Source organism: Nicotiana tabacum, chromosome 10 (assembly GCF_000715075.1).
Source record: "Nicotiana tabacum cultivar K326 chromosome 10, ASM71507v2, whole genome shotgun sequence".
Lineage (NCBI taxonomy): Eukaryota > Viridiplantae > Streptophyta > Magnoliopsida > Solanales > Solanaceae > Nicotiana > Nicotiana tabacum.
The window spans coordinates 21,992,707-22,064,795 of NC_134089.1; the positions used below are offsets into that span (position 1 = coordinate 21,992,707).

The following is a 72,089-nucleotide window of genomic DNA, read 5'->3' on the forward strand; positions in this document are numbered from 1 at the left end:
TTGGGACACCATAAATTTCCCAAGTGGCGACTCTGAATTAAATAATAAATCACGTTTCGATTGTCCTTTAATTGGAAAAACTCCCCTATGCCCCTGCGGGCGCAGGTAAAAGGGAGGTGTGACAATATACACTATACTTCGTCTTCTTCCTTGCGTCTTTTCTGAAATTTAACTCAAATCTACTCCAAATCACTTCAAATTTAAATTTTGAACTCCTTTTGATATTTTCAATCAATTGGAACAACACCCAATCCAAACAACTAATAAATTCGAAGAAATCCATTTTCAAAAGCAAAGCTTTGTATGGTCTTCAATGGTAAACTTCGACTCTTCAATTTTCTTACATTGCAAGCAGGTGACACAAGAGGAGAAGCAGAAAATATATGGCCCATTAAAGCATATGTAGAAGATGTGAGAAGAAGAGAGAGTGAAAACAATGGTTGTGAGAATATATATTTAACTCTATAGCTTTTAGAAGCAATGGTTGTAAGAACACAGATTTTGAATTTGCCAGTGCTTTCAAAATATGTACATTGTGGGCTAGGTCAGGTAAAACTTAAAAACATAAGTCATTTTTTTTATGGTGTGAAGTCATATATATTTTCTTGTAATTCTTTCTATTTTCTCCCCCTAACTTTCTTTTAAAATCTAGAATTATCCGTATAAACGTTTCCTACCCTTAGATCATGATCTAGCAATTTACCAAGTCTTTTTTGGTACATCAAGCCAATTAAAAGGTGATTTTAGAAAAAAAGATATTTATTTTGCCTTTATGTAACATATTTTGTGACTCTCCTTTTATTTTCCTTTTCACGATATTGGTTGTTTTCATTAGAGGTGTTTATCGGGCGAGTTAGGACGGACTGAACGGAAAAAATCCCAGCTTGTTCGGTTAGCGGGTGGGCTGTTAGCGGGCTGGGGGATAACGGACTGTTATAGGGCTGTGATTTTTGGGTTTTTGTGGGCCCGTACGGGTTAGGGCTCACACGGGCTCGGGAGGGTCGGGCTCCAATGTTTTTTTTTTTTTTTTAATTTAAATTTTATTATTCTTATTCAATGTTATTGATAGTTAAGTATTTGCAAATTTTTAAGGGTTAGAATTAAACTTTGAACTTTAAAGTTTAAAGTTTTAAATTTGAAATTTGTATTTTAAAATTATAAAATTGAAATTAGAAAGTAAGTGGCTACAAAAAATTATTTAATAAGAGTATAAGACCAATAGGCAAATGTAAGGAACAAACTCCGAAGGCTTTCATTTATATTTTTAATACTTCAAATTAATTTGCAAATTCCTTTTTTTATTTTTTTTATTTTTGAACTTGCAAATTAAAATTTAAAAGTTTACAATAATTATAAAAAATAAGAAATAGTACATCACATGCTTTGCATCATTTTTGTAAGTTCTTCCATGTCAACATGAGGTTCTTAGTTTCCGGGATTGGTTGAATCGGAACCATAAACCATTATATCTCCAATTTCTTGGTCCTCCTCTTCGTCTACCTCGTCACGCCCTTGATTTCGCCGTTCTGATCTTATCCAATCTCTGAAGCATACTAGAATTTTCAAAGCGTTGTTTCCCAATGAATGACGGGTATCTCCTAGCTGCTGTCTTGCTTGGCTAAATGCGCTCTCTAATGCGACTGTTGAAATCGGCACATTAGCACGTCTCGAGCCATGGCCGAAAGAATAGGAAATTGATTTGAGTTGCTCCTCCACCAACTCAGCGGTAGAAAATCCTTTGTGATGGGCTCTGGTGACTTTTGCAAGTAGAATTGTAGTTCATCAATATTCTTGCTATTGGTTTGTTGATGCTCTCCTAGTGTAGACCAAATCTGATAATCTTGAACACAGTCATCATCATCCATAGTTGTTCCAGATGTTGAAGGATTAGTTGAAGGAATATTTTCATCTACAACCGAAGAAGCGTCAACAATGTTAGCATAAGAATTATATAAAGTTTGTAAATGTGTGTGTAGCTCAAAATACAAGTGTCAATATCAGGAGTTTCAGTTGGGCCAATATCCATTTAAGTATATAAAGCTCTAATTAATTGGCGACACTTTATCATTTTGACAGTAGGGTTTAAAATAGCACCAATTAGGTAAATATAGGGAATTAGGTAGAAATACTTTTTAAACTTATCTAGCATAGATTCAACAACAGTAGCATATCCTTCTTTCTGCTTCAAATTATGTAGTAAAAGAGAAATTTCAGCAATATGAACTAAACCATTTGAAATGGTAGGATAATAAGCTCCAGAAAACTCAAGTGTAGCCACATAAAATTTTTGTAAAAATTGTATAACATCATGAATGACTTCCCAAGTTCTAGATGTTAACAAACGGTTAGGATCGGTACAATGAGAATTAACAACTTCAGTTATAGACATTCTATATTTATAACAACATCTTAAGAACAAATAAGTATAATTCCACCTAGTAACTATTTCTTCAGGCGTGAGTCTTGGTTTTAGTCCATAGTGTACACATTTTTCCTTAAATGCATTTAATCTAGCACTTCTATTATTTTCTTGAATTACACCAACAGCTCTCCTAACTAAAGTAATTTCATCTCTAAATAATTCAAGGCCACTCTTCACAATCAATTTATAAATATGACATACACATCTAACATGAAATATTTCAGGAATTGGTGGGTGTAGATGCAATTTTAATATTGTAATAGCAGCAGTATTGTTAGAAGCATTATCAAATGACATACACAAAACTTTTTTTGCAAGATTATAAAATATAGCAACTTCATGTATAGTATTACTTATAAATGCACCAGTATGACTTTGATCTTCATCATATTTAAAAGCAATAATACGTTTTTGCATACAAAAATTATCATCTATCCAATGACATGTAACAGTTAAATAATCATTTTCATTCACAGCACGACCAATATCAGAAGTAAGAGAAACTTTACAAGGAAGACTTGCGAACAAATAACGTATATATGTCTGATATTGTCCAAAAAGCCTAAAGATATCAGCTCTACAAGTACTTCTAGGAATACATTTAAACATAGGGTTATAAATTCTTTGAATATAAGTAACAAGATACGGTGAAGAAGCAAAACTAAAAGATAAACAACCTAAAATAATCATTTTAGCTAATTCTTCCCGATCTTTCTTAATATCGTATTTCCCCAATAACCCCCAGTACTCGGGTTAAGTTTTTGTTGCCCAGATTCCTCATCTACTCCCCAATCAAGAGCGTGTTTCTCCTCCATATGCCTATGAAGTTTACCCATTCCCCCTCCTTTACCGGACTCATATTTATAATGTTCACTACAAATTTTACATTTTACATAATTTTTTTGAACTTCTAGTCTTTCAAAAAACATCCAACACTTACTTCTTAATCGTCGATTCTTCTTAATAGGGAGAGGAGGCCTACTTGTTGCATCCCTAATATTTTGAGTTTGACTAGCATTACCAGGTATAGGTGGTGGTGTTTCAAGATTATCGGGTGATTAAATATCATCTAACAAAGCATCTAAATCATCATCTATACCAAAATTTTCTTGCATTCGATCATAATCTACATTTAAATTCTCAGGTGAACTTTCAGAAATATGTGTAAAGCTACTAGAAGAACCAACACCACCTCTTGTTCTTTTTGAAGTTTTCTTACTACCACCTCTAGCACATTTTTTTGGCCGCTCTAAGTAAATTCATTATATAAATTAAAGTAAGTAATTAAAGTAAGAAATTAAATTAGGAAATTCAAATAAGAAATTAAATTAAGAAACTAATTAATAAAATAAGTGTACACCAAATAAGAGAAAGAGATGGAACGAGTGTGCTGGGATTCCTTATGCCGCACTAATTTTGAATTTTTGATATCAAAATTCAAACTTCAATTGATAGATCAAAACTTGATAGTTGATAATACTTGAATACTTGATAATTGATACCACACTTCACTTGAATAATTGATATTTGATAATAATAATTTTGTAATGGCTAAACTAAATAATTGATGAAACTTGAAATAATAAATAATTGAGAATTTGAGATTTGAGAATTTAAGAACTATAATATCAAGAGAGAATTGAGAGTTTGATACTTGAGAGAGAATTAGAGTAGTAAGAGAGTGAATTTGTGAGAAAAAATGAAGAAGAAGGGGGGCTATTTATAGATTTTGGGGTGGGAGGGCTATATTATTAATGGGGGAGGGGGGGGCGAAATTGGCCATTTCTGCAATTTCTGGCCGTTCCCCAACAGTCATTTCTGAATTTGACCGTTGGGAACGATCCAATTTAATTAAAAAAAAAAATTCAAACGGTAACCGGGCTGCAGCCCATGTTCAACCCGTTAAGCGATTTCGGGTTCAACGGGTTTGGGGCACCGTTAATCTAAACGTGAACGTACACAACCCGCCCCCCTTAACAACCCGTCCCAACCTGTCCTAATATGAACAGTAGCGGGCTGAAAACGGGTCAGCTCGGCCCGATTAACACCCTTAGTTTTCATACCTATTAAGGATCCACATTTTAATATTAATTAATAATAAAATTGACCATATTAACCTTAATTTGTTCATTAGAAATACAATAAATACTCCTAGATTCTTTACTCCAGGAGCAATTTAAAAAAAATAATTAATTCGGTCTTATATTTGACAAAATCAAAATTATGGACCACGAAAAAAAGCCTAGGAGGGAGTAACTATCAAGGTCGTTTAGCCTTTAATCCCAAATTTTCAGTTTTTAGATAACATTTATACTCCTAGTTTATTTGGCCAAACTTTTATAAAATTCAAATTATTGTTATAAGTATAAATTATATTATGGATTTTTATTTAGTACTCCGTTGTAAATAAGCTTCCTGAATAAGCTTATCATTTCGGTAATCCGTTATGGATAAATATTACCCCCAGCAAAAGATTATCTATATTTGGTACAGTAGCAGCTTACAAGCAACTTACAAGAAGCTTACACAGCAGCTTGCAGTAGCAGCTTGCAGTAGTAGCTTACAAGCAGCTTACACAACAGCTTGCAGTAGTAGTTTACAAGCAGCTTGTAGTAGCAGCCTACACAACTGCTTCCTTTCTTCTATAAATAGAGGAGATTTTAGTTCATTATGTACATGAATTTGAAGTTGAATAATAAATCTCTCTCTCTCTCTCTCTACTTGTCTTTGATTTCTTTACTTGACAATCTTTATTTTATAACACGTTATCAGCACGAGACTCTGCCATTTTGAGCATTTACTTCAAATTTAATTTCTATTTCAGTGTTTATCTCCGATGTAAGGCGACGCTCTTACATTCATGGTTAGATCTTGTTCATTCTGAGCATCATAAAGCAAATTATATCCTTGAAGTGGAGTACTTCTTCTCTCCTGATGTAATTGGTTAGTCTTTGTTATAAATTCCATTTCTCTCAACACCTGAGATGCAATCCTACTGGTATTCTTAAGATAAGTACTACTATTAAATTATGTTCTTTATGTCTTTCGAGCTTGAATAAATATATGTTTATCATGTATGTTAATTAATGTCTTTCTAGCCAACTAATGCTGCAGATGTCGTTTTACTTGGATGTGGTCTCGTGAAATTGAAAAAAACAATTGATTTTACTTAAGTTGTTATATGGTCGCGAGACACACCAGTTTTTATGTGGCAAATGAATGCGATACATATATGTATATAATAGTTATTTTGTGCTTATTGTCATTTTAGTTATCTTAATAAAGGGTTGCAAACTGGATAACATTGTTAGATTCACTTAAACTCCAGCAGAGTTTGTAAGATATATACAACCACCTGAATTAGTTATGTTTCGTATATCTCATTGTGAAATTTTGTTAACCACCAGAAGTGGTATATGCCTATGACCACCAGAAGTGATAATTTAGGCTTTCTATGGTTACAATTGAAGATGAGCTAGAGAAAATTTCTCTATATTACTTGCATGCCTCGATTTGCTCCTGAAGTAGCATTATCTTAAAAGAGGTTGAAGCATCACACGATTTGGTGTGATTAATACACGTTCAGATAATTATGTTCCGTTCCCTGAAGAATGAGAACTTTTGATAAATATTAATCCATTCCCCGAAGTGAATGTGACAATATTAATAAAGCTCGTAAATATGAACACGTTTTTGATGTAAATATATTACAATTTACCTCCAGAAGAGGTAATATGATTGAGAGAATATATACTCATTTTTTCGTATTTTAAATTTACTCCTGAAGAAGTAACACGACTGAAATTTTCTCCTGAAGAAGGAAAATATTATGAAACTCTGTCTTTCTGTGCTTAAATAAAATAATAAGCTATTCAAAGTTATTTTTGAAGCACATTTTTATTCCCTGGAGTGAATAAAGAAATACCACAACTCACCTCCTGAAGAGGTATAATAACAAAGGATATAAATCTTGTTTTTTGACATAAAGATCATTATCGCACGTACCCGTTGTACGTAAAATATCTTGAATAATTTTATTAAATATCATTCTAAGGCAAAAGCATTCTTGTATAATGCTTTGTACTACAATCACATTAATATGTTATGGTTAGTTATCGATTCCCGAAAGAAATAACAACTCGTGTATCTTTCCCTGAAGGATGTATGATTATGTGGTTGCCGCTTTGATATAAAATATTCAGATGTTAATGGCGTTTCTCCCTGAATGAGACATTTGTCACAAAGTTGGTGGTAAAAATACTGAAATTCTTAATTTCTTACATTTATAAACTTAGAATTGTCTTTATAATGTTCATTTTATTATGATTTTCTCTCATGATACCATAAGTGTCTGAGTAATATTTGATAGTACAAATATATCAACAACTCCTGAAGAGCTAACTGTTTGTCTAGAAGACACATGACACCAGTAGTGTCTGATAAATATTAAATTGTGGATAATAAATGAAGGCTCTCGAAGAGTTTATGTACAAATATGTCATTCATATTATATGATTATGGTCAAGACATATGTTGTAGTAAACTTGAAGTTTACTAATACAAATGACTATCATATTGAGACTACAAATGATTGGAAGATTAAAAATCTTCATGTTTCCACAATCATGGGGGGGGGGGGGGTAAAATAATATGTATATGAGAAGTTACCCGTCTTATATCTTCAATTTGTACTTCATCATGTATCATAGTAAACCAGAAGTTTACTATTGTACAAAAGTTTATGCCATAGTAAACTAGAAGTTTACTAAGAGATAGCACATGCCATGATAAACTTGAAATTTTCATTTGCCATTTTTTAAATGAGCTATTTGAGAATTCTGATAAACATATACCGAAGAACCAGAAGATTCTTCAATAATTCTCTTGTGCTGTTTGTTCTCATAATAAATTGGTTATACCGGCTAAAGTTGGGACTAACCCCTGAATTCTAGAATATATAAAGGTGAATATGGCCTCATTCACCTATCATGTGAACCACTCATAGATGCATATATAAGATGGTTACATGCGTGTTCATTGTCAACCTGCAGTTTGATATTTGAAATTGCTTTTCTCAACTAAGAGCAAAACTTTCAGATTATGAAATCAAGACAGTTCATCTTGATAATGTTGGTTTATATCCAAGCTGGTTTAGCATTGAATACCTCCTGTTAATGGCTAAACCATTGCTTATGAGAACAAAGCTTCATGTGTTGGTCTAAGATTTTCTAAATTGCATATAACAACACTTGTATGCATCAGACCAACAATATATGATAAGTCCTCCCCTCATAATTAGTTTAGGATTAGAAACCAAATATTTTTACTATCTTTTGATATGTGGTATATGGTTAATTTCTCTACCACAATGCTCAAAGATATGTTTCCAAAAAAATATTGAGAATATATGTTAGTTTTCTAACATTTGGGGGATGAAATAAACAGCTAAAAAATATGATATATGAATCAAATTATCATTAATATGATCCTCACTTAGAAGATAATTCAAGTCAAATGCCAGAAGCATTTGCTGATCCAAAATCAAATATCATATTTCAGCGGCAAATGCTCCTATTAAAATTTAAAGTCCCTGAAGGATAGAGTTTACTGTTCACATGAAGCGTGGTAGACCAATCGGTTCCAAAGGTAACGATCCTTGAAAAATGATAAGGAGCTAATGATCAAAATGATCATAATGAGGAGGAAATGAGCTCGAGAAGAGCTCACGACATAACATTTCATGAAAGTCCAGAAGAAGTTCAAGTACCTGAAAATAAAGAAAGTGATGAGATCTCAACAAGTTATGTCGCTTGCGAACCGATACAAAATGATCGTCGACGATATATTTAATACAATATAGTGCACAATACTATAAAATATTGTAAGGATCGGACCAGTAGTCCAGACACCTGAAGATGTTATGCCATTTAAATGCGATTCATAACCTATATGACTCATTTGACCAAATCTCTATAAAGATCCCTGAATGATTTAAAATGCCTGAAGCATATTCAAAATCTCAGGAAATGTACTCAATCAGATTACAAATATCTTTGTACGGTTTAAAGCAATCTGGGCGTATGTGGTATTATCGCCTCAGTGAATATTTGTTGAAAGAAAGTTACATATATGATGTTATTTGTCCATGTATTCAGAATTTGATATACTTGTTGTTTATGTTGATGACATAACTCTTATTGGAACTCCAAAAGAGCTCCAAAAGGCAATTGAATATCTTAAGAAGGAATTTGAGACGAAAGATCTTGATGAGATAAAACTTTGTCTTGGTCTGCAAATTGTACATTTAGTGGACATGATCTTTATTCATCAATCTGCCTATGCAAAAAGGGTTTTAAAACGCTTTTACATGGACAAAGCACACCCATTGAGTACAAAAATGGTTGTTCGATCACTTGAAGTGGATAAGTGTCACGACTATTCGGTTGACTTTTCCAACTCAAACTTTCTTAAAAGAGACTAAGTATCTCAAACCTTACCAAAATCATTTTGGATTCGATCCGACCAACCCGATACCACAAAATACGAATAACGAAGCATAAAAAAGCAGAAATGGGGGAAACAGAGCGGTAACTCATGAAACGACTGGTCAGGTCGTCACAATAAGGATTTGTTCCGACCTCCAAAAGAGGATGAGGAACTCATTGGTCCTGAAGTACCCTATCCTAGTGCAATTGGTGCATTAATGTATCTTGCTAATGATACAAAGCCTGACATAACATTTTCTGTTAATTTACTAGCAAGATATAGTTCTTCTCCTATACGGATTTAGGATCCGTTCTTAGCTCCAGAAGAAAATGATGAACTCCTTGGTCCAGATATACCCAAGTCTCTGCACTGTACTCTTTTTCCCTTGCTCGGATTTTTTTCCTAGTAAGGTTTTTAATGAGGCAGCTTGCAATGTATATTATTAGTGTGCTCTTTTTCCTTGTCTAGGATTTTTTCCCATGGGGTTTCTCCTAGTAAGGTTTTAACGAGACACATAATAATGAACATCCAAGGAGGAGTGTTTTGAAAATATTTTTGTGGATGTCTATTTATTACTCCGCTGTAGATAATCTTCCTAAAGAAGATTATCCATTTAGTACTCCATTGAAATTTTCTACAAACAGCTGATGCAGGCAGGTTGCAAGCAACTCAATGAAATGACTTGTAGCAGCTTCTTGATTTGATGAGATTAATTTAAATTGATCTGAAATAGTGGTGGATAATATTCTCTACAAATTCAACTTTTGAGAAGATAGTATACAAGATTGGAATGCGGAGACTCGAATATTTGAAACAAGGTTTTCATTAAGGGGAGTAAAATACGCATTGCACTCTTTTTTCCTTGCTAAGGTTTTTTCCCACGGGGTTTTCCTTATAAGGTTTTTAATGAAGCACCTAGCAATGCGTATTACTAAATATGTGTACTCTTTTTCCTTCACTAGATTTTTTTTCCACGGGGTTTTTCCTAGTAAGATTTTAATGATGCACATTATCTTTAATTGAACATCCAAGGGGGAGTGTTATGAATATATATTATATTATGAATGTTCATTTAGTACTCCGTTGTAAATAAGCTTCCTGAAGAAGCTTATCATTCCGGTAATCCGTTATGGATAAATATTACCCTCGGTAGAAGATTATTTATATTTGGTACAGTAGTAGCTTCCAATCAACTTACAAGAAGCTTACACAGCAGCTTGCAGTAGCAGCTTACGAACAACTTACAAGCAACTTACACAACAACTTGCAATAGCAGCTTACAAGCAGCTTGCAGTAGCAGCTTACACAACATCTTACTTTCTTCTATAAATAGAGGAGATTTTAGTTCATTATGTATATGAATTTGAAGTTGAATAATAAATTGCTCTCTACTTGTCTTTGATTTCTTTACTTGACCGTCTTTATTTTATAACAATTATTATATTATTATTATTATTATTATTTTATTTTGACAAAAAACCACTCCTAGCTTATTTCAGATTTTTTTTTCTTTGTCCAAATGCTTTTGAGGCTTATCCAGTCTGTCAACCTCACTCAGCAACTCATCGTGCTTTCTTCTCATTGGTCAATTCAGAAGCACACGAATCGTCAAATCCTCTCATATCACAGCCGTAGATTAACCCCAAAACCAACGGCCCAAAATAAACTCTCCCCTTCATTCAATAACCATTTCTTCCATTTAAAACGTCAGCTCACAGTAACACTCAATACAATCTCAAATCAGTTCTTCCAAAGTCACAACACACAACAATTCTCCCTAATTAATTCGAGTTTTTTAAAGGTTAGAAATGGAGAAGAAGGGTGCTGGAGGAAGAAAGGGGGGTGGTCCAAAGAAGAAAGCCGTTTCCCGTTCCGTTAAGGCCGGTTTGCAGTTTCCAGTTGGTAGAATTGGGCGTTACTTGAAAAAAGGTCGATATGCTCAGCGTGTTGGAAGTGGTGCTCCTGTTTATCTATCTGCTGTTCTTGAGTACCTTGCTGCCGAGGTAAATCTTAAAAAAGCTTGAATTTTCACCATTTGGGGTTTTGTATTTACTGTTAAATTGCAAATGGGTCTTGGTTATTTTGTTTAATTTAGAGCTGTTTACTTTTCTATCGAGAGTCTTTTGATGGGCTTTTGTTGGGGTTTGTGATTTTGATTCCCTGCTAGATGGATTAGGCGTGTGTAGAGGTCGATCCAAGATTTAAATTACATTGGTTCAATTTTTAAGTTCTTTAGTATTGAACCCATTGTATTTTTACACTCTGGGTCATATATACTATTTGTTGCACATAAATTTATGTTTTGCGTCAAAGTTTTTACACATTAATCCATTTTTTATGATGGATTTCTCAGTCGTAAAAAAATGGATTAGGTTTGTAGTGGTGAAGTTAATGAAGTATTTGCATTTGTGAAAGTAGCTGAATTGATTGGTTGTTGTAACATATGTATTATATTTCAGTTCAGATATTTGTTTTGGTCAGAGATTTGGGGTTAGTTTGAGGACGAGTGCGAGATTTTGGAGAACTTTACTTTTTGATAATTCCTAATTTGCGATAAGGGTGTTTTTTAAATTAGAATTGCCTTAAGATAAATTATTTAGTGTCAGAAGAGAAGGGGAAAGGTTCAAGATACAAGGTGGTAGGTCTATTAGTTTTTCTTGTTTATCATAGTGGTTTTTGTTTTTTTCCTCGGATTTGGTGTTGATTATGGTAGGTTTCTTGTTTGTTTTTATTTTATGGTTTGAATGGTGTTTAGGTTTTAGAATTGGCTGGAAATGCAGCGAGAGACAACAAGAAGACCAGGATAATACCGAGGCATGTTTTGTTAGCTGTAAGGAACGATGAAGAGCTCGGAAAACTCCTAGCTGGTGTAACCATTGCTCATGGAGGTGTTCTTCCCAACATCAATCCAGTTCTTCTGCCTAAGAAATCTGACAAAGTCGGAAAAGAACCTACTAAATCGCCAACGAAGGCAACCAAGTCACCCAAGAAGGCCTAATTTGTGACGATGCAGGCTCGTGTGATGGCACGATGTTCTACTTGAATCCATGTTGTAAGGACATTGTATTGTAGCTGTGCAATTAGGAGCTTTAATGGTGGTCGTGAAATAATCTGTACTTGTATGTAGTTTTGGTATCTATGGTTTGCATGTAGGCAATGTTTGTTGAAAACTAGGAATGTTTGATTTCTGTTATGATGTAAAACAAATGAAATTGGTTCTGGTTTCTCAAGCTCTTTAGTGGTGGTTATATATGAGAAAACCTATGCTTGTCTTCTGAGCTTTTAATTTGAATTAAATTGGCAAATGTTTGTGGCACTGTATAAAGCAAGAAATGCTTACACAAGCTGGTCCTATGAGCTTCATGGCATTGTTAATTTGGAATCTTAAATTATTGGCCACTATTGTGAAGAAAGATGTCTTTATTACTGATATAACATCCGGTATTTACTAATCTGATTAATTTAAATTTAAAATGCATATGACCAACCTAGTAAAAGGGGAGTGTTTCTTACCAATGGATTTTCCATTTCTATGACTTGGTTAAGAGTGGAATGATTTATCCATTGGTTTTATAAGGTACATTAAATTCAACCTCTAATTTATGGTCATCATGTTAGAAGTAGATGATATAAAATCTTTTTGTTTTTCTGTCAAACAAAATATGCTTGAATTGTTATCTTAGCTAGTCTTTTGAGTGTCTTTAACAAAATATTTTCTTGATGAGAAGTTTCAGTAATAAAAAGGATATGTATTTAACATTAACAACGAAGTTTATAATGATTTATTGAAAATACTTCTAATTGCATGTCCTAAAAATTTCATTTTACATGGTTTGCACGTACATTCACAATTTTTATATTTCATGAATTTAATTTTACAATGACAAGTAAGAAGGAATTGACAAAAATAAATTTTATATATGTCCATAGAATTAAATAAGAACATTAAAGTATATGGAAAAAAAAATCCAACTATAATGTCATGAATAAAATAATAGTTGAAAAACTTTTAACATGCTTTTTTACTACTACAAAATGGTGATATGGAATCTCCTCATTTTATGTAATCGGTGTCAAATGATTCCTATTATTATCCATGTTCTTTTTTAAAACTTCTGGCAATAATTTCTGGGGAGTAGAAGAAACTAAAAATTAAATTTAAACCATTTTGTCTTTTTAAAAGATTGCTCATATAAATGAATAAATAGAGTACATTGTTTTATTGGTGAGAGAAAAGATAGTACATTGTTTTACTATTGAACTCCCTAAGTTTCCAAATATTACAGTTGGAAGAAAGTTTCCTAAGTTTGTTTTCCTACAAAGGCAGGGATTTCAATTAAAATTTGTTGAATTTACTTGGGCTTTACTACTTTCCTAAAATCAAATCCATTGCCTTTGATCATCAATATCAACCTTTTACTCTATAAAAAATTCAAAAAGTATATATACTCATAAAAAATCACTACTTTATAACTCAAAATTCTCTAGTCTTTTTTCCCCCATCTTTTATAAGGTTTGTATTAATTTTGTTCTTCGTATGCAAGAAAGAAGTAATATCAGAGCTTCAAGAAGTATGTTTATTTCACATTGATTTTGATCAAATTGTACATGATAACCTTTCGAGCAAGTCATTTGAGATCTGAACAATAATTGTACATACTGCAGTACTAATTAAATGGAGGTTTACATTTTTTCCTCAATATACGTTGAAAACTAGGAACATTTCATATCTTTAGTTTGAATTGGGTCTACTATCTTATTGATGGGTCAAACTGTACATAAATGGATCAAAATTGAAAAGGTCGAACATTAACCTTTGAATTGGGTCGTATTCATACAGCGGTGGCTTAGATCTAATTGCTAGACTTTTTTTCGGTCAAGTAAACCCTTTGGTCTCCTTAATTCTAGAAATAAGTTTTTCTAACTTCTAAGACTTTTTTTTTACCTGAATTTTGGAATTCTGTTAAACTAAAGAAACCCATTGCATGGGCGGACGGAATAACAAATAAGGAAAAGCAAACAAATTACTCAAATTAAGCATTGCTTTCATCAAATCGATTTGGTGTAAAATAAGAAAAAATTCAAGTGCCCATTAATTTTTATCTTTTTTTAAATTTACCATTATTCAGTAAGTCAATCAAACTTTAACCACTTATGTTCAAGTTGAGGGAGGTAAAAACTTATCCGCACTTAATTTTTATACTAATCTATATTAACTTTGGTTAAGTAATCTAGTGACGTAAAATATGTAATAATTAATCATGATTAAGAGAAAAACAATTATATGTGTAAACACATAGTATATATTTATTGATATGGTGTAAATTCCTATACGAAAAGAGTATAAATTTTATTACAATTGTTTCATTCTTAAATTTAGTTCCCTAAAAAGTAATAAATCTTAATGAAGTTATAAATGTTGGAAACATGAATGGATAATTTTGCGATATAATATAATTACAGTCGCTAATTATACAAAAGATATATACTGATTATATAATATATATATATATATATATATATCTTATAAATTAATATATCAAAATATTATTTAACAAATACTCCCTCCGTTCACTTTTACTTGGCACGTATACTAAAAATAGATTTTCATTTTTACTTGTCATTTTACGCATATCAAGAGATTTTTTCCTGTTATACCCACAATATTTATTAATCATTTCAAATCATTTTCTCAAATCTAATAAAATATGCATAAATTAATATGAGTATAATGGTAAATTATGCACTTCATTTATTATTTCTTAAGGGACATAAAAAGTTAAAACATGCCAAGTAAAAGTAAACGGAGGGAGTATTATTTTTGGGACAATTATTATACCGGGTAAATTTTCCGAGCTTAAAAGGCGACAACCATGGACATCTCCACGCGAAATAGCAAGGTCTAACTAGTTTTCGGACTGGTCATTCAAAAATAGCCAGCGTTTGCCAAGTCATTGAAAAATAACCACTATTTTGCTGCATAGAGATCGGTCCAGCATAATATACTGGAGTTTGGTCCATATGTGCATGAACTTCCAGCATATTATACTGGACCGGTATACTTTGTTGGCTCCAGTATAATATACTGGAGTTCCAGCAAAGTATACTGGAACTCCAAACTCCAGTATAATATGCTGTAGTTCCAGTATACTTTGTTGTAACTCCAGTACAATGTACTGGAGTATTTTCCGAATTTTGAATAGTATTTTCGTTCATATTCATCTTTACATAAAAGTGGTTAAATTTTGATGACTTTTGAAACTGTCGCTATTTTTGAATGATTACTGATAAATCTGATTATTTTTGAATTTCTCACAGCTCCACACGTATAGATGAAGCCCAATAAGTTGAACTTTGAAAGTCCAGCCCATGTTCCAGAAATATCTAAAATCAGGGAAAACGAAATCTCACCGTACGGACACGTGTATGAATAAGATTAGCAATGTAATAAACCGACCCGTCACATTCATTGACCCAGTAATATTCTACTTTATTTTCAAACGTATGCAGCACACCATAATACACCTATAAATACAAAAATTCTCTCTCTCAAATTATCTTTAAAAAAAAAATATAGAAAAAATTGTTCGGTCTAGCGTTGAATCCGATGGTAATTTAGGGCTATAAGAATGATCCGATTTACTTGATTTCTAGTTATGCTTCTTTGAAATCCGAGGAATTCAATCATCTTCATTCATTATTTTGTGTTTTTGTGTTAAGTGAGTTGGATTGGATTGGATTGGATCGCCGAGTTATTGGAATTAGGGATTTGGTTGTTTTGGGGGAAATCGAAGGGCATCGCATCGATATACGATGCATTCGGTGACGCCTAGTGGTGTGTTGGATGTGTTGTTGAGTTTACCTCATGCTGCTTCTTTTTATGGTGTTTTGTGTTCTCATCGTCTGAAACGTCGGCGTAGTAATATTTTTAGTTAACGTTTAATTCGTCTTCGCCTCTTTTTTTTTTCCTTCTAATTTGAAGCTGTTTCAGCTGTCGGATTGCCGGTTTTCTGTTTGTTTCGAGGGATTTTCAGCTATTTCAGATCTATTTACGAGTATTTGTTGCCAAAAGCGTTGAGTCTTTTTCTGGAGGTTTCTGAAGGGTTGTTTACGATCGACATACTCAAAGGTAATGATCGCCTAGATTTGTGATTTGATTGTTTTATTTTTGTAATTATATCCTCCGTTCATTTGTTTGGTGCTTTATGGTTAATTGGTTATTTAAATTACGTAATATCTATCACACCTAAAGGTGTGTCGTAGTGGTCAATGGAATGGAAGGAGAACCATGAGCTCTCAAGTTCAAATTCCGGCAAAAATACAAGTGATTTCCTCCCAACATGTGCTTTGGTGGGCAGAGTTATGTGGTACCCGTGCTTGGGGGAGGTAGCAGGTACCCGGTGGAATAGTCGAGGGATGTGCAAGCTAGTCCAAACACCACCCTTATAAAAAATTGAATAATATATGTCTAGAGTGATGTTTTTTTGTTGTAGATCTATGTTTACACAATGCATAAAGTTAATATTGATCCTTCCTTGTAACTCCTGTTGCCCTTGTGGATAATTTTTGTATTAATGAATTTGTTAGGATGATCAGGAACTCTAGATTTAGATAACCATAATTTTCCTTTTAAGGCAGATTGCTTACAGCCAAGGTGCAATTTTTGCCTGATAGATATGTAGCCGGCTAGCATGATGATTAGCAACATTTTATTCTAGTTGTATGGCTGCTGAGTTTTGGAAGTATTTGTTTGGTATACACCATCCCTAATGATTAATATTATTGGATCTAATGCACATTCTGTTCCTTTAACTTTAGATTCGCTTTTTCTCAACATGGTTCAAATCTTGAAGGGTTAAAAATATTTCTTGATAACTTTAAGATGACCAGTTAAGTTATGTGCAATTAGTCATCCCCAAAGTGCAGCAAATTAGATTGGCCTGAGATAAGTTTAAACTTTAAATGAAGTAACTTGGTCAGTGAGCATTCCTCTAGTCGACCCTAATGTGTTTGGGACTCGGGGGTGGTTGTTGCTGTTGTTGTTTTGCTCTAACACATTATGATTCTTGTTTTGTGCTGAGAATTTGGTTTCACGTTTGTGCAGATCTTTGCTGCTCTCTTTTAATTGATGGACATTTGTTCTGCTAATTACAAGTCGGACGTTGGAAGTGTAAGCGGTTTTTGTGAGTCATCAAAGGAGACTCTTGGTTGTGCTTCTGGCAATCCAGGATGTCCTTTTGTTAATGATCTTGGGCACCATTTCTCTGAATCTCTGAATATTGAGGATGGTGAAGACTTGATTGATAAGGACAATTCCAACACATTGGAGGAAGATGGAAGTGAAGATATTGATGCAAATGGCACTGGCATTACAGACTCGGAAAAATGCTTGATCAAGTCTGCAACATTTCCGTGCTCTAGTATGATCACTCCCCCTTCTGAGTTGGTTTATGGGCAGAAGGAGCAGGAAGTTGATGCTAATTCAACTGACTTGCCTTATGCACGTTCCATATCTTTGCCTGTGAGTTCTGTGTCTTGAGACGTTTAAGGTCAAGTTTCATGCATTTACATTATAATGATAAAGGATTTGTTACACCTCAAAAATAACCAGAAAGTATACTTCCTGTTTTTAATAAAGTTTATAGTCCACTCAAAGCTGTCCTTTGTTAATTGTTATATAAGACAATTCATTTGTTGTCTGCTTACGTTAGTATTCCTTAATAGAGCAGGATGCATTCTGACTTCGGTAATCATCATGAAAATTACTAGTGGGAAGTGTTAATGGTTTATGTGCGTGTTTTGTTTCTTTAGGGGTATGTGTTTGGCTGTGTTCATCTCAATGTTCACTTGGATCTGCTCTCACATTTTTGGGGATGGGACATCTATTGTGTCAGAATTATTTGTAGGAGGATATTTGAACCGTACGCATGTGAAGCTTTTTGTTTCCTTCAGTTGTACCCTTTATGTATATTGCTTGTCTGGCTACCTTTTTCTTCCTTGTGCTGGTAGGTTGCTTTTGGATTTTACCAGTTCTCTGCTCTTAGGGCTATTGTCTATTCAATATGATAAGTCATCATTTCCTCTATTTGTTTTTTCCAACATATGCTGCGCGCGTGCTCTGTGATATTATCACTCTCCCTCTCTTATTTACACATGGCTCTGGAGTCTGTAGCTGCCTGAAGCAACAATGTTTTTGGAACAGCGTTGGAGCAAACAAATACTATCTCATACACAGGGGTGACTCTGTGTTGGGAGATTTTCAGGGTTGAGCAATTAAGTTATTGCCAATTTTCTGTTGGTTAACTGTCTTGTTTTTTTCTCTTTTTTGTTTTATTCTCTCACAGACAGCTTTGAAGCTTGTATCTGCCATTAAAGGTAGCCGGGAAAAACAAGGCAAATCACCCAGGAAGCTGTCTGTGACATGGGCTCCCGATGTGTATGACCCTATTCCAACAGCAGTTTCGCATGTGCCAAACAGGGGGCAACGCCACAGGAGTGACAACAAGAAGCATGGGAAGAATAAGCAAAAAAGCAATGGCAAATCTTCACGAGGTAGCAAGAGTAAAGACAAGAAACAAGGTCGCAAGCATGGTGGGAGTGCCAAGAGGAGTTATCATCATCTAGAGGATAACCACATAACGACTTGTTCTAGCTTCCATTCTTTGGGGGATAACATAACTGCTCATTCTAGTGGGCTGCAGGCTAGCACTGTTGATTATGATATTGGCAGCACTCCGGATCCATTCTGTGGGAGTAGTTTTCTCAAGAAATCTGTCACAAAGTTGCATTTTCCAGTTGCAGAAGCTTCCTGAGCTTCCTTTTTGATTGTGGTGTGAGCTGTTGATCGTTTCATTTAGTTCTGTAAATAAATAAGTATGACGCTTAACTGAGTTGTGGAATTCGTTATGAGTGTTATTGGCATTTTTGTACTAAGTTTTAAAACTTTTGCCCTGAATGGATGACTGTTTTTTGCTTTGCTGTTTTTCATGTTAGCAAGTTACAGAGTATTTTTGCTTCATTGTGTTTCCCTGAAGTCTGAGATTTTGACCATCATAACCTGTAGTCCGACCATATCCTGAATGTTTCGTGTACCTATCAATTAGAGCTATGTTTAGATGACTAGAAGCTCGTGAGCGATCTTTAAAGATACAGGCCTCCTTTTGCATCTTTTTAAAGGTTATATCTTCTTAGTTTTGAAGTATTGCCTTGTGAGTGTTTGGTGCTTCAGGCTGGCAATCAAACTGCCAAAACACGGCCTTTCTGAGATCCTTAAGCCCTAATAAGTGATGCGGCTGGACCTAACAGGAATCATGTCTGTGAATATAGCAAGCTAGTGTCCAACTAATTTGTGGATGTAATTTCCAGACCTCAGGTGTTAAAACTTGGAAGTGCAAGAAAAAGAACAAGAAAAAAAGGTACAGATTTGGAGGTCTAGATTATCAGTCTAACTTTTATGGAGAGCCTAAACTTCTGAAAAAATGACGACATTAACTAAAATTAACAATTTAGAAAGGTTTTGTACATCTAGCAAAATTCTGCTAGTCCCAGCAGTATCCTTACATGTTATTTGCATTTAGCAGGGATTTTACAACTACAAAACCCATAATAATGGCTAAATGGGAACTGCTTATTAGGAGAGACTTCAATCTTTGAACTACCGCTCTTGTTTCATGTCGTGTACTCTGCATTAATTTTGACATAATCATAACTCAAGTCACAACCCCATGCTAGTCCGCTTCCTGGACCATCACCTGTGCATGGAAAACACAGAGACTATTATTTATACTTGCAGTACAAGATTCTTGTTAATACAGACAGAAGCCACAAAAACTACAGTGGATATAAACAAATCCATGATGGCCTGAACTAGCGGACATAATGCCTTAGTCTTGCAAATGCCACAAAGATATTTATGCACGGGCAAAGATATAGAAGCAAAGATAAGATAGTAGATTCTTGTTGCGTTGTCTTCCATGCACCTCGGAAGGTGGGACCGGAGGGTAAGAAAGAATTTCAGGAACACACATAGCTCATTGTGAGAGAGCTTCATACTTTGGAAGGGTGCGCTATCAAACTAATAGTCGCACTGGAAACTGAGAAAATATAGAGTAGATGTCGATTTGTTCCAGCCAACCAGAGAATATGACCCACTTTTGCTATCACGGAGCTCAAAAGGAAGATTTTTAAAACGCTCCTATGTTGAGGTGGACTCAACATGTGAAGTTAAGAATAGTTGTTAAAAAGATGTTTCATCAAGTCTGAACTAACGAGTTAGTATTAAGTTAATCTAAATGAATTCTTGGACAGTGAAAAATTTTCCCAGTTTATTTAAGGTATGAATGTCAATTTTGGACTGGATAAAGAGGAAAATTGGTTCTTTTTCCTGGGTTTGGGAGTGGGGATTGGCACAAAAAGAAAATATATCAATTTGACTTGAACTTTGGAACAGCAATTTTCGTGCCAGTATTGTTCTCAACGCCTCAAGCAACAGAAATTGGATAGCATGTAGAGACGAGTCACAGCTTGCACCATCTTATAAACAAAATCAAGTCAATGCACTCTCCAAAGACTAGGTTGCATAGACTCTCTTCTGGGTAAATATATCTCTAGAGCTATGTGTGATGCCATGGAGTTGGTTTACTTTCATCATGATACTTCCACCACTGCAGAGGAAGTAGAATATGAATATGAACATGCCTGTTTATGTATGTGAAACTTACCGGTTGATATTTGAATTTCGACAGTGCCGTGGACATCACCAGCCTTTCGGAGATAATTGCTAGCTGCAACCCTGCAAAAGGACCCAAGATTTCATGATGTCCAAAGAGAGAATATTAGCAAAAGACATACAAAAAGAGAAAGGAAAAAGTTCTGCGGAAGAGTGTACAGATGAGGTGGTAAGTACTTTAGGTCTAGCATCCAAAATTGGCCTACTGAATACAGGATCGACAGCCAACAATTTGAGATAGAGATATATCCAAACAACAGAATTATCATACGCTCTATATGGCTAGAGTCCCACCAGGAAAATTAAATATATAAGAGCTAAAGGAATCGGATAGGTTTTGGTCAGAAAATGACAGTAGCATCCAAACTTAAGCAAAATGAGTTGGTTAGCGTGCTTGTAGCCGGCTCTTTAAGAAGCGTGATAGTTCCCTTTTGAGATAAGAACTGACACAAGGCAATACCACGGCCCATGACTAATAAAGCAATAAAATTGTGGGGTATCATTCTCCATACCTATCAAATGGAAGTGGTTGCCCTGCTTCCATAAGCACAATATCTCCAAGTGATATCTGAAGCTTGTCGGAGTTGAAAGGAATCCCTGCATAGCCAGCAGCACAAGCAATACGGCCCCAATTGGGATCCCTACCGTATACAGCAGCCTGATTATATATTAGAAAGGAAAGCATCATTTAAATATACTTTCAAGACTGCTCCAAATAGATATGTAAAGTTAATTCACTCCATACCTTGACAAGTGAAGAAGCCGCCACTGAACGAGCAATCTTTGCTGCATCAGCTTCGTTATCAGCACCGGCAACCCTCACCTAAGTCCAATTAAAGACAAACATGTCACAGAGGGGGTGTGGATGGAGGAGGTTAAGGCAGACATGTCACAGATCAAAAGAGGAAGTACTGCATGAAAAATAACAAACTATTGATTCTAGAAGCTACTGGTTTATATATGCTTATCAACAAACTGACAAAAATTATATAGGAAGCCACATTGAAATTTTTTTTGGTCAAAATGAAAACACATTATTGCCCTTTTTCTTCTTAACGTTTGATAACCAAGAAATACCCGAGAGCTAGGGAGTGTTACGAAATTCAGTGGATAATAAGTCTGCTCTCTACCCTTCTCCACTTACATGATTGTCCTTTATCATGCCAATTGCAAGTAACGAAAGAATTGAAATCAAGAGTCAAACCAAAGATAGAATTAATGCGTGTATGCTATATATAAATACACTAGCACCTTCTCCCTACCATAATCTGTGTTTAATTCGAGCACTCCAATAGAGCTTGTTCTCTTTACTCATATAGCAAAGCCACCATCCTCCAGTATTTGTATCAAAATAAGATAATGCCAATTTATTTTATGACCTCCATTCATATACCAATACAAGATATACTTTTCCATCTTTGACACCTTTTCAATTTATCCCTAACAAACTCAACTATGCTAACCAATTCAATCATTTTTTTCTTTCTGATGGTGTCCAAATCGCACCTCAACTACAGTCCAAACAGCCTGTTCGACCTTAGAACCCACAAGCAGTAATCTGCCCGCCAAAGCTGAAGAAATGAACTCACACTGAGTGTTGTAGTTGAGATCTGAACCTGGGATCTCTAGGTTCTTACTCCTATACCTCAGCTACTCAGCCATCCATTTAATCATTCTTTTCTAGTACTCATCTATGATCAAATAGCTTAAATGAAAATATCAGAGGAGAATTACCTTTCTAGAGTTGGTTGCTAAGCTTATGCATGTTTAAGAAACAAGACTAGGAGCAAATGGAAGTTGGTCAAAGCTCATAAGGAACTTAATAAAGAAATACAGACCTCAATCAAACATGTTGCTCCTTCACCATCCCAAGCTATTGATTTTGCTAGACCCTGCATTACCTGTAGTGGAATCAAGTCAATACTCCTGAAAGGATATTCCTAAACTATTTATTTATTTAGTTTATCAGTTATAAGGACGTCCCTTTATTATCATGTTCATAAACCATCACAGATCATGAGGATCTTCGTTTGTGACTATTGTGACCTGTAAATTTGCTAAGCTATATACATGCTTTTTGCTTGAAAGTGACCAGCATGCAGTCCATTATGGTGAAACCAATGACAAAAGAGTGCAGGATGAACTATACAACACAAAGATCATGTAATTAAAAGTCACAGAAACAATTAGCATATATGGTGAAATCATCATCTGAAAATACTTACACTGCATCACAAATGTAACTCTTCTACCATCACATAAGGCAACAAAAGAAGCAAAGAAGAGACTCAAAGGAAGTATTAAGGTATATAGTACACTGACATGAGAAGGTTGGAAGTGCTAATTCTCAATCGGGAACTGATAGTAACAAAAACCCCATCCTGGTTGTGTTTATGTCAAGATAGACTAGTCCGCATGAGAATAACAGCTTGTTTGGATGGTTGTTACCCATTGTATTGTATCGTATTGTTACTTTAAATACGATGTTTGTTTTGATTGTTATTTAAATTTTATTGTATCGTATCGTTAAATCCGTCGTTACATAACGACGAAATGTGTCACTTTATGTAACGACCAATTTGGTGTGGTCGCGTTGTTACCTTGTTTTTTTCTCTCAATCTCACCCTTAATTATTATTAAATAATTCTTTTTATCATTTACCCTACTTTTTTATATAATAATTTTACTATGTATCATAATTTTTCTTTATAATATTACAAATTTATTCTTCATAGTGCTGGTGCGTGATATCGTGAAACGATGGCAAACGACATAATCTATCCAAACATTGTATTTATCAAACAATACAGTACAATACAATACAGTACGATACGATACATTATGAAACGATACGTACAACCATCCAAACAAGCTGTAAAGCAATAAAAAGGAAATAACAGCACATACAGCATCAAGGCAGTTCTGTAGGTGTTCTGCCTCGGAGCAGTTCAAAGAAGAAATCTCATATGATTCTGAAAGTCCGCTGGCCAGAGCAATGACAGCATCATTTGTACTGGTGTCTCCATCAACCTGTCAAAATATATGCACCTGGGTTTAGATCATGCAATGGAATCACTGAGTGCATCGAGATGACATCATTAAACAGAAAGGGGCCAGACAAAGCATATCAACGTGAAATCATTTGAGATATGTGAACAGGCTGAGTCAAATCAAGCAGGTAATATTTTAGCATTATGGGAAAATGAATTTGATAAAACCACACAACTTAAAACTTAAACCATTCTAGAGATGCAACCAAGAAAATAACATACGACTCCTCAACATAACAGAAAAAACAATACATTTCAGATAGATCATGCAAAAAACTTCTACTAGCACTGATGTAGCATAAACGCACTACATCAAATCTCTCTTCCTCAGACTTGCACACAAGGTAGAAACAACTTGCATAAGGTTCAAGAATCTAAAGCTTTACTTTAATCAGCTTACATATAGGTCGAACAAGAAGAAAAATAAAAAGAATAAGGAGAATATGGACTTGATCTATTTAATAAGTATTCTTTCAGTGAACTCAAATGTTGCTGCTTCATTTGATAAATGATAATCAAATACAACAGAAATGTCCACATGCAACTCAGTGCAAATTTCTACCATTGAACTCCAGTCCTCATGCAGGTCAGAATCGTATACGTCTGAAGTATTAATTCTATGTAAATTTCTTACTTACAGTAATTTGATTAAAACTTCGATTTACAGCAACTTGTACCATCTTTCTCCAAACATCACTTGTTACCGAGGCATCGGTAGTTACAACCTGCAAAGTTGCATTTCAAATCCAGTAAGATACTCTCACTGCTTAAGGGAGAAACAGCGGAATTCCGAAGATACTTACACCAAGCATTGTTGCCATGTTAGGATGAATCATCCCAGAACCCTTTGCCATGCCCCCAACTCTTATTCGAGTTCCTCTGACCTGACCATAAGTACAGATATATATATCATTACATACTCATTATAGTTTTCCAAATGTGAAAATTTTAAGATACACAAACTGCAGATAGTCTTGAGTCAGATTATGCATTGATTTCGCCTAGATGCTAAGTTACTGCTTTTGATGGTCGGTGATAGCACAGCATGTCACCAGTAATGCATTATCTTAAATACAACAACAACAACTACCCAGTAAAATCACACCAAGTGGGGTCTGGGGACCGTAATGTGTACGCAGACCTTACCCTTACAACGATAGGGCAGAGAGACTGTTTCCGATAGACCCTCGACTCAGAAAGACGGAAATAAAAAACAAGAAAAGACAATTTATTAGTAACTCCAGTAGAAACCGTAATAGTAACAGAAGTATAACAACCAAAAGATGAATGACATGCAATAATAGTAACCAGTATCTAAGGCCCGGGGCTAAGATAAACAACAAGGATAGTGTGGATTCAACATAAACTGCAAGCCAACTAAGATCAACCCTAATCCAACCCCGCCTCACCCTCGGTATGAAGTAAGGAAAGTTCTATTACCCCCTAACTTACAACCCTAATGCTTGACCTCCCGACCTTCCTATCAAGGGCCATGTCCTCGGAAATCTGCAGTCGTATCATCTCCTGCCTGATCACCTCTCCCCAATACTCAGGCCTCCCTCTACCTCTTCTCGTACCCACCACGGCCAACCGCTCACACCTCCTCACTGGCGCATCAAGGCTTCTCCTCTGCACGTGCCCGAACCATCTGAGCCTCGCTTCCCGCATCTTGTCATCCACAGGGGCCACACACACTTTCTTCCGAATATCTTCATTCATAATCTTGTCTATCCTAGTGTGCCCGCACATCCACCTCAGCATCCTCATCTCTGCTACCTTCATCCTCTGGATATGGAAGTTCTTAACCGGCCAACACTCTGCCCCATACAACATGACCGGTCTAACCACAGCTCTATAAAACTTACCTTTGAGTGTCGGTGGTACTTTCTTGTCACACAAAATTCCAGATGCAAGCCTCCATTTCATCCAGCCCGCCCCTATACGGTGAGTGACGTCCTCGTCGATCTCTCCGTCCCCCTGAATCATCGACCCAAGGTACTTGAAGCTATCTCTCTTCGGGGTGACCTGTGATCCAAGCCTCACGTCCCTGCCTACTTCCCTCGACTCAGCGCTAAACTTGCACTCCAGGTACTCTGTCTTAGACTTGCTAAATTTGAAACCCTTAGACTCGAGGGTTTGTCTCCAAACCTCTAATCTCTCGTTAGCACCAACCCTCGTCTCATCAATTAGAACTATGTCATCAGCAAATAACATACACCATGACACATCCCCTTGAATATGGTGTGTCAATGCATCCATCACCAAGGCAAATAAGAACGAGCTAAGCACAGAGCCTTGGTGTAATCCCATAACAACCGGAAAATGCTCCGAGTCGCCTCCCACAGTCCTAACCTTAGTCTTAGCTCCATCATACATGTCCTTGATCGCTCTTATGTAGGCTACCGACACGTCCTTTGCCTTAATACATCTCCAGAGCACCTCCCTAGGAACCTTGTCGTACGCTTTCTCCAAGTCAATAAACACCATATGCAGATCCTTCTTCTTATCCCTGTATTGTTCCACCAACCTCCTAATAAGGTGGATAGCTTCCGTAGCGGAGCGACCCGGCATGAACCCAAATTGATTGTCGGATATAGACGTCGTCTTCCTCACCCGCACCTCCACCACCCTTTCCCAGACTTTCATGGTATAGCTAAGTAACTTGATACCCCTATAATTGTTACAACACTGGATATCACCTTTGTTCTTGTACAACGGTACCACTGTACTCGATCTCCACTCATCCGGCATCCTCTTCGTCCTAAAAATTTACATTGAACAACCCAGTCAGCCACTCCAATCCTGCTCTACCCACACACTACCAAAACTCAACCGGAATTTTATCTGGCCCGATCGCTCTACCCCTACTCATCTTACGCAAAGCCCCCACGACCTCCTCCACCTTAATGCGCCTGCAATACCTAAAATCTCGAAGACTCTCCGAATGCCCCAAGTCCCCTAGCACTATATCTCGGTCCCCCTCCTCATTTAGAAAACCATAGAAGTAAGTCTGCCATCTCTGCTTAATCTGGGACTCCCCCATCAATACTCTACCATCCTCGTCTTTGATGCGCCTTACTTGGTCCAGATCCCGGGCCTTCCTCTCCCTCGCTTTAGCCAGCCGAAACAACTTCATGTCCCCGCCTTTCTCCCCCAATTCTTCGTATAGACGACTAAACGCTGCATTCTTAGCCTCCGTGACCACCAACTTTGCCTCCTTCCTAGCCACTTTGTACCTCTCTATTCGCTCTCCTCTCCTCCTCGCTTGTGCTCCCTGCCAACTTCACGTACGCTTCCTTCTTCGCCTCCACTTTACCTTGGACTACGTCATTCCACCACCAGTCGCTTTGGTGCCTGCCAGAAAAACCCTTTGATATACCTAGCACCTCTCTCGCCGCCTCCCTCACACAGTTCGCCGTCGTTGACCACATAGTGCTCGCGTCTCCACTACTCTAAGCTCCCATAGCTGATAACCTCCCCTCCAACTCATGGGCTTTATCCTTGGTTAAAGCTCCCCATCTAATGCATTATCTTAAATGTGACTGAAAATTTAATTTCATATCTACCGAAAACTCTTCTTGTCTTTATAGTGAGTAAAGGAAAGTTGTCATTAGTTGTAAATTGAATATGGGCAAAACCCGCCAGCGACCTATTAAGTTCACATGCATTTACTTACTTTTCTTTTTCAGAAAATCGTACTCCAAGAAACAGTATAAGATAACAAGAGAAGAGACCTCCATCCTTTTCCACCCTCCAAAAAGAAAAAATCTCTAGCACTCTTAACCTCATTTTTTTCTTGCAAAAGCTCTTACTAACCATTTCTCGGTTTTAACTTATGCAAAAAAAATTGACCAACATCAAGAGGATTTAAATGTTCAATGTGATTCATTGCAAACAAAATAAAAAAAGAGGATTGGTATAACCGCAAAACTAAATGCAACATGCACAAGCATAGAGATTCATACACATCAGGCTACTCCTATTCTGGAGCTACCAACGACTGCTGATGCACTATCAACCAGCAAGAATTTTAAGGCTTCAAGCTATAGACGATGCATAGTGAAACAGCATCACGCTGTTGATTTCTTAGTGCTTGACAGTAAGCAAGGAATTGGAGTTCCAGCAGCAGAACATCTTTTAACCCGACTAAAGGAAATTCGGTGTAATCTTCTCCTCCAGCTATAATCCCAGAAGTTAGTTGATTTCTTTTACATTTTCCACCTTTGCTTTATTTCTTTCATGGTTTGGCAGTCTCCATGGTTACAAATTGTAACGCCTCAAACAGTTATTATCATATTGTTCATCCAATTTTATGCAACACAACAATGTCAAAATTTTGAAGTATTAATATTAATTAATTTAATTTAGAAAATGGAACTTGAATATTTTAAAAAAACTTAATGAAATTTTTATCAAGACCTTAATAATGATCTAGTAAAATTCAACCAAAATAAATAGATTGATTCAAACTGTCATACAAATTCGGAGAGTAATGAATATTAGCATCCAAGAATCTTAATCATAACAAGCACAACAATGTCGGGAAAGCTAATCTTCTTACCTCTGTTTCAACTGCCACACTCTTACTAACAAGATCAGTGGTCGTTATAGCTACAGCTGCAGAATCTGCCCTGCAAATGCACATATGAGATCAGCAAATCCCTAAGCAGAAGAGGCCATTTAGAATGGATAGAAGTTCATTATGAGAATGCATGAATACAAAACCAAACAGGTCTGTATAAAGAAAGAATATGAGGTGGAAGAAAGAAATACAATTATTATAGGATAAAATCTGATGATGCAATTTATACAGGAAAAAAAGGAGGTTACCCCTCCACAGTTGATGAAAGCTGCCTAACAAGGTGTGGGAGTGAGTTGAGAAGTGCCTCCTACAAGTGATGTAAAACATAAAAGATGAGGTTACTGGTCAGGGGAAAAAGTTCGCACAGTAAAAGCACACACATATATGCCAAAGAAATGTAAATTCAAGGCGTCCAACACTGTGCATTGCTATATGCAAGAAGGAGGTTCAAGCACTTAGGAAAAAACAATTAAGTGCAACACGTTAGCGTTTACCTTCTTTATTCTTTGACCTATTACACCAGTTGATTCGATCAAGACTTCATCTTGCTTCAGTTGAAGTAACTGTCACAATTGAAAAATGCTATCAGAAACCTAACATCTAAAGTCTAAATTAATATGGACAAAATGAAAACTGCAAACCTTAGCTAGTGCACTTGAGCACTCTATTACATCCTGATAACCTGCATCACCCTGAAAAGGAAATTTTGAAACTATCAAGTCACATTATAAATTAACGCAGAAAGAAAGTGATATGACAGTCACTACTTATCACTTCAAGCCTATCCCTTCTTTGAGAAGTTGGATGAGTCTGCTTTGATTTTACTGGCAATCAAATTGAAACTAGAGGTAGAGATACACCCCCCTTTGTACTGAAGTTCAAAGATTGGGCTTCCAATTCAAACTCAGGAGAAATTACCGTTGCCGCATTAGCTTGACCAGCATTTATCAGTACCGCACGAGCCTGAAAAGTAGCAGTATTCTTATAAGAAGACAAAACTTTAGAAGTAGTCATGTTTGCTGCAAGCAATCTATGACAGCAGGTTACTTATATATACTTCTAATAAGCCTCTTGGATTCACAAAATAGTAATAATTCATGAAAGTTTGAGGTCATTCCTAAATATAAATGGAGATGCGTCCTTTTCTTCTAATAAAACAGATTTATACAAAAGCATCGTCCTTAAACATGTGAAAGCAGCTAATAATATAGCACGATAGCTTAATTTAAAACCTTTTTCCGCTCAATAGTCACCAATTGCAACGACTTTGCTGCTTGTCGTATAACATCATCGCTTAAGTCAATATAGGTTAAACAAACATTATGCAGAGTGCGGAATTACAATAGCACGTGAAAGTTGAGAGTTGACAGTTCTAAATATGAAAAAGAGTTCCTTTACCACAAGTGAGAGGCAAAACAATAAGTACAGTTTCTCCTACATACCGTTTTTGATGCATTTAGTGCGCTTTTACAGTATAGTACAGGTGCAGCTGCAACAACGTTTGTAGTAAATGCCCCTGGATGAAAGAAAAGAAAAAGAAAAAAGTGATTCCTGATTCATCGGTTTCTATCGGTTGGTTGTTAGATGGTAAGTTTTAACACAACCACCAAATAGGTGTATTCCTTTTCTCTTTCAAGGAAGTTGTGGATGGGGGGAAGGAGGGAGGGATATTAAACGAACGACAATATAATTTTCCACTCATGAACCTAAGAAAAGCTCAACACTGATGACCTAGGACTATATCAGGGTAGCTGACCTGCAGATATGGCATCTACATCACAAGTGACGAGCGCGAGATCAGGCTTCTCTCCGAGAGCACGCAATCCACCATACATCCCAGCAGCTTTGAAGCCCTTTGCAGCAGTAACTCCACCAGGAATCTACAGATTTGAAGCAGTCTAAGTGTCTAGAGAAAAAATTTATATCATATAGTAGTCCTGAATAATCATTTGTCCCTTTTAAGAACTAATTTTCAGGAACAAGGCGAGAGTACTGAAGCAATGAGGTTCAGGAAAAAAGACTATTCAATCCTATCATATCATATAGATTCGAACGATTTTGAGCTTACAATAGAACTCTGCATGCTTTCTCCTGAAATGATGGTTGTACATAATTACACTAGCACTTCTCTAAAATGTTGGCACCAATTATCCATCTCATCTCTAGCTACAAATGTCGTAGCAATAGTAAAATACCTATTAGAGTAGCTTAGGATGGCCATATTTATTTTTATTCCTCAATCCAGATTATATAATAGGCACACCTGTATAGGAAACTAGAATCTCAATCTCATCAGACAAAACAGTCAAAACAAAGAGATAACAACACTTGATAACATTTAACTTATATACTATGACAGCGTGAAGAATATTTTACACTATCAGGTCGCCCCAAAAGGCATTTACAAGTAAGCCTCCACAAAAGGTGGAATTTATAATTTTCAAAATAAGGCAAGTAACCTGCTACAATATGTTAGTATACATATAAGTATTATAATTTAGATAACTTCTATTAACAGAGAACTCCTAATTTAGTATCGGAATGAAATGAGCCCAAATAGAGTAGAATTGATATAGTTGAATAAGATAGCCACTAGTTTGTATAAAAGTCTCTCACCTGCTGCCATGGTCCTTCAGGTAGGAATATAGGAGCTGCTGGTATATAATTTGATGCTTCCTTTGACATTGATGTAACTGCTAACACTTTAAAATCTCTCCTTATATGCTTTGGCAAACCATGTGCCTTCACCTACAGCTTAAAAACTCACACTTTTACCTAATAGTGCAAATGCAAAAGATCACATAAAAAACCACAGAAAATGCAAGTAATTGAGCACCATCAAGCTGTTGCACAAATCAAAAATACTGTACTTAACAAATAAATGGGCATTCTTTGCAATGGCATCATTTTCTAGGTAACCAAACAGAAATTAAAAGGAAAGAAAAAACTGACCTTAAATCCATTGAGGTCGGAGAATCGGACAGAGATGAAATGAGGAACAGATAAAGACATTGTTTGGGAGAGGCTATGTAATAGGGTTTTAGTGTAAGATTTGAACTGAAATTTTTGTGGGTTAATAGAAGAAATAGGAAATCTACAGAATTAATTAACACAGAAAAGTAAAAAAGGGTGTTCAATTGGAGGCAATAATAAACAAAGTACAGTACACTGCTGGAGTCAGAGTTAGTAGTAGGTAAAGGTAGGAGTAGTATTTGTTGGGAATCATTTTCTTGGAGTTTTGTATTAATATAGGGGACAAAAAGATTTGGTACATAATCTACCACGTTTTAATTTAATTTAATACCATTATTTATGCTACTCCCTCGTCTTAATTTACACGACGGAACTTGATTGTGCATGAAATTCAAAAAAGGAAGATTTTTTTTTAAAACTTTTTTGTAAGCCATGATATTCCAATAGTTTATTTAAGGTTAAATTAGTTTTAATTAAAAAAATATTTTATCTTATTTAAGTGTCACGTAGAATGGGATATAATATAATATATGCCATTTGGCACACCATTTCATTATCATCTGGGATGGTTTTTTTTAACTGCAATCACAAAAATCAAAGAAGAGTGATTTTATTAATTAGTTAGGGATAAAATTCTATTCGTTCCTTTAACCCTTCTCTCCTAATTGTTCTATGTGATGCGAGGATTGGAACAACATATTTCTCGAACTTACAACTTATTTGGATGGTTGTTATGTATCATTTCATAATACATCGTATAATATTGTATTGTATTGCACTGTATAGTTTTGATGTATACAATATTTGGATAGATTGTATATCAAACATGATTATTTAATAGTATGGAAGGGCAAGATGACAGAAAAAAATAAGAGAACGACGCGACCACACCAAATCGGTCATTCCATAAAGTAGCATTTTTTGTCGTTACGTAACGACGGAATTACTGATACAATATGATACGATATAATAATAATCAAATAACAATCAAAACAGACATTGTATTTAAAGTAACAATATGATACAATACAACAAGTAATAATTAACCATCCAAACAAGTTGTTAGGATGATGGGATCTCCTTGTGTTGTATTTGATATCAAGAACGTCAGGCAACACTTCGGTACTTCGAGTTTGAGAAAATATAATTTGATGTCTTTCTTTTTGTGAAATCCCCAAGAACTTATGGGATTTCCGAGATGTTTTGAATCTTTTGTGAATATTCTAAGAGTTTATTGAATTTTCGAGATGTCATGATCTCCTTGTAAAATATTTCAAGAGTTTATAAGGATTTTCGAGATGTTTTAATCTTTTTGTCCCAAGAGTTTGCGGGATTTTGAGATTTGTTGGATGGTTATTAACTACTAAACCTTCGTGTTGTGACCTAATTTATTTGTTGGATGGTTATCAACTATTGTGCCTTCATCTTGTAATGCAAAGGTTATTCAAAAGAAGCTACACACTTCATCAAAAATTAAATACTCACTTCATCTCAGAAAGAATAGTACAATTTTTTTCACAAATAATATAAACCTGGATATCGGCGTAATTATTTTTAAAAATAAGATAGTGAATAAGTTTAATTACCAATTACAACATTTGATACTGATTGAATAGACTTAGGGATTGTTTGATTTACTATTTGTAATATGAATGTTATAATGCAAGGATTGTTTATACAGACAATAATAATGTATGAATTGCTATGTGATTAATAATAATACATGAATAATGAATTGTTAGGTAGGGATTACCTAATTTAAGAAAACTATTGTCTTTATATATTATTATTCTCCATCAACAAAAGTTGTTGTAGTGAAGCCCTGTACAGTGTACTCTCTAGCTCGCCGACGACTTTATGATATTTGTATGTTTTGTTCTCTCGGTCCCTGTCCTATTTCTTTCTTCGATTCAGTCTAACCGCGTTGAGTATTCCTTGGGTTATTACTGCTTTGCTTTATTGTTTTTGGTAACCAAAATTTGTGTATATATGTTTCCTATCCTTTTGAATATAACTTCTTGCTGCAATTATTATATGCATATTGGTAATTGTACTTGATTTGCTCATGCATTTTATCTCTTTGATGAAATTGCTCTCAGTTACCAACTAATTGGTGCAGAATTAAACTATCTTATGGAAATCTGAAATGTATATATCCACTTGAGACATTAGAAAAAGCTATTAAGCAACGATGCAGAATTTTTAAAATAGTTTCATCTAAAATATAGTAGTCCATGAAATAAAAGTCCCTGAAAGACATTGTCGTGGAAAGGTTACAACATGAAAGTAAAAATGCTGTTTAAAATGGTTATGACTATTATTATTAACGTTGATGGAGGATGTGGTTCCCTCACTTGAGAGGTTGCTTCCATGCTATCATATTTAATACTTAGTTTGTATTCATATAATACACTGACTGGACTTGGACTGTAATATCAGGTAGTACGAGCATGAAAAGAATCTCCCAGATGACCTGGTTGGCAACCTTATAAGATATGTTCCCTCAATTGCCGTTTTCCTTCTCTCAAGTGCGCGACCTTGAGTTTAAAGTTATCCCATGCTCATATTCCAAAATCCTTCTTGCAATTGGAGATGCCCATTTAATAGTGTACTATGATTTAAAATTCAAGATTTAAAGTACTATAAATTACGACATCGTTATTGAACATTGCAACAATTGCGACAGTAATTGAGATTAGCCATTTGATAATCTGCTTAATAATTATTTGTGTTTAGATTAATTTACCAAACAAGGCCTAAGTGAGATGTTAGGATCTAACTGTTGAGTTTTTGTTTAAGATGAAATAGTCTTAAAATTAGAGTGAATGAGAAATGGGATTCGGATTTGGTCAATTGATTAATTTTTTGGACCAAATTTATTTGTTAATAGTGAATATTAACGCGATATAATCCGTGTTTGTAACGGATGTTTTCCAATCCGTGTATTATGTTGCAACACTAAGAAATAAGCAGCCTAGTGCACCTCCCACAATGGTGCAAGTGCTCCTCCCACCAAGCAAGTGTACATTCCACCATGTAAGTGTTTTCTCCATGATAGCCTAGTGCTTGTTGCACCATAGATGGGGCAGATTTCTCTCAAATAATTGCTATAAATAGAGCATAAGTTGGAGAGAAAGAGAACACATAGGAAAAAACACTCGAAACACTCTGTATACACTTAATATACACTCTGTATACACTGGATATACACTCTGTATACACTGCGTATACACTGGAAAAACGAATTGCAATTTGATATTCTCTTCAGTAAGAATTCAACATCGGCTATACTTTGCATTCCTTCCTCTCAGAATTTCCATTCGACTTCTGAGTTGTCCTCCTTATTCTACATTGTTTTTAACTACAAACAAAGCATCCATAAGTGTGATTTGCTGCCGAACTTTGTATTCGCTGAAACACTGGGGTTTGAAGTACCGCTATACCAGTGTGTAATTCGTTCTATCCTGAGAGAAAATAATCCATAACTTTGGGTACTAGGAGGGGATTAAATTCCTTAAGGAAACACTGTGAATTCAGTGGGCTCGAATTAATTTCTGTTTTATTTATATTTACGTTTATAAGCTAACGTTCTAATTTCCAGAATCATTATTTACAAGTACAGAAGGAACAAAAAGCTTAAGGAATTTAATAATTTTAATTTATGTATTTGTGTTACTTTTATTATTCTGGAAACTATAACCTTTGTGGTTTTTGTGTACTCCCGTTTGGAGAGTAAAGCCTTCGTGGCGGTTTGTTGGAGATTAAAATCTACGTGATTTTTACTCCAGTTTTAAAGCCTTCGTGGCGTTTTGTTGGAGACTAAAATCTACGTGATTTTTTACTCCAGTTTTAAACATTTGTTTGTGTCATTTTTACAGTAAAAATGGCGAATGACGGAAATCAAGTTGTTCCGATGATGACTGCCAACGCATCGACAAGTCGAACTCCGGCGTTGGCACCGGCAGAGAAACCTGAAAAAATTTTCGGGATGGATTTCAAGCGTTGGTAACAAAAGACGTTCTTCTACTTGACTACGTTATGTCTACAGAAGTTCATCAAGGAAGATGTTCCTGATCTTCCAGATGAAACCCCAGAGAATGATAGCTTTCTCGTGATTGAGGCGTGGAAGCATTCTGACTTCTTGTGCAGGAATTATATTCTTAGCGGACTGGAGGATAATCTGTATAATGTATACAGTAGCGTGGAGACGTCAAAAGAATTGTGGAATGCACTTAAAAAGAAATACAAAACTGAAGATGCCGGGATGAAGAAATTCGTCGCCGCAAAATTTTTGGACTACAAAATGGTAGATAGCAAGTTTGTTATTACCCAAGTCCAGGAATTGCAAGTAATTATTCATGATCTACTTGCTGAAGGTATGTTTCAAATAAATACTGATATTGAAAGTAAAATTTTTAGTAATTTTACTAACGGAATTTTCATTGAAGGTCTTGTCATCAATGAAGCATTCCAAGTAGCAACAACAATTGAGAAGTTGCCTCCATTGTGGAAGGACTTTAAAAATTATTTGAAACACAAACGAAAGGAGATGTCCCTTGAAGATCTTATTATTCGATTGAGAATCGAAGAGGACAATAAAGCTGCTGAGAGAAGAGGCCGTGGAAATTTAACAATAATGGGAGCAAATATTGTTGAAGATAACAAAAAGAGAAAGAAGGCTTCTGGTCCGAAATACAACCCAAGCAAGAAGCGGTTCAGCGGAAACTGCTACAACTGTGGGAAAACCGGACACAAATCTACGGAGTGTCGTGCTCACATGGTAGAAAAGCATGATGATGTTGATGACTTGTGCGCCATGCTTTCTGAATGCAACCTGGTAGAAAACCCAAAGGAGTGGTGGATTGATTCTGGAGCCACTCACCATGTTTGTGCCGTGAGGGAAGCATTTTCTACATATGCTTCTGCTGGACCCGAAAAGACGCTCTCTATGGGAAATGCTGCTACAACAAAAATTGAAGGATACAGATATTTCTCAAGATGACTTCTGGCAAGGTCATGACTTTGAACAACATCCTTCATGTTCCCGAGATTAGGAAGAACTTAGTCTCTACTGGACTTCTTGCAAAACACGGTTTCAAGTGCGTTTTTGTATCTGACAAGGTAGTGATTAGTAAGAATGAAATGTTTGTAGGAAAAGATTACCTTACTGAGGGCCTTTTCAAGCTGAATGTAATAGTTGTTGAAACTAATAATAAAACTTCAGCTTCTTCTTACTTACTTGAGTCAAATGATTTATGGCATTTACGTTTGGGTCATGTCAATTATAAAACCTTGCGAAAAATGATAAACTTGGAAGTATTGCCTAAGTTTGAATGCAAAAAATCAAAATGTCAAATATGTGTGGAATCTAAGTATGTTAAACATCCTTATAAGTCGGTTGAAAGAAATTCAAATCCTTTAGACTTAATTCACACATATATTTGTGACATGAAGTCAATACCATCTCGCGGTGGAAAGAAGTATTTCATAACTTTTATTGACGATAGTACTCGATATTGCTATGTTTACTTACTTAATAGTAAAGATGAAGCAATAGACGCATTCAAGCAATACAAAAATGAAGTTGAAACGCAAGTTAACAAGAAAATCAAAATGATAAGAAGTGACAGGGGTGGTGAATATGAATCTCCTCTTGAACAAATATGTTTAGAATATGGAATTATTCATCAAACAACAGCCCCTTACACGCCCCAATCCAATGGGATTGTGGAAAGAAAGAATCGTTCATTAAGGAAGATGATGAACGCATTGTTGATAAGTTCTGGTTTGCCACAGAACTTGTGGGGGGAAGCCGTTCTTACGGCTAACCGAATACTAAATCGAGTACCTCATAGCAAAACACAATCCATTCCATATGAAAAATGGAAAGGAAGGAAGCCCAACTTAAATTATTTTAAAGTGTGGGGGTGTTTAGCAAAAGTGCAAGTTCCTAAACCCAAAAAGGTAAAAATAGGACCGAAAACAGTTGATTGTGTTTTCATAGGATATGCGACTAATAGTAAAGCATATCGATTTCTGGTTCATAAATCAGAAAATCCCGACATTCATAATAATACGGTCATAGAATCAGATAATGTTGAGTTCTTTGAAAATATATATCCATATAAAAAGGAATGCGAGTCGGTTGGTGAAGGATCTAAACGACCTCGGGAAGAAACAAAAGAAAGTACATTTAATCAGGGGGATCCAAGACGTAGTAAACGTCAAAGAACGTCTACTTTGTTTGGACCAGATTTTGTGACTTTCTTATTGGAAAATGAGCCTCGAACATTTAAAGAAGCTATGTCTTCTTCGAAATCATTGTTCTGGAAAGAGGCAGTCAATAGTGAAATAGAATCCATATTGAACAACCATACATGGGAATTGGTTGATCTTCCTCCTGGAAATAAACCTTTGGGTTCTAAATGGATTTTTAAGAGAAAAATGAAAGATGATGGCACTATTGATAAATTTAAGGCAAGACTTGTTGTCAAAGGGTATAGACAACGAGAAGGTCTTGACTACTTTGATACATACTCCCCAGTTACAAGGATTACGTCCATATGGATGTTAGTAGCATTAGCTGCAGTGTATGGTGTTGAAATTCATCAAATGGATGTCAAAACGGCCTTCTTAAATAGAGAGTTGGAGGAAGAAATTTACATGGAACAACCTGAAGGGTTTGTGGTTCCAGGTAAAGAAAATAAGGTATGTAGACTTGTTAAGTCCCTTTACGGACTAAAACAAGCACCCAAACAATGGCATGCGAAATTTGACCAAACAATGTTGTCAAATGGTTTTAAGATAAATGAATGTGATAAATGTGTGTACATTAAAAATGTTCCAAATCACATAGTCATTGTTTGCCTATATGTGGATGATATGTTGATAATGAGTAATAACATTGCCAACATAAATGCTACTAAGCGTATGCTAACTAGCAAGTTTGATATGAAGGACTTGGGAATTGCGGATTTAATTCTGGGGATTAAGATCCAAAAGACTCCTCAAGGTCTGGCATTGTCACAATCTCATTATATTAAGATAGTACTTGAAAAATTCAAGCACTTGGGCTTTAAAGTTGCAAAGACTCCAATTGACGTAAATCTTGCACTAGCAAAGAATAAAGGCCAAAGCATATCACAATTGGATTATGCTCGTGTGTTGGGATGCTTAATGTACATCATGAATTGTACACGACCAGATATAGCTTGTGCTATAAGTAAACTAAGTCGATACATGAGCAATCCGGGTCAATCTCATTGGATGGCAATGAAACGAGTTTTGGGATACTTAGAACATACCCAAAACTTTGATTTGCACTACGGTAAATATCCTGCGGTGATTGAAGGATATTGTGATGCAAATTGGATCACCGGTTCAACTGATTCAAAGTTCACAAGTGGATATGTATTCACTATTGGTGGAGGAGCGGTATCTTGGAAGTCGTCCAAACAAACATGTATTGCCCGCTCTACAATGGAGACTGAGTTCATAGCCTTAAATAAAGTCGGTGAAGAAGCTGAATGGCTCCGGAATTTCTTGGAAGACATTCCATTTTGGCCCAAACCGTTGGCACCAATATGCATACACTGTGATAGGCAAGAGGCAATTGGAAGGGCTGAGAGCGTTATGTATAACGGTAAATCTCGTCATATACGACGAAGACATAAAACCGTTAGACAACTTCTCTCTAGAGGAATTATCACGATTGACTATGTAAAGTCAAGTGATAATGTATCGGATCCACTTACAAAAGGCCTAAGTAGAAAGGTAGTTGAGAAATCATCGAGGGGAATGGGACTATGGCCGAGAACAAGTCATTGTGGCGGTAACTCTACCTAGAAGACTGGAGATCCCAAGATCTAGGTTCAAGGAGATCAAACAAAGTCATTAATGACGGTTCAACATTGTCAACAAATTTTTTTAGTCCATTCTCGTGATGAGACAATGTTCAGTACCAAGGATAAAACATTAAGGCTTTTTAATGATTTCTAAATTTGATACATGGTATATCAAATAGTGTATCTACGAGATGACACGTTTAGAAATCACCTATGTAAGTGTGAAGTATTAGCCGCTTCAAGGAGAATTTTGCAAGGCCAATTCTCTACGCACTTATGAAACCAGGCAATGTTCATGGCTGAAACGAACACAACAATAAGAACCAAAGACGGTTAAGGGATTGATTGTGTGACTTATGGTTGTCTAGATATACACTAAAGTTCGACGTTTCAAAGATATCAAATCTACCGATTGACCGAGTATATCCGACATAAGTTCACTACGGAAAGTTCAAAGGGAAACCTACTTATCCAGATGCAATTAATTCTTGCTTGCAAATCACACAAGTTTTTCATGCATACTTCCGTGATATAGCCATTCCCCATTCATGTGGGGGATTGTTGAGTTTTTGTTTAAGATGAAATAGTCTTAAAATTAGAGTGAATGGGAAATGGGATTTGGATTCGGATTTGGTCAAATGATCGATCGATTGATTAATTTTTTGGACCAAATTTATTTGTTAATAGTGAATATTAACGTGATATAATCCATGTTTGTAACGGATGTTTTCCAATTCGTGTATTATGTTGCAACACTAAGCAATAAGCAGCCTAGTGCACCTCCCATAATGGTGCAAGTGCTCCTCCCACCAAGCAAGTGTACATTCCACCATGTAAGTGCTTCCTCCATGATAGCCTAGTGCTTGTTGCACCATGGAGGGGGCGTATTTCTCTCAAATAACTGCTATAAATAGAGCATAAGTTGTAGATAAAGAGAAAAATGGGAAAAAACACTCGAAACACTTTGTATACACTGGATATACACTCTGTATACACTGGATATACACTCTGTATACACTGGATATACACTCTGTATACACTGCGTATACACTGGAAAAACGAATTGCAATATGATATTCTCTTCAGTAAGAATTCAACATTGGCTATACTTTGCATTCCTTCCTCTCAGAATTTTCATTCGACTTCTGAGTTGTCCTCCTTATTCTACATTGTTTTTAACTACAAACAAAGCATCCATAAGTGTGATTTACTGCCGAACTTTGTATTCGCTGAAACACTGGGGTTTGAAGTACCGCTACACCAGTGTGTAATTCGTTCTATCCTGAGAGGAAATAATCCATAACCTTGGGTACTAGGAGGGGATTAAATTCCTTAAGGAAACACTGTGAATTCAGTGGGCTCGAATTAATTTCTGTTTTATTTATATTTACGTTTATAAGCTAACGTTCTAATTTTCAGAATCATTATTTACAAGTACAGAAGGAACAACACTAACTTTAGGGTCTGTCCATTTTGAATGAACAGGTTCCTTATATATTTTAGTTGGGGTTTTCTGTTTTGTCTAACTCTACCTAAACTATAAGTTCTATTTTCCAATGGTGTTCAGTTGTACCATGATTTTGTGTTGGTGATTTGTATTGCATGTTGAGATATTAACTATTAGAAAAACCAAAAAGATAAAGGCCTTCTGGAGTAGGCAAGAAACATTCTTACAAAAAAAAAAAGGACTCCATTAGTATGTGGACGCACTTTCAGAAAAATATTTGATCCTTTATCCAGAAGACAAAACATTGCCTCAATCTAATATGAGGCTTGCAAGAGGAGTGCTCTTGTGACACAAGACTTCTTTTATTTCTATTCAAGGCTGGGACGCTAAAATTATAGTGTCCATACAAATATTAAAGTGCGTGTGAAATCTATTCTATTTAAATATTATATTGTACATGTGTGTATAGGAAAAGGTGTATGACATTCCTAGAGGAGAGACACAAAAGATGCTTTGAAGATAGCAAAACTTCAATTTGATCTTTTCCCTTACCTTTCTGTCACGACCCAAAAATCGACCTGGTCATGATGGCGCCTATCGTGAAACTAGGCAAGCTGACACAATTCCCGAATCAACCATTATTCAATAAAAGTCATTTTTAATACTATTTATTAATCAATAATCTCATGATGTAAGTCTAAATAAATAGTGCGGAATAAATTCACAAGTCCGATATCGGGATGTCACTAGTCATGAGCATCTACTACAACTGTCTAACAACATCAAGACCACTATGGCCGGGAAAATCTATCACGACCTGGATTTTCCGCCCTCGGGAGTTGTGATGACGCCTACTAGTGTGAGCTGGGCAAGCCGACTTTTGAACAATTTACCTATTTCCCATTTTAATCCTTTAATAATTTTGAACAATAATTTAAAGACAACGGGAATTATAACAAGCGGAAGAAAAATAATAAAAATACTGAGTATATCCAATACAACTGTTTGAACAAGACTACTCAGAACTGAAGTCACAGCTTCACATACGGTTTAAGAGTACTACAAACAAAGTCTGAAAGATAAATAGTACACTGTTTCTGAAATAAGTAAATGAAACAGGCTGAAGAGATAGAGGGAGACACCACGGCCTGTGGACTCCTGCAGGAATACCTTGGATCTCCGTATGGACTGAAGGCAGTCACCCAAGCTAAGGTCCAAAAGTTGCTGCTCGGGGATTTGCACACAGTGCAAAGTGTAGTATCACCTCAACCGATCCCGTGTGCTGGTAAGTACCTAGCCTAACCTCGGCAAAGTAGTGACGAGGCTAGGACCAGACTACCAAATAAACATGTGCAGTTAAATTATACACAGCGGAAAAGAAGAACAGTAATATACAGTCAAGTATGGGAAGGGGAACACATGCTGCGGGGAAACATCAATTAAGAATAGAAAGTCAGGGGTAAATACAAGAAGCACCATATCTCAAATATCAGCAAAAATCAGGAATCAAACCAGTGCACGGCATCACCCTTCGTGCTTTTACTCTCGTCCTGACCAAAAGAATCAATATAAATTGCACGGCATCACCCTTCGTGCTTTTACTCTCGTCCTCACTATAAAATCAGTATAATCGGCACAAAATGGTATATCGTGCGACACAGAATCACCCTTCGTGCTTTATACTCTTCTTAACAAAATCATATATGGCATAACCCTTCGTGCTTTATCACTCTCTCACCAAAACAATACACGACATCACCCTTCGTGCTTTAACGCTCTTCCTCACCCAAACAACAATCACAAACAATAGGACAAGGGAATAAATGAAATTACTATAAGAATCCCGGCAAGAGAATAATAGTTCAACAATCAAGTCCCGGCAAGGTAACAACATCAAAACATCAACATCTAGGCAAGGGAGATAGCATTAAAAGCAACAATATCCCGGCAAGGGAGGCAACAATAAGATTCTCTTCTCTTTTTCACTTTTTACTTCATAACTCACTTCACAACTTGAGCCAGTGCTCTAAAAAGGGGTTCAATTACCTCTTATACTTTTACCTTTCGTTATACAACTTGAGCCAACGCTCCTCAATGTTCAAATATTACTATTACTTCCACAAACTTTGCCCAACAATAGAAATTATCATTAAGGCATGAATAATACAACTAAATCAAGATAATCATGATATAAGACTCACAGGCATGCTTGACACTAACATATAGATACTCGTCACCATGCCTATACGTCGTACTCAACAAATACCACATAGCAAATAAGTCTCGACTCATAATCCCTCAAGCTAAGGTTAGACCAAACACTTACCTCGATGCCACAAACACAATTCAAGTCCCAACTATCACTTTACCCCTTGATTCCACAACCAATTCGCTCGTATCTAGCCACAAGTTACTTAATTACATCAATAAATGCTAAATGAATCAATTCTAATGCATGAAAATAAGTTTTCCAAAGTTTTACCCAAAGAGTCAAAAATCGCCCCCGGACCCACATGGTCAAAACCCGAGGTTCGAACCAAAACCCGATTACCCATTCCCCCACGAACCCAAATATATAATTTATTTTGAAATCGGACCTCAAATCGAGGTCCAAATCCTCAAAATTTGAAAAACCTAGGTTCTACCCAAAACACCCAATTTCCCCCATGGAAATCATTGATTTTGAGTTAAAATCATGTGAAAAGATATTAAGGATTGAAGAAAACTAGTTAGAAATCACTTACAATCGATTTGGAGAAGAAATTGCCTTTGAAAAATCGCCCTAGAAAGTTTATGTTTTTAGAAGATATGAAAAATGGTTGAAAATGCGTCTAAGTGTGAATTTACAGGTCTCTAATATCGCAATTGCGACCAGAGTTCACAATTAAATTTTGAGACCTTCGCATTTGCGACCAAATACATTTTCTAGTCTTCTTCGCATTTGCGATAGACCTCTCGCAAATGCGAAGTCGCATTTGCGATACAACAGTCGTATTTGCAACTAAGGCAGTAACTGGGGGGGATCGCATTTGCGATGGGCACCTCGTATTTGTGATGTAGTGCTGGCCTAGGCTATTTCGTATTTGTGACTCAGCCCTCGCATTTGCGAACTCACATTTGTGAGCCATGCAAAGCCTGCATGCCTGTAATAGAACAGCTGAAACCTGCAATTTTTCCCAAGTTCAAATTCCACCCCGTGGCCTATCCAAAACTCACCCGAGCCCTCGGGACTCCAAACCAAACATACACACCAACCTAAAAACATCATACAGACTTTCTCGTGCATTCAAATTACCAAAATAACATCAAGTATGAATTTAACATCAAAATCATGAAATTTCTTAAGAACTTCAAATTTTCCAATTTTTCTCAAATAAGGTCCGTATCAAATCAAGCTCGTTTCTTACCAAATTTCACAGACTCATCTTAAATCACATATAAGACTTGTACCGGACTCCGAAACCAAAATACAGGCCCGATATCATCAAGTTTTAAACACATTTCATTTCCAAAAACTCATAAATATTCCAAAAAATAATTTTCTATAAAAATTCATCTCTCGGGCTTGAGACCTCGGAATTCAATTTCGGACATACGCCCAAGTCCCATATTTTTCCACGGACCCTCCGGGACCGTCAAATCATGGGTTCGGGTCCGTTAACCCAAAATATTGTCCAAAGTCAACTTAAATTCATTTTATAGGCAAAATTCATCATTTTTACAGATTTTTCACATAATGGCTTTCCGGCTACACGCCCGAACTGCACACACAAATCAAGGTGATGTAGAAAGAGGTTTTTAAGGCCTCGGAATACAGAATTTATTTTTAAAACAAGTACATTCTCCACCTCTAAAACAACCGTTCGTCCTCGAATAAACAGAAGAAGGAAGTACCTGAGTCGGGGAAAAGATGAGGATAACGGCTCCGCATATCAGACTCGGACTCCCAGGTCAATGCCTCAGCAGGCTGACCTTTCCATTGAACACGAACAGAAGGAAAACTTTTCGATCTCAACTGACGAACCTGTCGATCTAGAATAGCTACTGGCTCCTCCTCGTAAGACAAATCCTTGTCCAACTAGACAGTGCTGATGTGACGACCCGGCCAGTCGTCTCATGAGTTACCACTCTGTTTCCCCCATTTCTTCTTTTTATGCTTCGTTATCCTTGTTTTGTGGTATCGGGTTGGTCGGATCGAATCCGGAATGATTTTGGTAAGGTTTGAGACCTTAGTCTCTTTTATGGAAGTTTAAGTTGGAAAAATCAACCGGATGTTGACTTATGTGTTAGAGGGATCGGATGTGAGTTCTGATAGTTCAGTTAGCTTCGGGAAGTGATTTATGACTTAGGAGCATGACCAGAATGGGTTTTGGAGGTTCGGAGTAGATTTAGGCTTGAATTGGCGAAGTTGAGATTTTGGTGATTTCCGGTTGATAGGAGAGATTTTGATATAGGGGTCAGAATGGAATTCTGAGAGTTGTAGTAGCTTCGTTGTGTCATTTTGGGATGTGTGTGTAAAATTTCAGGTAATTCGAACGTGGTTTGGTTGGGTTTTTGATCAAAAGCGTATTTCGAAAGATTTTAGGAATTTAGGCTTGAATCCGGTGTGTTTTGGGTGATTTGATGTTGTTTGAGGTGTTTTGATGATTGGAACAAGTTTGAATAAGGTTTTAGGATGTGTTGGTTCCTTTGGTTGAGGTCCCAGGGGCCTCGGGTGTGTTTCAGGTGGTCAATCGGATCATTTTGGAGTTTAGAAAATTGCAGAAAAATCTGTTCAGCTGTTGCAGGGATTTTACCCTTCGCATTCGCGAGTGGAGCCTCGCGTTTGCGAATAGGTAGTTGAGGAAGGCAAGGATTAAGCCTTCGCATTCGAGAGAAGGGCTTCGCATTCGCAGAGGGCTGGGAAGTGGTGCATCGCGTTCGCGAGAAGGTCTTCGCGATCGCGTAGAGGAATTTTGGTCAGATAATTTCGAGGTCAAGTGTTCATCACATTCGCAGAAGAGTGAGCGCATTTGCGATGGGTAGGGTAGAGGAAGAACCGCATTCGCGATGGTCGTGTCGCGTTCACATAAAGGAAAAATTAGTCAAAGTGAGTTTGTGCTTTGCGAACACGAGGGTTTGATCGCGTTCGTGAAGAAGAAAATTAAGGCCTGGGTAGAATGTTTTTAACTCATCTTGTCCGCGATTTGGGGCTCATTTCCTCCATAGTTGGCCATTTTGGGAGATTTTTTAAATAGATTGAAGAGGGATTCAAGGGGAATCGTTGGGAGGTAAGATTTTCGGACTTAAAACTCGATTATTATGTGAATTCTACCTAGAAAATCATGGAAACTTAAGCTAAAAATGGAAGAACTAGGGCTTGGAATTTTGGACTTATGATCGGGGATTTGGAGGATCATTTGGGGTCGGATTTGAGAACTTTTGATTTGTATGAACTCGTGGATAGATAAAGAATCTATTGATATGAAATTTTTTGAATTCCGAGACGTGGGCCCGGGGGTCGGCTTTTGGTAATTTCGGGATGTGCCCTTTATTGATTGTTTTCGCTTAGGCTTTGTTCCCTTAACATATTTTGACATCCTATTTTGATTTTGGATAGATTCGAAGCGCGTGGAGGCCGATTCGAGGGGCAAAGGCGTCCCGAGCTAGAGATTTAGCCGGTTCGAGGTGAGTAATGATTGTAAATGATGTTCTGAGAGTTTGAAACCCCGGATTGCACATCGTAGTGCTATATTGAGGTGAGGCACACGCTCGATGACGATCGTGGGGTCGTGCAATAATGGGGATTTTGACTTGGTCCGTCCCGATTGATGATTTTACCGCGTATTTGATTGAAAAGTATTTGCTATCATCATTATTTGGGCTGAATGCCATATTTGGGCTTCGTTCCAACGGTTTGAACCCTTCGGGGCTTTTTACTGGTATTTCCTCACTATTTGACTTTATATTTGAACTCAGTCATGCTATTTTCCCACTATTTTCATACTCAACCATGTTTACTCAGTTTTATTATTTAAATGATATTTTAAATGATGATTGGGCTGAGAAACACTGTTTTACTGTTGCCCGAGTGGCTTGTGAGGATTTTGACTAAGTAATGCCGAAGGCCTATATTGTAAGGAAACACTAATACTGATTGGAGGCAGAGGGCCTGAGATATGTACGCCACAAGGTGGCTTGATTGATATGAGGCCGAGGGCCTAGATTTGATGCCACGAGATGGCTTGTTATTGTGCTTGGGCCGTAAGGGGCCCCTCCAGGAGTCTGCACACCCCTAGTGAGCGCGTGTACCCATTGTGATGTGAGATTGAGCCCGAGGGGCTGGTATTGTTCTGAGATATTGCCCGAGGGGCGGATTTGCTGATACTGTGCCCGAGGGGCAAACTTCTATTTGTTTACTTTACGTTAATTACCTGTCAATTACATGTTTGCTTGTTGAAAGAAGTTTTACTTGAGTTTTCACTAGTTTACTGCTTTTAAATAATTTTTTACTGCTTCATTATAGAATGCCTTGTGCCTTACGTGTTTTCTTACTTTCAGTCGTTATTTACATTTGTTACTCATTGAGTTGGAGTACTCACTTTACTCCCTGCACCCTTGTGTGCAGATTCAGGCGTAGCTGGTTCTGCTCCTGAGTGTTGATCCCTCCAGTTTCAGGCGATCATTCGGAGACTACGAGGTAGTTGTTGACGTCCGCAGCCCCGTGTCTCTACTCTTTTATCATTTCTATTTCCCTTCAAACATTTGTACTAGTTTATGGATTTAACAGACTTGTATTATGGCCTATATATGCTTATGACTTATGACACCCCAGTTAGGGCTGTGTCGGGTGTATTTCTGCATTTTATCGACATTTTCCGCTATTTAGTACATTTAAATCATAGTTAGACTATTTTTATGTTGATTAACTATTTTACAAAGTGAATTGGATTTAACTGGCTGGCTTTGTCTTCACGAGAGGCGTCATCACGACCGGATTCGGGGTTAGGGTCGTGACAGCTGAAATCTAACACATGGATGGATCGTCGTGATACTTCCGAAGCATGGACACGCAAAACACTAGATGCATGGCTGATAAGCTCGGCGGCAATGCAAGTCTGTACGCCACCTCTCTCGCTCGATCAAGAATCTCAAACGGGCCAATGAACCTAGGGCTAAGCTTGCCCTTCCTCCCAATTTCATCACGCCCTTCATAGGCGACACTCGAAGAAATACCCGCTCACTGACCATGAATGCCAAATCACGAACCTTATGGTTGGAATAACTCTTTGCCTGGACTGAGCTGTACGAAGCCTATCCTAAATGATCCTGACCTTGTCCAAGGCATCCTGCACTAGATCCGTACCCAACAATCTAGCCTCTCCTGGCTCAAACCATTCAACCGCGACCGACACCGCCTACCATACAAAGACTCATAAGGAGCCATCTGGATACTCGACTGGTAGCTGTTGTTGTAGGAAAACTACGCTAAAGGCAAAAACTGATCCCATGAGCCTCCAAAGTCAATGACACAAGCTCGGAGCATATCTTCCAAAATCTGAATGGTCCGCTCGGACTGCCCGTCCGTCTGAGGATGAAACGTTGTGCTCAACTCAACCCGTATGCCCAACTCTCGCTAAACTGCCCTCCAAAAATGTGAGGTAAATTGCGTACCTCGATCCGAAATGATAGACACGGGCACACCATGAAGGCGAACAATCTCCCGGATATAGATCTCAGCTAACCTCTCGGAAGAATAGGAGACTGCCACAGGAACAAAATGTGCTGACTTGGTCAGCCTATCAACAATAAGCTGTAGACATGTGATTTTTGACCCTCCCCAAGATTTTTCATATTTTAGCACTTAAATATTTAATTTAGGCCTAATATAGTTATTTTAATTGATTTCGACTCTTTTACTTTATTTTATTACAAGAAAATGAAAATTACAAAAAATAAATAGTTTCATTAATGTTTTGTAGTCATTTTAATCTTGAACAATACCAAAAATAGTTTATTTTAACGGTCAATCTTATTTTAATAAGTTTTTAGGACTAATTAATAAATGAGATCGTATTTTAATCTCGTTTGCGAGGAAAGAATAAAACTTGGGCTCGAGCAACCCATTTTTAGGCCTAATTTTGGACCTAACCCATAATTCTCAAGCCCATAATTCCTAGGCCCATACCCCTAACCTAATCCCTACCCCTATATAATAGTAACCAATCCCTACATAGACCGGGACCTAAAAATTGGAATCCGCCGTTTTCCTTTAGCAAAAAATACACAAAATGAACGCCCAAAAAGACCCTAAGGCTGACAAAAAGCTGCGCCGGATTTTCAGCAAAAAACCAGGATAAAACCCATCTGGTCGTGGTCCCCTTCATGCTTGAGCTTCAGCAGCCATAAATGACCAGGACCTTCCCCCAAACTTCATCCTCTTCGAGACCCCAAACTCGTCGACCAACCCCCGCTCCTCCACCTCAACCAGACCAACAGTCCAGACCTGCACAAAATCTGGCAAACTAATGTTTTACAGTGAGTTTTTGAATCAGTCGAGGATGGTTCTAGTTGAGTTCGGCGAGGTGCGACGTTTGGATTTTTCGAGGTCTTGTTCGCCGGTCTTTGTCTGAGTTCGAATCGACAGAAAACAGGGAAAGAAAACATTGCCATATTAAGGCCCATTTTCTTTCATTTTTGGCTCATGCTTTTAGATAGTCTGAAGTGTTGTTAGTGTTAATTTTCATCAGACATGTATGTGTGTTTGAACTTCACGTGCTTAAATGATAACAGGAAGAGGTTAACCTTCCTAAAGTTATTTTGAGTCTGGAACAAAAGTGATTAAACCTTGACATGTTCTTTGGCTTATGTGCTTATGTTAATTGTAGAGCATTCTGATTGTTTATACTCATGCTGTTCATTACAAATATATTAAATCTTAAGTTGGGTCTTACTTGAATTAAAAGGTCAAGAGAATGTTTCTATTTTTTGAATTAGTTAGGATTTGAGTTTTTTTTTTTAAAAAATACAAAACTATTCTGCTTTCTTCATCTTTAATTTCGGATTTCTAGTTTCAAAAGTGAAATTTGCTTTTTGTTGGGGTTCGTGGGTTCATTCAATTAGCTGAAATCCTAAACATTAGTGTTTTGATTTTAAATGATTTGTTTGGTTTCTCTTTTCCTTTACTGAATTTCTCCGGTTTTTGACACAAACCATACTTGAATTATAGGTTTCATTTAACGTTGTTAATTTCATGCTTGACTTTCATGTGCTCTACGTTGAAAAACCCATGGACCTCATGTAATTAACATTAATCCTTTAGAAATCGAAGTGTGCCATTTAGTTTAATCGTCCATGGCCCTCGCAAATTTGAAAGTGCGTAGTTGCTCTAGGCGCGCTATTTAAAAATTACTTTTCTAAACTCGGGTGTACATTTATGTGACCCAATCCAAATCTCAACAATGTTAAATAAAATGTGTCGTGGACCGCGGGTGCAGTTATGTGACGTGGTTCAAGACGTATTTTAGATGACGTTGAATCTTTCTTAAAAATAATTAATTGAAAGCGGTTTTAAAAGGAATAAAATGCATATAGGTTTAAAAATGTTTAAAATCAGATAAATAGACCAATAATAATAGTTGAGCGACCGTGCTAAAACTACGGAACCCGGGAATGCCTGACACCTTCTCCCAAGTTAACAAAATTCCTTACCCGGATTTCTGTGTTCGCAGACTGTAAAACAGAGTCAACCTTTCCTCGATTCGGGATTTGAACCGGTGACTTGGGACACCATAAATTATCCCAAGTGGCGATACTGAACATTAAATAAACAATCCCGTTTCGATTGTCACTTAAATTGGAAGAAATTTCCTTATACCCTTTCGGGGATAGGATAAAGGAGGTGTGACAGCTCTGGCGACTCTACTGAGGATCGAACCCAGAACTTCTGGTTCAGGGTTCAGAATTCGAGCTTAGAATAATTGTTATATTTGACTTTATTTATTATTTGATTTTACTTACATGTTTGGGCCTAATGTGCTAAATGTTGTTTCTTACCGCTTTGATATTATCTGAACTGTATATAAACTGCTACGAAACCCTTCTCTTCTCATCTTCGAGGATGTGCACGCTGGCGTGACTCCTTTTCTGTTAGTGTCATAACTTAAATTAGGAAGAGGCTCGGACAAGTTATAAAGCCGGATGACCTTTTGGTTCCCGGTACGTTTTCCCCCTCGGCTCGAGTTATCCGCTCGGGTACACAAGTCTAGAACAACATACCCAGGTTTTGAACCTAGAATAACTCAGCCTCATGCCAGATCCCTAGTAGGAACGCTTATTTGCATCATGTGCGTTTGACTTTGGGGACTCAACATAGGGGTTGGGTCCGTCTAGGACAGCTGTACCCAAAAATAAAAGACCAATCTGATGCATCTTATGTGCTACATGTTGCCATTTCCAAGGGTAAAAGAGGTCATTTGGCGGACCAATGATAGTTGAGGGTAAATGAGAAAGAAAAGAGGGTGAGGTGTATAATAAAGCAAGTATGACCCACTTATGTTTTTCTTTCACATTTTTTTAAGAAAAGACCAAAAAATGAAAATTGAAAAATCTAAAAAGATTTTGCACTTTCCCACTATTTTTTAAAATAAAAAAAAAAGGAAAAAGAAAATCCAAAAAGAGTTTACGTGTCTCATCAGTTTTTTTAAAAAAAAGAGAACCTGATTCTTGCCCGCATCCAATCTGCCCGAACTACGCGAACCTGATTCTCATCTCTCGGGGCGGGATACGTAGATAACCCACATAGGGTCCGGTCTTCCTGGTGCGTTTAGGTTCTTGGCTTCGCGGGGTCTTAGCCAAATCTTGTAATTTTAGCTACTTTTAGCCACATAGATTAACTTTAGAAAAATAGTCACAACCATGTCTTGCATGAGTCTAGTAGGGAATGTTATTGTCTCATATAATGTTGGTTTCAATTTTTTTTCATACAGGTGTGGATCTACTTACCGAGGTTTGAGCATGACAGACACCCCATGACCATCCAGTCAGGATCGCTCATTCAGGAGTTGCTTAAGGAGATTTGTTTTAGTTTTTATGTTTTGAGTATGTTCTTCATTTTATGCCATCTTTTACTTTTCAGTTTTGTACAGTAACGTCAAGTCTTTTGTTATTGTACTTTCTACTTTATATTTGAAAAAGTGTGCTGTAACTCAAAAATAAAAAAAAAAGAGAGGTTTCGCGTTTTATATTTCCGTTAGAAGTTTTCTTTAGAATAATAATTCTAGGAATAAAAAAAAACCATTTGAGGTGGTTTTCCTTTATTGAATTAATATTGCTTTTATATTTCCTTTTAGTACATTAAGACCAAAAATTCAAAAAAAAAGAGAATTTTCTTTAGTACCTCTTTAAAAGTTTTCTTTTAAGATATTAATCCCAAAAACTAAAAAGATTTTCTTTTGAGGTTCTTCTTTGAGAAATTGATGAAAAATGACTTGAAAAAAAAGTTCTTTTATTTTTACTAGAACTTTAGGACATTATACATAGAAGAAAAAGAAAACAACAATACTTTTTGTTTGGTTTATTTTCAGAGTTTCTTCCTTAGGTAATCAAAAATTCAAATCCAAAAACAATTTTTTTTATCTTTTTCATTTCTTATTTCGAAATCTTTTCTTCAGGATATCAAGTGAAAATTCAAAATATTTTTCTTTGGTTTAGCCTTTAGATTTCCTTCTTAAAAAAGAAAAAAAAAATCAAAAAAATATTTTTCTCTTGTAGGGTCTTTCCTTAATAATTTTCTATAGAGTATTTGTTTCAAAAAGGAAACAAAATATATGCTCGTTAAGCTTGAATTTAGAATAGGTTATAGAACATTAAATCTAGAAAAATAAAAAAAAAAAGATTTGCTTCTTTTATTTCTCTTTTCTCATCAGAGTAGTCATTAAGGTAAAAAAAAGAAAAGAAAATGAGAACGTTAGTTTGTTTACTTTATTCCCGATCTTCCAGAACTATGCAAAGATCTGATTCATGCAGCGTCATGATACGTAGGCAACCTACATAGGGTTCGATCGAATCACTTTTTATTATTATTAAATAAAAAAATAAAAAAAAACAAACAAAAGGAAAAGAAAAAAAAGATGAAATCATGGGATGTGAGAAATGAGAGGGAAGAAAAGAGCGATAATCAGAAAGAAAAAAAGGAAGGAAAATGAGCAAGCTAAGAAGCGCGAGAAAAGAAAAGAGAAGATTCAAATGGACAAATTGGGATGATGCCAAGTGACCTTGTGACCCTCGAAGTCATTCTTGAACCATTAATTGTGGCTAGGTGCATTGCACGAAATGTGATATTTTTAGCTGTTAAATGCCCTAACGCTAACATGATGGCTTCATTTTGTTCCTCTTTGTTCTCCTCATTATAGTAGAAGGGTGGTTGGTTTGTGGTTCTTAAGGTAACTCGTCCATAACACAATGTCAAAGGATAATGTAGTCATGGCTAGCAAAAACTTGGGCACAAGAGTTGTTGACCCGTCAAGGGAGTTTGTGGAGTCAGAGTCTGAATTGAAAGAGAAGGTCCAAAGGGTGAAGCAGCAGATGACAAAAATGTATCAGTCTTGGATCAGAGGGCATCTTCCGCCTTCATTCCCCACTAACTAAATTGAAAACCCTGCAACTATCCCACCACTATCACAAATCCATATTCCCACTGCTGCTAATATCTCCCCACGACATTTTCACACTCTGCCTGCAAAAACCACCTCATATCCCGCTCCTTTGGCCACTCATGCTCTTGCAGTTCCTTCACCAGCTATTTTTCCTCTATCCTCTAACGAGACTGTGTTCAAAGTCCACGATGCCCAACACTGTTCTCCAGAACCAACTTTCAAAGTCTCGGATCCATATTCTCACATTCCTCATTTTGAGCCTCCCAGTGAAACTGAAAATCCTGCTAAGACAGTGAAGCAAGATGAGATATCCAGCAAGGTGAAAATCTTAGAGAAGTCTTTAAGAAACATGCAAGGGATAGGGAGTCAGATGGGCGTGGCTTACAAAGACTTGTGCTTGTTTCCTGACGTCCAATTGCTTGATGGGTTTAAGATGCCAAAGTTTGATTTATATGACAGACATGGAGATCCCGTGGCCCATTTGAGAGGCTACTGCAGTAAGATGAGAGGAGCCGGTGGGAAAGACAAATTATTGATGGCGTATTTTAGTCAAAGTCTGAGTGGGGCAGCTCTGGAGTAGTACACCCGCCAAGATGTTAGCAGGTGGTACATGTGGGATGATATGGCTCAGGCCTTTTCCAGGCACTTTCAGTACAATATAGAAATTGTTCTGGATCGCATGTCCCTCATAAAGATGGAAAAGAAGCCTAATGAAAGCTTTAGGGAATACGGGCTCAAATAGAGAGAGCAAGCTGCTAGAGTCAATCCCCCGATGGAAGAAAAAGAGATGGTCGAGTACTTTCTCCAAGCTCAAGAGCCAACTTACTTTGGGCATTTGATCACAGCTGTGGGTAGGCCTTTTAATTATGTGGTAAAAATGGGAGAAATGGCATAAGATGGGTTGAAGTTGAGCAAGATCATGAGCTATTTTACTTTAAAAGCAACAACACAAGCAATTTAGAACGACACAGGAAGCTTGCTGGGTCAGAAGGAACACGATGATGTTGCCATGGTTGTTTCAGAGTCACGACATGGACCAAAGGGCCTGCCTCACCAATATACCCAGCCTCAACTCCAACCCCAAACCTATCCCCGAGCTCCACATAATCCACCTCAGTATTATCCTCTGAACAATGTCCGGTCATCTGTCCAACCACCTGGTCGCTCCCTATGGCAAACACCAACATCGCATAATGTATTCTTGACTTCACAACATTTTCGAGCACCCAACAACCCTAGGAAACAGGGTCAGAGAAGAGAACAAAGGCAAAGAAATAGTTTCACGCCAATTGGGGAGTCCTACACAAGCTTGTTTGAAAAGATAAAGCATTCTGGCCTGATTGAGCCGCTCCTTGGCTATACTCCAGACCTATATGCAAAAAGTTTTGATCCTACTGTACGATGCATGTACCACTATAATGTCCAAGGGCATAGCATTGAAAATTGTCGTTTTTTGAAAAGGGAAATAGAAAGAATGATTCAAGAAGGGGTAATTGTGATCAATGACAGTGACAGGGAGCATGCAAATCCTCTTGAAAACTTGCTGAGTGAAGTTAATGATATTGAAGTTGTTAATGGTTTTGGAAATATTGATGTGGAATCCAGTGGCTAAGATGTCATTCTTGGTAATTAGAAAGACGCTCCATCTCTTGGCTAGCTGGAGAGGAGTCTTGGTGGTTTATTTTGTTGTCATTTCTATTGTCCGGGTTATTTTCAGGGTTGTAATCCGGATATTGTCTTGTGATTCAAACCCTTCTATCCTTTAATTTTGCCTAGTTTGTTTAGTTTGTAGTAACTCGTTTAGTGTTGTCTAAGTTTGTTCCAGGGTTGTAACCCCAGTTTATTTTACTTGTTTTGTTGTTCAAACTCTTTCATCATCTGTCTAATGTAATTTTCTATTTTCTGTTATTTCTAGTCATTTTTTGTTTAATTCTCTTTTCTTTTATAGTTCCTTTATGGCTGGCTCTAGTGACATGACATGCACGCATAATTCCAAGCCTGATCTTAAAGTTAGTTTAATCATGAAGCAATGAAACAATTTTGAAGATAATAGGGACATTTGAGGGAAATAAGTAAAGGAATTTTGAGATCACTTCAAGCCCAAATTATGTGAAATTGGGGTAGATAGAACATAAAGAAACCTTATTGAAATGCATCATGCCGCATCGAGTTGAAGCTAAAGGCAAGTTTGCCCCAAATTGGCAGGGGTCGTTCATGGTAACGCGAGTGTTGTCCAATGGTGCGTTGTATTTAACAAATGTAGAAGGCAAATGTGTGGATATGGCTATCGATTCTGATGCAGTCAAAATATATTATGTATGATTTCTTTGGTTTGTTTAATTGTGTTGTTTGTGTTTGGCATGCTTCGAAGATTGAAATGACGAAGGAATTTTATTCTGCTATCTAAACACTTTATCCTTTGTCACCCCTTTGAGCCTTATTTATTTTCTTTCATATCCCTCTTTTGGAATCAGAAGTAAAGTTTAGAAATATGATACAGAAAAAAAGGAGAAAAGAGAAAAAAAAGAAAGAAAAAAAATGGAAAAAGAGTAAAGAAAAGAAAGAGAAAGGGAGAAAAGAAAAAAGAGAGAGAGAAAAGTACAAAAACGAAGCAATTCCTATGTCATGAACTACGTTCGACCTAATTCCTTTTAAGGATACGTAGGCAGCCTCACGATTTGGTCCCATCAATATAAAAATTCAAAAGTCCCCAAGCAAAGAAACTGGGGCAGAAAGTTGTGATTGTTGTAAGAAATCTGATTCCAAGAGTTGTAATTTTGAACCCATTCAAGTTGTTTTGAGCCTTTTGATATCCTTTCTTTCTAACCCTATCTAAAAGCCTACATTATGATCTAAAGAAAGACCTTCTGACTAATACTTGAGAATGCCAAGTCAAGCGAGACAGAGGTATAATTCGCACCAGGGGAAGCACTCCGTGCTATACAAGGAAAACGAAAATGAGAGAGTCTTATCGGTGAAAACCGTCACAGGCACCATAAGGCGACGATAAGTTGAGAGAAAGAACAAAATGAGAGAGGCTTGATGGTGAAAACCCTTCGGGCACTACAAGTCGAGTAAGGATCGTGGATCAGATTGGAAAATCGGAGCATTGAAGCCCAGTTTCACGGCGAAGAGGTACAATAAGAGTTGAACATCGGACTTGCTTGGCAGATTAGGCCATTTAATCCAAAGGTGCATGTCACGGTCATTAGAGTTGGTATCCACATCTGATAAGTGTTTAGTTTTCTTGTTAGGAATCATCTCTTTCCATTGTCCTTACCCTGTTTTGTTTGTTTTGTTTACTTCCCCTTCTTGAGTCTATTTGGTTAGAACAAGTGAGAAATGACTTCAAAATTTGCTACCAACTTTCCAATTGTGCAAAACGGAATTTGGCTAACACATCAAAGTGGCATAAGCCAGGAAAGAACAACGTGCACACTGAGTTGTTAACAATCTACATGCTTTAGGATTCATGTGAAATACAAAGTTTTGGTATATATCAATTCATGAACAATGCAACAGATAGAGGATGTTGGGTGAACGGATCAAAGGTATTTCTGTGATAAGGGTGACAGAGAAATTGGTTAGTCAATAAGCATGCAATGTCTTTCAAGGTGAAGTCAAAGTTATCATGGAAAGTGAAGGAGCAATTGCTGCAAAGTCAAGGCCACAAACCAACCACCATGTTTAAACTCATAAGTTTTCTTTGTCTGAAACAGGGACGGAAGCTATGTTCATATCAAACTTGGAAGGTTGAAATTTTCAGGTGTAATGCCCCAATTCTGCTTATGCAATGGCTATTGAGAAGATCACACATCACCACTAGGAAAAGCATTTCTTAGTCTGGGTTTTCAAGTTATATTTCGTTGTAGGAGATGCACTTCCTAAATTGAGATTTTACCCTTAGGAGACACACTTCCTAGTTTGGATCATGTGAGTTTTAGTCACTGAAGTTTTCACCCCTAGGAGACACACTTACTAGTCTTGGGCATTTAATTTCACCCCTAGGAGACGCACGTCCTAGTTGGAGTCATTGAAATTTTACCCGTCAGGAGACGCACTTCCTAGTAGGGATCTTTCAAATTATACTTGTTAGGAGACACACTTTCTAGCTTTGGTCATTTAAATTCATTCATAGGAGACGCACTTCCTAGTTTGAGCCATTGAAGTTTCACCCCTTGGAGACGCACTTCCTAGTTTGGGTTTTTCAGGTTATATTGTTGTTTTAGGAGACGCACTTCCTACATTGAGATTTCCCTTAGGAGACGCAATTCCTGGTTCTAAGCATTAATGTTATACCCTTAGGAGACGCACTTCCTAGTCTGAGTTTTTCAGGATATACTTTCAGGAGACGCACTTCCTAAGTTGATATTCTTACCCTAGGAGACACACTTCCTAGTTTAGTTCATTTAAGTTCATTCATAGGAGACACACTTCCTAGTTTGAGTCATTGATGTTTCACCCCTAGGAGACACACTCCCTATCTGGTTCTGTCAAGTTATATTTTGTTTTAGGAGACGTACTTCCTAAATTGAGATTTCACCCCGAAGAGACGCACTTCTTAGTCTGGGTCTTTCAAGTTATATTTTGTTTTAGGAGACACACTTCCTAAATTGAGAGTTCATTAATAGGAGACACACTTCCTAGTTTGAGTCATTGAAGTTTCACCCATAGGAGATGCACTTCCTAAATTGAGAGTTCATTCATAGGAGACACACTTCCTAGTTTGAGTCATTGAAGCTACACCTTTAGGAGACACACTTCATAAATTGAGAGTTCATTCATAGGAGACGCACTTCCTAGTTTGAATCACTGAAATTTCACCCCTAGGAGACACACTTCTTAGTCTGGGTCTTTCAGAATACACCTGTAAGAGACGCACTTCCTAGTCTGGTTTATTGAAGTTTTACCTGTTGGAGACGCACTTCCTAATCAAGGTCTTTCAAGTTATTCTTTTAGGAGACGCGCTTCCTAAATTGAGAGTTCATTCGTAGGAGACGCACTTCCTAGTTTGAGTCAGTTAAGTTCTACCCGTTGGGAGACGCACTTCCTAGTCAGGGCCTTTTGAGTTATATTTTGTTTTAGGAGACGCACTTCCTAAATTGAGATTTCACCCCTAGGAGACACACTTCTTGGTTTTGGCTCATACAAGGTTTACTAATAGGAGACGCACTTCCTAGTTTGGTTCATTCAGGTTTTAATTTTTAGCAGACGTATTTGCTAGTCAAAGTTTTTGGTTTTACTCATAGGAGACGCACATCCTGGTCTAGTCATTAGTTTACTCTCATCATTGCATCAATAATATAAGTGGTTTACAATATTTCTAATAACTCACAAATCTTCCTAGTGCAAACTGGGGCAAAAACTTTCGTTTGTTTTTTTTGTTTTGATGAAATCAGGCACCCACATGGAGAACAAAGGGAGGACGACACAAGTTCAAAGGAAAGTGGATCAAGTTCGGCAATCAGGCACCCCCCGAAGAGCAAGGGAAGGCAGTTCAAAGGAAAAGTAGTCTCAAGAGGAAGTAGTTCAAGTTCAGCAATCAGGAGCCCACCCGGAGAACAAAGGGAAAACCGTTCAAGTTTCAAGGACAAGTAGTGAAATTGTTAGAAATCAGGCGCCCACCTGGAGAAACAAAGGGAAAACAACAACATTCAAAGGAGTTCAGCAATTAGGAGCCCACCTGGAGAACAAAGGGAAGCAGTTCAAGTTTCAAAGAAAAGCAGTGCAAGTGTTCAGCAATCAGGAGCCTACCTGGAGAATAAGAGAATTCACTTCAGAATGCAATTCAAGTCAGAAACGAAAGAAGCTCGCAGCAAGAATGTGAGTCAACAGTCCGAGATGATCAACGGAAGTTAGTCACAATCCAGAATTAAAAAGAAAGAAGTAGAAGAAAGGCAAGAAGTGAATCCACATGCAGAAGTTGATGAAAGATGTGGATTTCTCAAGACCTAACTGAAGTCACAAGCATGGTGTGTCCGGTTTTGATCCGAAAAAGTTGAGGAAGAATGAACTAGCACCTGCAGCTAGCAAGCGTCAAGGTTCAATCTAAAGTTTGCATGAAGAACCATTCAAGACTCAAGATCAAGCTTCAGAAGACTTATAGATAGGAATCTTGTAACTCATAGTTGACAGGCTTAGTTAGTCTTTTTCATTTTTTGATTTTGATGTAATAACATGACCGTGGACCGGAACCTCGACGAAATGGCACTTCGACTGGCTCTCCACCTCGGTATACTCCATCATCTCACTCATTTCCGAACTAGACATGACCTGATTCCTTTATAGCCAAGGATATGTAAGCAGCTCAGATACCAGGGCTCGGTCACATTCTCCTTCCTCTTAGTTTTGGTCTCCTTAAATAAGGGTCGGGTCAAAAAAACCTGTCTAGTTGTTCTTTGTCCGAAAACTCTTCACGCTTCCAGTCAAAGAGGGGCAACTGTAGACATCTGATTTTGACCCTCCCCAAGATTTTTCATATTTTAGCACTTAAATATTTAATTTAGGCCTAATATAGTTATTTTAATTGATTTTGACTCTTTTACTTTATTTTATTACAAGAAAATGAAAATTACAAAAAAAAAATAATTTCATTAATATTTTGTAGTCATTTTAATCTTGAAAAATACCAAAAATAGTTTATTTTAATGGTCAATCTTATTTTAATAAGTTATTAGGACTCATTTATAAATGAGATCGTATTTTCATCTCGTTTGCGGGGAAAGAATAAAACTTGGGCTCAAGCAACCCATTTTTAGGCCTAATTTTGGACCTAACCCATAATTCCCAAGCCCATAATTCCTAGGCCCACACTCCTAACCTAATCCCTACCCTTACATAATAGTACCTAATCCCTACATAGACCGGGACCTAAAAATTGGAATCCGCCGTTTTCCTTCAGCAAAAAATACACAAAATGAACGCCCAAAAAAGACCCTAAGGCTGACAAAAAGTTGCGCCGGATTTTCAGCAAAAAACCAGGAAAACCCCCCTCTGGTCATGGTTCCCTTCATGCTTGAGCTTCGGCAGCCATAAACGACCAGGACCTTCCCCCAAACTTCATCCTCTTCGAGACCCCAAACCCGTCGACCAACCCCTGCTCCTCCACCTCAACCAGACCAACAGTCCAGACCTGCACAAATCTGGCAAACCAATGTTTTACAGTGAGTTTTTGAATAAGTTGAGGATGGTTTCAGTTGAGTTCGGCGAGGTGCGGCATTTGGATTTGTCGAGGTCTTGTTTGCCAGTCTTTGTCTGAGTTTGAATTGGCAGAAAACAGGGAAAGAAAATTTTGCCATATTAAGGTCCATTTTCTTTCATTTTTGGCTCATGCTTTTAGGTAGTCTGAAGTGTTGTTAGTGTTAATTTTCATCAGACATGTATGTGTGTTTGAACTTCACGTGCTCAAATTATAACAGGAAGAGGTTAACCTTCCTAAAGTTATTTTGAGTCTAGAACAAACAGTGATTAAACCTTGACATGTTCTTTGGCTTATGTGCTTATGTTAATTGTAGAACATTCTGATTGTTTAAACTCATGCTGTTCATTCCAAATATATTAAATCTTAAGTTGGGTCTTACTTGAATTAAAAGGTCAAGAGAATATTTCTATTTTTTGAATTAGTTAGGATTTGAGTTTTTTTTTTTAAAAAAATACAAAAATATTCTCCTTTCTTCATCTTAAATTGCGGATTTCTAGTTTCAAAAGTGAAATTTGCTTGAGGCTTTGTTGGGGTTGGTTCGCTCAATTAACTGAAAGCCTAAACATTAGTGTTTTGATTTTAAATGATTTGTTTGGTTTCTCTTTTCCTTTACTGAATTTCTCCGATTTTTGACACAAACCATACTTGAATTATAGGTTTCATTTAACGGTGTTAATTTCATGCTTGACTTTCATGTGCTCTACGTTGAAAAACCCATGGCCCTCATGTAATTAACATTAATCCTTTAGAAATCGAGATGTGCCATTTAGTTGAATTGTCCATGGCCCTCGCAAATTTGAAAGTGCGTAGTTGCTCTAGGCGCGCTATTTAAAAATTACTTTCCTAAACTCGGGTGTGCATTTATGTGACCCAAATCCAAATCTCAACAATGTTAAATAAAATATGTCGTGGACCGCGGGTGCATTTGTGTGACGTGGTTCAAGATGTGTTTTAGATGACGTTGAATCTTTCCTAAAAATAATTAATTGAAAGCGGTTTTAAAAGGAATAAAATGCTTATTGGTTTAAAAATGTTTAAAATCAGATAAATAGGCCAATAATAACAGTTGAGCGACCGTGCTAAAACCACGAAACCAGGGAATGCCTAACACCTTCTCCAGGGTTAACAGAATTCCTTATTTGGATTTCTGTGTTCGCAGACTGTAAAACAGAGTCAACTTTTCTTCAATTCGGGATTTGAACCGATGAATTGGGACAGCATAAATTATCCCAAGTGGCGACTTTGAACATTAAATAAACAATCCCGTTTCGATTGTCACTTAAATTGGAAGAAACTCCCTTATACCCTTCCTCTGAGTCAGAGCTGTCACACCTCCTTTTTACACACCCGAAGGTATATATAAGGGAGTTTTTACAATTTAAGTGACATTATTCGAAATGGGATTATTTATTCAATTTTATTCAGAGTCGCCACTTGGGATGGTTTGTTTTCTGCTGTCCCAAGTCACCATACTTCCTCTGAGTCCGTGGTAGTCCAACAACGAAGTCCATAGTGATACGCTCCCACTTCCACTCAAGATTCTCAATCTTCTGGAATAAACCACCGGGCCTCTGATGCTTGTACTTAACCTGCTGACAGTTCAAACACTGAGCCACATATGCAACAATGTCCTTCTTCATTCTTCTCCACCAATAATGCTGTCGTAGATCCTGATACATCTTCGCGGTGCTCGGATAAATAGAGTACCGGGAACTATGGGCATCCTCTAAAATCAACTCCGCGAGCCCATCCACATTAGGTACACAAACTCGACCCTGCAACCTTTAAACTCCATCATCTCCTAAGGTAACCTGCTTGGCACCTCTGTGTTGCACCGTGTCTCTAAGGACACACAAATGAGGATCATCATACTCCCGATCTCGGATTTGCTCCAATAAAGAAGAACGAGCGACTATTGGGCTCAGAAACATCCAACCTCATGAACTGATTGGCCAAAGCCTAAACATCCAAAGCAAGCGGCCTCTCACCGATCAGAATATAAGCAAGACTGCCCATACTGGCTGACTTCCTACTCAAGGCATCAGCCACTACATTGGCCTTTCCCGGATGATATAAGATGGTGATATCATAGTTTTTCAACAGTTCCAACCACCTCCTCTACCTCAAATTTAGCTCCTTCTGCTTGTACAAGTACTGCAGACTCTTGTGATCTGTGAACACTTCACATGCCACGCCGTACAGATAATTCCTCCAAATCTTCAATGTGTGAACAATGGCTGCCAACTCCAAATCATGAACTGGATAGTTCTTCTCATGAATCTTCAACTGCTGTGAAGCATAGGCAATGACCTTACCATCCTGCATCAACACCGCACCAAGTCCGATACGAGATGCATCACAATAAACTGTATAAGGCCCTGAACCTATGGGCAAAACTAGCACCAGTGCCGTAGTCAAAGCTGTCTTGAGCTTCTGAAAGCTCGCCTCACACTCGTCTGACCATCTGAACTGGGCACCCTTTTGGGTCAACCTGGTTATGGGGGTTGCAATAGATGAAAACCCCTCCACAAACCTATGATAGTAGCCTGCCAATCCCATGAAACTCCGGATCTCTATAGCTGATACTGGTCTAGTCCAGTTCTTGACTGCCTCAATCTTCTTTGGATCGACCTGAATACCCTCTACTGATACAACATGACCCAGGAATGCAACTGAACTCAACCAGAACTCACACTTCGAAAACTTAGCATACAACTGACTATCCCTCAAGGTCTGAAGAACCACTCTAAGATGTTGCTTATGCTCCTCCCGGCTGCGGGAATAGATCAAAATATCATCAATGAAGACTATCACGAACGAGTCCAAGTAAGGCCTGAACACTCAGTTCATCAAATCAATAAAAGATGATGGGGCATTTGTCAACCCGAATAACATCACCAAGAACTCATAATGCCCGTACCGAGTGCGAAAAGCTGTCTTAGGGATATCAGATGCCCTAATCCTCAACTGATGGTAGCCAGATCTCAAGTCAATCTTCGAAAATACCTTGGCACCTTGAAGCTGATCAAACAAATCATCAATCCCCGACAATGGATACTTATTCTTGATTGTAACCTTGTTCAACTGCCAGTAATCAATACATATTCTCATCGATCCATCCTTATTCTTAACAAACAATACCGATGCACCCCAAGGCGAGACACTAGGTCTAATGAAGCCTTTTTCAAGCAAGTCTTGCAACTGCTTCTTCAACTCTTTCAATTCAGGCCGGGCCATATGATACGGTGGGATAGAAATGGGCTGAGTGACCGGAGCCAAATCAATGCAAAAGTTAATATCCCTATCGGGTGGAATACCCGACAGGTCTGAAGGAAATACCTAAGGAAACTCACGAACAACATGCACATGATCAATAGAAGGAACCTCAGCACTAGAATCACGGACATAGGCCAAATAGGCCAAACACCCCTTCTCGACCATACACTGAGCCTTCATATATGAGATAACACTATGGGTAGAATGACCATGAGTCCCTCTCCACTCTAAACGGGGTAAACCCGGCAAGGCTAAGGTCACAGTCTTGGCGTGACAGTCCAAGATAGTATGGTAAGGTGATAACCAGTCCATCCCCAATATGATATCAAAATCAACCATGTCTAGAAGAAGCAAATCTACACGAGTCTCAAGACCCCCAATCATAACTATACAAGAACGATGGACTCGATCTACCGCAATAGAATCACCCACCGATGTAGACACATAAACAGGAGCACTCAGAGAATTATTAGGCATGACCAGATACAGTGCAAAATAAGATGACACATAGGAGTATATAGATATTGGATAAAATAAAACTAAAGCATCTCTGCTACAAACCATAATAGTACCTGTGATAACCGCATCGGAAGCCTTAGTCTTGGGCCTGGCTGGAAGAGCATAACATCGGGGCTGGGCCGCACCACCCTGAACTACATCTCTGGGACGGCCTGCTGCTGACTGGCCTCCACCTCTAGCGGCCTGAGCTCCACCTCTAGCACCTCTACCCCTGCCTCTAACTGGCTGGGTGGGCTGTGGAACACTCGGTGCCTGAACCATGGCATGAGAACCCTGATGTTGAGAGTTGCTCAGTGCTCGAGGGCAAAACCTAGAAATGCGACCCATATCACCACAACTATAACAGACACTCGGCTGCTGAGACTGCTGACCCTGACGACCTGAATGACCACCCCGAAAACTCTGGAGCGGTGGTGCATTGATAGGAGCTGGTGGTGCATTATAGGACTGCTGATCAGAATACTACATATGAGAACCACGGCCACCTGAAGCACCGTGAGAAACCTGAAATGCTGACTGAAAAGGCCTAGGAGGATGGCCTCTACCATACGAATCCCTGCCTCCAGATAAGGTACCACTGAATCTACCTGAATGACGAGGCCTCTTGTCATACCCCTGAACACCTCCCTGCGATAGAACCATCTCAAATCTCCTGGTCACATTGGCCGCCTAAGAAATTTCACTCCCTATCTCCTTGCCATCTGAAGCCGAATAGGATGGATAAGTCCCTCAATGAACCTCCCCACCCTCTCTCTCTCGATAGGAAGTATGATAAGAGCATGACGGGACAAGTCGATGAATCTGGTCTCATATTGAGTAATAGTCATGGAACCCTATTGGAGACGCTCAAACTACCTCCGATAGATCTCTCTCTGAGTGATAGGGAGAAACTTCTCCAGAAATAGCTGAGTAAACTGCTCCCAAGTCAAAACTGGTGATCTGGCTGGTCTAGCCAAACAATAATCTCTCCACCAAGTCTTGGCGGATCCAGACAAGCAAAAAGTAGCAAAATCGACCCCATTGGTCTCCACTATCCCCATGTTCCTGAGAACCTTATGACAACTGCCTAGATAATCCTAGGGATCCTCAGAAGATGCACCGCTGAAAGTAGTAGTGAAGAGCTTGGTGAACCTGTCCAACCTGCACAAAGCATCGACAAACATAACTGCTCCATCACTGGTCTAAGCTACCATACCCAGCTGAACTGTTCCAACTGGTTGAACGACTGGAGTCTGAAACTAGGGAGCCACCTACTCCGGAGTGCGAGTAGCAGGAGTCTGAGCTCCTCCTTCAGTCTGAGAGACGACTGGGGCTACATGAAGCAAGCCTACCCAGGTGATACTCTCCGTAAGGCCCACTAGACGGACCAGAGCATCCTGGAGTACTGGGGTAGAAATGAACCCCTTTGGGACCTGAGCTGGGCCCACCAGAACTGTCGGGGCCGAAACCTCATCATCAAAGTCAACCTGAGGCTCCACCGTTGGTGCTGTTACTCTAGGATGAGCTTTGCCCCTACCTCGGCCTTGCCCTCTGCCCCTCGTGGGAGCTGCTGCTGGGGGCTTGGGCTGCTGGTCAGTGGATGAGGAAGCATGTGTTCTCGCCATCTGCGAAAGAACAGAGTAAAAATTCAATTAGCATTGAGAAACCAAATCGCACGACAGGAAGGAATAAATGTGAAGTTTTTCCTAACTCTGTAGCCTCTAGGGGATAAATACAGACATCTCCATACCGATCCCTTAGACTATACTAAGCTTGTCTGTGAACTGTGAGACCCACGTAACAAACACGAGTGGAGGCCGATTCGACAGGCAAAGGCGTCGCGGGCTAGAGATTTGACCGGATTGAGGTAAGTAATGATTGTAAATGATGTCACGAGGGGTATGAAACCTCACATTGCACATTGTTATGCTATACTGAGGTGACGCACACGCTAGACGACGTGCGTGGGGTCGTGCACTGTTGGGGATTGTGACTTAGTCCATCCCGAATGACTATTTCACCGCGTATTTGACTGAAAACTATTTGCTACCATCATGTTTTGGGCGTAATTCCATATTTGGGCCTCATTCCATCTATTTGAACCCTTAGGGGATTTTTATTGATATTTCCTCACTGTTTTGACTTTATACTTTGTGCGACCCAGCCAGTCGTCTCATGAGTTACCATTTCGTTTTCCCTATTTCTACTTCTTTATGCTTTGTTTATCCGTATTTTGTGATATCGGGTTGGTCGGATCAAGTTCGGAAAGGATTTGGTAAGGTTTGAGACACTTAGTCTCTTTAGAGTGAGTTTAAGTTAGAAAAGTCAACAGGATGTTGACTTATGTGTTATAGGACTCGGATGTGAGTTCTGATGGTTTGGTTAGCTTCGGGAGGTGATTTGTGGCTTAGGAGTGCGATCGGAATTTGTTTTGGAGGTTCAGAGTAGATTTAGGTTTGAATTGGCGAAGTTGATATTTTGGCGATATCCGGTTGGTATGTGAGATTTTGATATAAGGGTTGAAATGGAATTCCGAGAGTTGCAATAGCTTATTTGTGGAATTTGGGATGTGTGTGCAAAAGTTTAGGTCTTTCGGACGTGGTTTGGTTGGATTTTTGATCAAAAGCGAAATTCGGAAGATTTTGGAAACTTAGGCTTGAATCCGAGGTGTTTTGGTTGATTTGATATTGTTTGAGGTGTTTTGAAGATTGGTACAAGTTTGAATAAGGTTTTGGGATATGTTGTTGCCTTTGGTTGAGGTCCCGGGGGCTTTAGGTGAGTTTCGGGTGGTCAATCAGACCATTTCACGAAGTTTGGAACTGCAAAAATCTACTGTTCAGTGTTGTAGATAATAGACCGTCGCATTCGCGAGAGGGGAGCCACGATCGCGATCGCGAAGGGTTAGCTGGTCAAGGCTGGATTTTGGCCTTCACGTTCGCGAGAAAGGCTTCGCGTTCGCGAAGTGCTGGGAAGTGATGCATCGCGTTCGCGTAGAGGAATTGGGTCAGCTGGGTTTGTGATCGAGTTGTTCATCGCGTTCGCGAGAAAAGGAGTGCGTTCGCGAAGAGTAAGTCTGAGGAACCATTGCATTTGCGATGGCCTTGTCGCGTTCGCGTGAAAGTATTTTGGTCAAAGTCATTTTTGTTCTTCATGAACGCGAGGCGTTTACCGCATTCGCGAAGAAGGAATTAATGCCTGGGCAGAAAGTTTTTAAGGTCGTCTTGTCCGCGAATGTGGGGTTTATTTCCTCCATAGTTGGTCGTTTTTGGAGCTTTTTGAAAGAGATTGAAGAGGGATTCAAGGGGAATCACTTGGAGGTAAGCATTTTGGACTTACAACTCGATTCTATTGTGAAATCTACCTAATAAATCATGGAATCTAAGCCTAAAAATTGAACAATTAGGGGTTGAGATTAAGAGACTTAAAATGAGGATTTGAGGGGCCATTTGGACTCCGATTTCAGTGTTCTTAGTGTGTATGAACTCGTGGGGAGATAAGGAATCCGTTGATCTGAATTTTTTTGAATTTCAAGATGTGGGTCCGGGGTCGGATTTTGGTAATTTCGGCGATTTGTGTAGTATTTTGATTGTTTTCGCTTGGGCTTCGTTCCCTTAGCCTATTTTAACGTCCTCGTTCTGATTTTGGATAGATTCGATGCGAGTGGAGGCCGATTCGAGGGTCAAAGACATCGCGAGTTAGAGATTTGACCGGTTCGAGGTGAGTAATGATTGTAAATGATATTCTGAGGGTTTGAAACCCCGGATTGCACATCGTAATGCTATATTGAGGTGAGACACACGCTTGATGACGAGCGTGGGGTCATGCACTATTGGGGATTGTGACTTGGTCCGTCCCGATTGATGATTTTACCATGTATTTGACTGAAATCTATTTGCTATCATCATTATTTGGGTTGAATGCCATATTTGGGCTTCGTGCCAACTATTTGAACCCTTCGAGGATTTTTACTGATATTTCCTTACTGTTTTGACTCTATACTTGAACTCAGTCATGTTATTTTCCACTATTTTCATACTCAGCCTTGTTTACTCAGTTTTTAATATTTAAATAATATTTTACATGATGTTTGGGCTGAGAAATACTATTTTACTATTGCCAGAGGGGCTTGTGAGATTTTTGACTGAGTAAGGCCTAGGTCCTATGTTGTGAGGAAACACTGATATTGATTTGAGGCCGCGAGCCTGAGATATGTACGCCACGAGATGGCTAGATTGATATTAGGCCGAGGGCCTAGTGATGATGCCATGAGATGGCTTGATTGCTTGGGCCGTAAGGGGCCCCTCCAGGAGTCTATACACCCCTAGTGAGCGCAGGTACCCATTGTGATGTGAGATTGAGCCCGAGGGGCTGGTACTGTTCTGAGATATTTTCCGAGGGGCAAATTTGTTGACACTGTGCCCGAGGGGCGAACATTTGTGTGTTTACTTTTCATAATTGACTGTCAATTACCTGCTTAATTATTGAGAAAGGCTTTTCATGAAACTACGTTTTGAGTTAAAGAATTTTACCTATCTTTCACTAGTTTACAGTTTTAATTATTTTACTGCTTCATTATAGAATGCTTTGTGCCTTACGTAATTTCTTGCTTTCAGTCTTTATTTACATTTGTTACTTATTGAGTTGGAGTAATCACTTTACTTCCTGCTCCCCTGTGTGCAGATTCAGGCGTTGCAGATCCTGCTAGTGCGAGGTGAGAGATCCTGGAAGATATCAGAGTCCACGAGGTAGATGCTTGATGTCTGCAGTCCCGTGTCTCTCCCTCTTTATCATTTCTATCTCATATCAGACATTTGTGATAGTTTATAGACTTTTCAGACTTGTATTAGGTTTTATAGATGCTCATGACTAATGACACCATGATTTTGGGCTGTGTTGGGTTATTCTTCCGCGTATTTATGACATTATCTACTACTTTGGATTATTTAATCATGTTTCGACTATTTCTAAATGCTTAGCTGTTAATAACTGGAAAAAGGGGAAGTGTCAGCTGGCCTTGTCTTCACGAGAGGCGCCATCATGACCGAGTCCGGGTTTGGGTCGTGACAAGTTGGTATCAGAGCCTAGGTTAAATAGGTCTCACGAGTCATGAGCAGGTTTAGTAGAGTCTTGCGGATCGGTACGGAGACATATGTATTTATCCTCGAGAGGCTGGAGAACCTTTAGGGAAATCTTCATGTTCTTGAAATTCTTGTCGTGCGAATTTGTTGATCCGAGTACTAAACTTCTGTTGTTCTATTCTCTCATAGATGGTGAGGACACGCGCTATCGGACAGGGTGGACGATCACCAGTTCCACCAGCTGTGGCCACCAGAGGCCGAGGATGCAGCCGTGGTCGGGGTAGGGGCAGAGCAGCTAGGGCAGCACTTGCAGATCCACTAGCTACCCCAGTTCAGGATCAAGTCCCAGTTATGGACACTCTTGCAGCACCAGCTCAGGCACTAGCTGTGCCTATTATGATTCCGGGTCTTCAGGAGGCCTTGGTTCAGATTTTATCAGTTTGCACTGGCCTAGCTCAGGTGGTTTCAGCCATTACAGCCACAACTACTTCTCAGGCCGGGGGAGGCAATCATACTCCCGCCGCTCGCACACCTGAGAAGGTCGTGCAGGGACCTTAAACGCCGGGGCATATCCAGCCCAGTCAGTTACAACTGCTCAGGACTATGTAGTTCCTGCTATGCCGGAGGATGAGCAGCGTAGGTTGGAGAGGTTTGGTAGACTGCAGCCTCCGACCTTCAGTGGTGCAGAGGGCGAGGATGCCCAGGGTTTCTTAGATAAATGTCAGAGGATACTTCGTACAACGGGTATTCTGGAGACCAACGGGGTTGCTTTCACTACTTATCAGTTTTGTGGAGCTGCCTTCACTTGGTGGGAGGCTTTTGAGAGGTGTAGGCCTGTTGGTGCAACACCCCTTACCTGGCAGCAGTTCTCCGTTCTCTTTCTGGAGAAGTATGTGCTGTAGTCCCGCAGAGAGGAGCTGCGTAGAGAGTTTGAGTGGTTGTGTCAGGAAGAGATGACTATGATGCAGTACGAGATGAGGTTCTACGAGTTAGCTTGTCATGCTATTTGGATGGTTCCGACAAATAGAGAGAGGATTAGGAGGTTTGTTGATGGCCTCACTTATCAGCTTCGTATTCTCATGACCAGGGAGAGGGTGATTGGTGCTATGTTTGAGGAGGTTGTGGATATTGCCCATGATATTGAGTCTATTCGTCGCCAGGAGCACGAGGAAAGGGAGGCCAAGAGGCCTCGAGGATCTGATAGTTATAATGGTACTCCTTTGAGGGGTCAGTTTCAGCACGGTAGAGGCCGTCCATTCAGGCATGCTCAGCCAGCTCGCCCAGGTTATCATGGGGCATTATCGGGTCATGGTTCTCATAGTTCTCATCAGGGCCAGTCATCACTTAGTGCCCTTCCATCTCAGAGTTCGTCCCGTGCTCCCTCAGTTTAGGGCTTGTCTATGCTGAGTGCATCTTCTAGTCACTTCGGTGCGAGGGGTTCCCTTCAGTCCCCTTCTCCAGCACCTGGGAGTTGTTATAAGTGTGGTGAGATGGGTCATATGTGGAGGCAATGCCCTAGTCGTCTTGTGAGTTCATCTCAGCAGAGGGGTCAGTCATCGGCTTCAGCGCCAGTTACTTCACCACTACCTGCCCAGTCAGCTAGGGGTCACCCTAGAGGGGGAGGTCTATCAGGTGGCGGTCAGGCCCATTTCTATGCACTTCCAGGTAGACCCGATGCTATTGCTTTTGATGCTATTATTACAAGTATTGTTTCGGTGTGCCACAAAGATGCCTTTGTATTATTTTATCTCGGTTTCACCTTTTCTTATTTGTCATTATACTTTGCTCGTTATTTGGGTACGCTCCGTGAGTTTTTTGCTTTATCTGTTCATGTATCTACCCCGGTGGGCGATACTGTTGTTGTAGACCGTGTGTACCGGTCGTGTGTGGTGACTATTGGGGGTCTAAAGACCCGTTTGGATCTTTTATTATTGTGTATGGTGGATTGCGATGTAATTTTGGGCATGGATTGGCTATTTCCATGTCGTGCTATTCTGGACTGTCATGCTAAGACAATCACATTAGCTATACTAGGTGTGCCACGGATTGAGTGGTGAGGTGTGATTGATTATGTTCCCAGTAGAGTGATCTTCTTCTTGAAAGCCCAACGTATGGTTGGGAAGGGTTGTCTTTCTTATCTAGACTTTGTGAGGGATGTCGGAGTTGAGACTCCCAGTATTGATTCTGTTCCAATTGTGAGGGATTTTCCCAATGTGTTTCCTACAAACCTGCCGGGCATGCCACCGGATAGGGATATTGATTTTGGTATTGACCTAGTGCCGGGCACTCAGCCCATTTTTATTCCGCCGTATCGTATGGCACCAACAGAGTTGAAGGAATTAAAGGAACATCTTCAGGAACTCCTTGATAAAGGGTTCACTCGACCTAGTGTGTCACCTTTGGGTGCGCCGGTTCTATTTGTGAAGAAGAAGGATGACACTATGAGAATGTGCATTGATTATAGGTAATTGAACAAGGTAACAATTAAGAACAAGTATCCTTTGCCTCGCATTGATGATTTATTTGACTAGCTTCAGGGAGCGAGAGTGTTCTCTAAGATTGATCTTCGTTCAGGTTATCACCAGTTAAAGATCAGGGACTCGGATATTCTTAAGATGGCTTTCAGGACCCGGTATGGTCATTATGAGTTCTTGGTGATGTCTTTTAGGCTGACTAATGCCCCAACAACGTTTATGCATTTGATGAACAGTGTGTTCCAGCCTTATCTTGACTCGTTTGTCATAGTCTTCATTGATGACATCCTGGTATATTCACGTAGTCAGGAAGAGCATGCAGAGCATTTGAGAGTTGTGTTGCAGAGATTGAGAGAGGAGAAGAATTATGCAAAATTCTCCAAGTGTGAGTTTTG

At 38.1% G+C, this 72,089-nt stretch overlaps 3 protein-coding genes and 1 long non-coding RNA gene across 6 annotated transcripts in view; 3 read left to right on the forward strand and 1 right to left on the reverse strand.

Annotated features, from left to right (window-relative positions):
• The first annotated feature begins 10,608 nt into the window (after nt 1–10,608).
• On the forward strand, nt 10,609–12,183 carry LOC107799700 (histone H2A). The gene is made up of 2 exons (XM_016622841.2): nt 10,609–10,911; nt 11,664–12,183. Exons 1-2 carry the CDS (start codon nt 10,717–10,719, stop codon nt 11,904–11,906), a joined length of 438 nt encoding a protein of 145 aa, XP_016478327.1. The 5' UTR covers nt 10,609–10,716; the 3' UTR covers nt 11,907–12,183.
• A 3,201-nt stretch (nt 12,184–15,384) lies between these two features.
• Nucleotides 15,385–18,883, forward strand: LOC107799699 (uncharacterized). Its single transcript, XM_016622840.2, has 3 exons — nt 15,385–16,037; nt 17,013–17,429; nt 18,253–18,883. The coding sequence occupies exons 2-3, from the start codon at nt 17,037–17,039 to the stop codon at nt 18,718–18,720; spliced, it is 861 nt and encodes a 286-aa protein (XP_016478326.2). The 5' UTR covers nt 15,385–16,037; nt 17,013–17,036; the 3' UTR covers nt 18,721–18,883.
• A 493-nt stretch (nt 18,884–19,376) lies between these two features.
• On the reverse strand, nt 19,377–31,490 carry LOC107799701 (arginine biosynthesis bifunctional protein ArgJ, chloroplastic). 2 transcript variants are annotated; one of them, XM_075222707.1, is made up of 17 exons: nt 31,221–31,490; nt 30,885–31,016; nt 30,025–30,148; nt 29,711–29,784; nt 29,187–29,231; nt 28,910–28,960; nt 28,763–28,831; nt 28,517–28,575; nt 28,248–28,317; nt 24,490–24,570; nt 24,325–24,411; nt 23,544–23,666; nt 22,475–22,537; nt 21,382–21,459; nt 21,149–21,294; nt 20,629–20,699; nt 19,377–19,659 (listed from the first exon to the last, which is right to left on the reverse strand). In XM_075222707.1, the coding sequence occupies exons 1-17, from the start codon at nt 31,278–31,280 to the stop codon at nt 19,577–19,579; spliced, it is 1,416 nt and encodes a 471-aa protein (XP_075078808.1). In that variant the 5' UTR covers nt 31,281–31,490; the 3' UTR covers nt 19,377–19,576. The 2 variants fall into 2 exon arrangements, with proteins under 2 accessions (XP_075078808.1, XP_075078809.1); XM_075222708.1 differs by having other exon boundaries at nt 30,885–31,022; nt 31,221–31,362.
• Nucleotides 31,491–60,045: 28,555 nt separating this feature from the next.
• LOC107828944 (uncharacterized) overlaps nt 60,046–72,089 on the forward strand; it is an 18,166-nt gene continuing 6,122 nt past the window's right edge. For both annotated transcript variants that reach the window (XR_012695395.1, XR_012695394.1), the window contains exons 1-3: nt 60,046–60,471; nt 68,823–68,887; nt 69,410–70,885. This is a non-coding gene — a long non-coding RNA (uncharacterized LOC107828944). The remainder of the gene's footprint in view (nt 60,472–68,822; nt 68,888–69,409; nt 70,886–72,089) is intronic.

Bases quoted from the DNA above. Each gene is read 5' to 3' on its own strand.
- LOC107799700 (XM_016622841.2), top strand. From the start codon at position 10,717: ATGGAGAAGAAGGGTGCTGGAGGAAGAAAGGGGGGTGGTCCAAAGAAG. The intron at 10,912-11,663 runs GTAAATCTTAAA...AATGGTGTTTAG, and splicing joins TTGAGTACCTTGCTGCCGAG to GTTTTAGAATTGGCTGGAAA.
- LOC107799699 (XM_016622840.2), top strand. From the start codon at position 17,037: ATGGACATTTGTTCTGCTAATTACAAGTCGGACGTTGGAAGTGTAAGC. The intron at 17,430-18,252 runs GTGAGTTCTGTG...ATTCTCTCACAG, and splicing joins CACGTTCCATATCTTTGCCT to ACAGCTTTGAAGCTTGTATC.
- LOC107799701 (XM_075222707.1), bottom strand. From the start codon at position 31,280: ATGTCTTTATCTGTTCCTCATTTCATCTCTGTCCGATTCTCCGACCTC. The intron at 28,832-28,909 runs GTTTGCAGTTTT...CAATTGTGACAG, and splicing joins GCTCAAGTGCACTAGCTAAG to TTACTTCAACTGAAGCAAGA. The intron at 19,660-20,628 runs GTAAGTTTCACA...TTCCATGCACAG, and splicing joins CGAAATTCAAATATCAACCG to GTGATGGTCCAGGAAGCGGA.